Source organism: Manis javanica, chromosome 2, assembly GCF_040802235.1.
Source record: "Manis javanica isolate MJ-LG chromosome 2, MJ_LKY, whole genome shotgun sequence".
NCBI classification, from domain to species: Eukaryota; Metazoa; Chordata; class Mammalia; order Pholidota; family Manidae; genus Manis; species Manis javanica.
The window spans coordinates 179,819,610-179,891,698 of NC_133157.1; the positions used below are offsets into that span (position 1 = coordinate 179,819,610).

General features: G+C 41.4%; 1 protein-coding gene across 5 annotated transcripts; it reads right to left on the reverse strand.

The window, feature by feature from the left end:
* Positions 1–10,238: 10,238 nt before the first annotated feature.
* On the reverse strand, positions 10,239–28,741 carry TP53INP1 (tumor protein p53 inducible nuclear protein 1). 5 transcript variants are annotated; one of them, XM_073229853.1, is made up of 6 exons: positions 28,528–28,741; positions 27,855–27,941; positions 27,327–27,448; positions 20,079–20,331; positions 19,174–19,531; positions 10,239–15,147 (listed from the first exon to the last, which is right to left on the reverse strand). In XM_073229853.1, exons 4-6 carry the CDS (start codon positions 20,188–20,190, stop codon positions 14,898–14,900), a joined length of 720 nt encoding a protein of 239 aa, XP_073085954.1. In that variant the 5' UTR covers positions 20,191–20,331; positions 27,327–27,448; positions 27,855–27,941; positions 28,528–28,741; the 3' UTR covers positions 10,239–14,897. The 5 variants fall into 5 exon arrangements, with proteins under 5 accessions (XP_073085954.1, XP_036851311.1, XP_036851312.1 ...); XM_036995416.2 differs by having other exon boundaries at positions 27,851–27,941; XM_036995417.2 differs by lacking the exon at positions 27,855–27,941.
* Between the last annotated feature and the right edge of the window lie 43,348 nt (positions 28,742–72,089).

The window sequence follows — 72,089 nt, forward strand, 5'->3', positions numbered from 1 at the left end:
GGATGTCTTGTATTTCCTTGTTTTGTCTGATTGCCATGGCTAGGACTTCTGGCACTATGTTGAATAACAGTGAGGAGAGTGGGCATCCCTGTCTTGTTCCTGATCTTAGAGGAAAAGCTTTCAGCTTCTTGCTGTTAAGTATGATGTTGGCTGTGGGTTTGTCATATATGGCCTTTACTATGTTGAGGTACTTGCCCTCTATACCCATTTTGTTGAGAGTTTTTATCATGAATGGATGTTGAATTTTGTTGAATGCCTTTTCAGCATCTATGGAGATGATCATGTGGTTTTTGTCCTTCGTTTTGTTGATGTGGTAGATGATGTTGATAGATTTTCAAATGTTGTACCATCCTTCCATCCCTGAGATGAATTCCACTTGGTCATGGTGTATGATCCTCTTGATGTAATTTTGAATTCTGTTTGCTAATATTTTGTTGAGTATTTTTGCATTTATGCTCATCAGGGATATTGGTCCATAATTTTCTTTTTTTGTGGGGTCTTTGCCTGGTTTTGGTATTAGAGTGATGCAGGCTTTCTAGAATGAGTTTGGAAGTATTCCCTCCTCTTCTATTTTTTTGAAAACTTTAAGGAGAATGGGTATAATGTCTTCTCTGTATGTCTGATAAAATTCCGCGGTAAATCCATCTTGCCCGGGGGTTTTGTTCTTGGGTAGTTTTTTGATTACCGCTTTGATTTCGTTGCTGGTAATTGGTCTGTTTAGATTTTCTGTTTCTTCCTTGGTCAGTCTTGGAAGGTTGTATTTTTCTAGGAAGTTGTCCATTTCTTCTAGGTTTTCCAGCTTGTTATCATATAGATTCTCATAGTATTCTCTAATGATTCTTTGTATTTCTGTTGGGTCCGTCATGATTTTTCCTTTCTCGTTTCTGATTCTGTTGATGTGTGTAGATTCTCTTTTTCTCTTAATAAGTATGACTAGGGACTTATATATTTGGTTTATTTTCACAAAGAACCAGCTCTTGGTTTCATTGATTTTTTTCTATTCTTTTATTCTTCTTAATTTTATATATTTCTTCTCGGATCTTTATTATGTCCCTCCTTCTGCTGACTTTGGGCCTCATTTGTTCTTTTTCCAATTTCAATAATTGCGACTTTAGACTATTCATTTGGGATTGTCCTTCCTTCTTTAAATAGGCCTGGATTGCTACATACTTTCCTCTTATACTGCCATCGCTGCGTCCCACCGAAGTTGGGGCTTTGTGGTGTTGTTGTCATTTGTCTCCATATATTGCTTGATCTCTATTTTAATTTGGTCATTGATCCACTGATTATTTAGGAGCATGTTGTTAAGCCTCCATGCGTTGTGAGCCTTTTTGTTTTCTTTGTACAATTTATTTCTAGTTTTTTACCTTTGTGGTCTGAGAAGTTGGTTGGTAGAATTTCAGTCTTTTTTAATTTACTGAGGCTCTTTTTGTGGCTTAGTATGTGGTCTATTCTGGAAAATGTTCCATGTGCATTTGAGAAGAATGTGTGTCCTGTTGCTTTTGGATGTAGAGTTCTATAGATGTCTATTAGATCCATCTGTTCTAGTGTGTTGTTCAGTGCCTCTGTGTCCTTACTTATTTTCTGTCTGGTGGATCTATCCTTTGGAGTAAGTGGTGCGTTGAAGTCTCCTAAAATGAATGTATTGCATTCTATTTCCTCCTTTATTTCTGTTAGTAGTTGTTTCACATATGCTGGTGCTCCTGTGTTGTGTGCATATATATTTATAATGGTTAGATCCGCTTGTTGGACTGAGCCCTTTATCATTATGTAATGTCCTTCTTTATCTCTTGTTACTTTCTTTGTTTTGAAGTCTATTTTGTCTGATACTAGTACTGCAACACCTGCTTTTTTCTCCCTATTGTTTGCATGAAATATCTTTTTCCATCCCTTGACTTTTAGTCTGTGTATGTCTTTGGGTTTGGGGTGGGTCTCTTGTAAGGAGCATATAGATGGGTCTTGCTTTTTTATCCATTCTATTACTCTGTGTCTTTTGATTGGTGCCTTCAGTCCATTTACATTTAGGGTGATTATTGAAAGATATGTACTTATTGCCATTGCAGGCTTTAGATTCATGGTTGCCAAAGGTTCAAGGTTAGCTTCTTTAGTATCTTACTGTCTAACTTAACTCGCTTATTAAACTATTATAAACAGAGTCTGATGATTCTCTATTTCTCTCCCTTCTTGTTCCTCCTCCATTCTTTATATGTTAGGTGTTTTATTCTGTACTCTTTTTGTTTCCTTTGACTGCTTTTGTGAGTAGTTGATTTTATTTTTTGCCTTTAGTTAGTATTTGGTTGGTCTGCTTTCTTTGCTGTGATTTTATTTTCTCTGGTGACATCTATTTAGCCTTAGGAGTGTTTCCATCTGTAGCAGTCCCTCTAAAATACCCTGTAGAGGTGGTTTGTGGGAGGCAAATTCCTTCAACTTTTGCTTGTCTGGGAATTGTTTAATCCCTCCTTCATATTTAAATGATAATCGTGCTGGATACAGTATTCTTGGTTCAAGGCCCTTCTGTTTCATTGCATTAAATATATCATGCCATTCTCTTCTGGCCTGTTGAGAAGTTTAATGATAGCCTGATGGGTTTTCCTTTGTAGGTGACCTTTTTTCTCTCTCTGCCTGCCTTTAAAATTCTGTCCTTGTCCTTGATCTTTGCTATTTTAATTATTATGTGCCTTGGTGTTGTCCTCCTTGGGTCCCTTCTTTTGGGAATTCTGTGTACTTCCATGGTCTGAACGATTATTTCCTCCCCCAGTTTGGGGAAGTTTTCAGCAATTATTTCTTCAAATACACTTTCTATCCTGTTTTCTCTCTTCTTCTTCTTCTGGTACCCCTATAATGCAGATATTGTTCCTTTTGGATTGGTCACACAGTTCTCTTAATATTGTTTCAATCCTGGAGATCCTCTTCTCTCTCTCTGCATCAGCTTCTATGCATTCCTGTTCTCTGGTTCCTAATCCATCAATGGCCTCTTGCATCTCATCCATTCTGCTTTTAAATCCTTCCAGAGATTGTTTTATTTTTGTATTCTTCCTCCTAACTTGATCCTTTTTAGCTCCTGCATATTTCTCTGCAGGTCCATCGGCATGGTTATGACCTTTATTTTGAATTATTTTTCAGGAAGATTGGTTAAATCTATCTCCGCAGGCTCCCTCTCAGGGGTTGTCTGGGTAATTCTGGACTGGATCAAATTCTTCTGCCTTTTCATGGTGATAGAGGTAGTCGTAGGCAGTTGGTGTGTGTGTGTCAGCTGGGAGAACAATGTTCCTTCCTGCGCCTTGCCATTCTCCGCTGCCTGTGCCTGTTACCCGCACACGGGGAGCAGCTTGCAGTTTTGTTTCCTGAGCTGCCGCAGGTGGGGCAGCAGTCAGGGCAGCTCACGTCCCCGTGGGGAGTGGCGGGTGCGCCAGGTGTGCCCTCCTGTGAGAATGGCGACACTTTGCGCCCTGTCCCCAGCTTCCTCTGTCTGTGCTGGGCTGTCGCATGCCAGCGTGGCCTCTGAGTCTGGCCCAGGCAGCTGTGGAAGAGGCTCTGGGAGGCTACTGTGGGTGCGGCTGCTGTCAGGCTGCTCTGCCAGGGTCGCGCGGGAGGGGGAATGGAAGGGAGGCTGTTTATCACCATGAGGGGCTTCAGAGCTTCATTGCCTCCCAGGGGGCTGGGGCCCGTGAAATTCCCCGGGATTCCCAGCTGCTGGGCTGAGTGTGCTGGGATTGTTCTGTCCAGCTGTGAAGCCCCTGTCCCTTTGAGACTTTCCAAAAGCACTCGCTTTTCTTTTGTCCAAGGGGTGCTGGCTCCAGGGACCTGCTCACAGGTTTTACTGTTCTGTTTCCCTAATATCCAGCACATTATGCACTGTGTGTCTGCGCTCCTGGTGTGGATGACTAGGGCTGGGTATTTAGTAGTCCTGGGCTCCCACTCCTTCCCCGCTCCGACTCCTCTCCTCCTGTTGGTGGGCTGGGGTGGTAGGAGTGCTTGGGTACCACCGGGCTGTGGCTTGTATCTTACCCACTTCGTGAGGTGCTGAGTTCTCACAGGTGTAGATGTAGCCTGACTGTTGTACTGTATCTTCTGGCCTCTCTTTTACAAATAGTTGTATTTGTTGTATTTTTAAAAATATATATGGTTTTGGGAGATTTCCGCTGCTCTACTCATGCCGCCATCTTGGCTCCTCCTCTGAAGTTTTTAAAAATAATATTTCATTGCATCTAAGAAGCTATGGATTTTAAGAAAGCCTGTTTTACATATCAGTAAGAAAGAACAAACACTGCCAGTTACATTATGACAGGCCACTGACTGCAAGATGAATACAGGTATCAGAGATATTAAAGTTAGAATAAATGTGCATCTTAAAAGTGGTGGAAGATGGTAATTCCCACAGCAAAGGCAATGGAATGAAAGCAAAGTAGAAAATTCAGAGGGAATGTAATGTCTATCAGGGAAAGCAGATTTAAACAAGGTAGCAGGTAAAATTTTGGTCCCTATAACATTAGATGTTAAAGTATATTACAAGTTGGATTTTGTCAGCTCCAAGCTCCCCACTTACTGGCCTGCAAGAATGCCAACTACAGCAATTATTGGGGGCCCTGTGCCTCCCTCCCACAGAATCCTAAGAGAATCTGAGTATCAGGAAAGCCCGGGGACGGCCGGGCCTTGAGTCTGCTGTGGCTGCTGCCCTCCTCACTGCCGCAGCCCAGCGTTGCTGTGGAGAACCTACCGTGAAGCGGAGGGCACTCCAGATGTTCACTACCCTGATCTGCCAGCTCCCAGCCCTGCGCCCCCGGAGAGCTGCGGGGCTGCTCCCCCGTGGCATTGCAGACCGGTCCGCCTCTGCAAGTCCCCACAGCAATCCCGCACTTGGGGACTGTAACGAGAGCCCCTCACTGGAGACAGTTTCCACCGCCCATGGCGCTCACTCCCACTCCTAGAGCACGGCCCGCCATGCTCTCTGGGATGCTGTCAGTGAGGCTAGCCAAACAGCTCTTCGCTCGCTCTACTGGAAGCCATGGAGGCAGGAGAACCCGACCCAAACCAGTATAGACAAAAAGAGACATCTTAGCTCTCCTAAGTAATAGTCCAAGGGTAGAGCTTGGTCAAGCCATTAAATGATGTCAGTAGGTAACCTGCCTCTTCTTCCCTCCTCTTCTCCCTCCACACTGGCACTGCCTGGGATTACCTCTCCTCAAGGGCAAGACGGTTGCTGTGGTGTTTCATTCAGCTGCTCCTTGGACGAAGTCAGGTGGAAATGAGTCTCAGCTTTGCTCCCAGCAGGCCCAGGAAGTCTCAGATGCATCTCATTAGCTTTGATTGGGTCACAGTCCTGTCCCTGAGCTAATGGCTGTGGTGGCCAAGGGGAATGCATATCTGATAGGCCAGGCCTAATTCATATGCTTACTCCTGGAGCTGGGAATAGTTAATGCCATCTGTAAGTAGTACGGATCCTGGAGGAAGGAATAGTGGATCCCTGGACAAAAATGGAGATGCTGTTGGCAGAAGGGAAATGGGTGTAGAATTTTCACAAAACATGCATCTCTGCTTTGCTCAATGTTTTTCTTAGTAACAAATGCATTCTTCCTCTTAGTAACATCTTTCAATCAAATGATGATTGCTGCACTCAGGGAAGAGCAGGCTACAGGAGCCCAAGTAAGGCTTCTCACCTGACAGCCTCTGTTGCCTGTTAAAGAGGGACTAACCCATCTGCTGAGAGATAAGGCCAGCTATACATTAGGGTGGTGGTTCTCAAAGTGTGGTCCCTGGACCAGCAGTGGTAGCCATCACCTAGGAACTTGTGAGAAAAACACGTTGTCAGGCCCCATCCCAGAGTTACTGAATTAGAAAGTTTGGAGGTGGGGCCCAGCAATCTGTTTTAACAAGCCCTGAAGGTAATTCTGATTACTGAAGTTCAGGAGTCACTGGGTTAAAGCTTTACTGCTCAAAGCATGGCCTGTGAGCTGGCAGCATTGACATCACCAGGGAGCTTATTCGAAACGCAAAATCTCTGCCCCACCCCTAGACCTACTGGATCTGCATTCGTAATAAGGTCTCCTAGACGATTGATTCATTTACACTGAAGTTGGGGAGCACTGGGTTAGGGGTTCTGAAGACAGTAGAGAAGGGGAATTGTATAGAGTTGACCAGTGGCACACAGAAGGATGGCATTTGAGTTCTACACCCTAAGTGTCTCAGGGCCCCAACCCCAACAATCTTGTGATTTCCTTCAATAGCTCTCAAAGCAGCTCAAGCGTAAAAACAAAGTCCTGTATCCAGATTGACATGAAGTTGAAGATTAGCAGGGCAGGCATGCCAGAAAAAGAAGATTCAGAGTTGAGCATGCAATCATGAGAATGGTCATGATTAGTTGAAGTCATATTGCAAATATTCTGTGACTTTCTTCTTTCACCCAACATTTTAAGGGGCAGCCATATGAATGGATGGCTACAGGTTATTCACGTCCTCTGTAAGAATTGTCTACTGTATAAGTGTGCCACCATTTGTCCAACCTATGCTGGTGGACATTTGGGCTGTTTCCAGCTTCTGGCCATTGGGGGAAAAAAATGCTGTGATATGAGTCCTGATACACAAAGCACATGTTTCTGTATGGTGTTACCCATAGGGTATGCATATCAACAGGAAAGCATCCACACTTAGTATTGCCAGTCTTTAATTTTTGCCCATCCAGTGAATATAGAATGGCATTTCATTATTGTTTTAATTTGCATTCCTGTGATTACTAATGAGGTTTAGCATATTTTCAAATATTAATAGGCCATTTAAATTTCTCAGTTGTTATCAATGATACCTTAATAAAAAATTTTTTTTCCTCTGCTGTGCAGTGCCTGTTCAAGGCTTTTCCCCATTTTTCTATTAGAATTAAATTTTTTTAACTATTTGTCAGATTTGTGTTCTAGATACTAATTCTTTGCTGATTATGTGTTATGAACATCTCACTTTGTGGCTTGTCTCTTTATTTATTGGAGCCTTTCTTGTTTTGCAGTAATTTTAGACTTACAGAAAAGTTGCAAAAATAATGCCCTTCATCTAGCTTCCCCTAATGTAGTAACTTTAATAACTACAATTACCACAATCAGGACATAAACATTGATATTGTTACGAACTAAGATTACAGACTTTATTTGTATTTGATTTTTTTGAATCCAGTATCCTAACCAGACCCTGCACTGCATTTAGTTGTTGGGTCTACTTGATTCTCTGACAGTCTGTTACAGTTCCTTATTCTTTCCTTACTTTTCATGACCTTAGCTGGTTGGGTATTTTGTAGAATGTCTTTCAACTTAGGTTTATCTGATGTTTTCTCACGGATCAAGGGAAGGTGGTTTTGACAAGACTGCCATAGAAGTGATGTGTCCTTCTCAGTGTATCATATTAAAAGGTATAGGAGGTCAGTGTCTTATTACCGGTAATGTTTACCTCAGTCACTTGGTTAATGTAGTGCCTGCTGGGTTTCTCCATGATAGAATTCCTATTTTTATCTTTGTAATTGATGAATACATTAGGAAAGATGCTTCAAGACTATCATGCTACATTTCTTTTCAAATCTCTGCCTGTAATTTGTCTACAATTACTACTGTGTTGTTTGCATAAAAGTGATTTTTATGCAAAAGTGTATTTTCCTTACTCCATTTATTAATTGGAATTCTTCTATAAAGAGGAGCTCATTCTTCTCTCATTTATTTATTTATATCAATAGTCATGGGTATTTATTTCATTCTATGAGTAATAATTCTGTATCATTTCTTATTTTGTTCATACTATTCCAGCTTTTCACCATCAGACCTGCATTCATTGGCTCCTGGGTCTCTGACACACCGCCATCCTTTTTCAAATACTTCTTTATTTTCTGGCTCAAGAGTTCCAAGATCCTATGTTCCCTTCTCAGCCCTGGAATGAACCACTTCTTCAAGGAAGTAAACCAAGACCTGGGAACTAGGTGTTAATCACGGCTACTCTTATGGGCCCTCTTGAGGAAATGTGTATGTTTGTGTGTGTATACTAATGCATACACATACTTATATTTATTTCTGCACATATATTAAGAATTACATCCATGCTAGAAACTCTAATTCCATTTTAACACCAGAAAGCTCAATCCAATCTTCCCCACTTTGTTAGTTCTTCCTTCTGTGTAATTAGTTTTCTATGCTGGATAATAATTTTCCACAGACTTTGTAGCTTAAAACTACACCCATATATTTTCTCACAGTGTCTGTAGGTTGGAAGTCTGGCACCATATAGCTGAGTTCTCTGCTGTGTTCTCATCTGGGGGCCTGACTGAGGAAGGATCTGCCTTCAACTCCATTGGGTCATTGGCAGATTCATTTTTTTGGGGCTGTAGAATCCAAGCAGTTTGCTTTTTCAAAGCCAGCAATGGAAAGAGAGTCTCTTCTGCTTCAGGTCCATGAATTCTAACTCTTTCAAAGTCTCGCCTGATTGGTCAGTCCCATCCAGGAAAATCTCTTCTGATCTTAAAGTCAGCTGACTTGAGACTTAACAAGACCTAATCAAGGAGTGATAGCTCATCACCTTTGCCAGTATTCAATTGGTTAGAAGCAGTCACAGATCCTGCATTCACTAAAGGGAACAGGTTATAGAACTGGACTCACTAGGGGTCACTTTACCATGTGTTGCTACAAACTGTGAGAAGCCTGGCTCTCATTACCATTACCTACCATGCATTACACATAAGATAATGACGTTATTGCTAACTCATACCTCTGTAAGAGATAGGTCCACTAAACTAGCATATTTGCACCCAGTTCTCCTTAGCTTGCAGTACCATCATACTGACTTCCAGTTACTTAGGTTTGTTCAGCCCCTTTCCTTTCCGTCTGGCAATGTACCCATTTGAAAGAATTGGGTTCAATTGTTATTGTTTTCCATTTGGGATGTTTTCCTCCCCCCATCCTGACTTTCATTTCATTATTTTAGGGGTGTGGGAAGCATTACTATGCTTCTAAAACTCAAAGCTATACAAGAAGGGAAGCTCAGAGAATATGACATTCCCTCCTCATTCCCATGAACTTGCTCCAATTCCGCTTTCCAAATCTTTTTCATCAGTCCTCTGTAGGTAACCAATCTCCAGTTTTTGGTTTATTCTTTCTGTATTTTGCACAAATGAGCACATGTGTGTTTTCTTATCTATACATTTTGCTGTTTTTCACCCAAGAGTCTCAGAGTCACTCCAAATCAGTTCATAGAGTTCATCCACTTTTTTTCTTGATGTGCAGACGTCCACTGTGTGGCTGTGCCATATTTTCAACCATTCTCCTATGTATAAGCATGCAGGTTGTTTCCAATATTTGTGTGTACAAACAGTGCTGCAGTGAATAATCTTCTGGTCAATACAGATTCAAACAAAGGAGCTGGACAATGTTAGGCCGTATGTCAGATGGGCCCATCCCCACAGGTCACCTTCACTTCTGACTCACCTGCTTTCAGACTCCACCTGATCAAGACTCACATTGCCCTGGCTTTCAGACTCCACCTGATCAGACTCACATTGCCCTTGGGATGCAAGCGAGCTGCCAGCCTCCTCGGCCACTGGGTCACCCTCTTCTCAGCAATGATCACTCACCTGCCATTCCAGGGTAGGTGCTTATATTTCAGGCTGCTCCTTTCCAAGTCAGCTTTCATGACCTTATTTTCATCTTTGAGGTGATACCTCCTCATCCCTGTCTCCAATCTTTTCATCACAGCTGGCAATTTCAGAAATGATAAAAATCTGTCTTGAAATAGGCTATAGTTCTAGAACGCTGATCTTCCCCAAGGGTTCAGTAATATGGGAGTTATTCTTTGGGTTTCCTATTCAAGGATTCTGAATGTCTACTGGCCTATTTAAACTAGAGCTCCACAATAGGGGACATTAATGGGCACTGGGGGTGTCCATGGTGCTTGAAGTGGTTAAGACTGTGCCTGCAGTTACCTAGGAAAAAGCCACTGAGGATTCACCTAACTCGCTAAAAATGGCTAAGAACCAGTGTATTAAATTCTTTTTTTTGAACACAGATTGCTACTGGCTGGGATCCACCCTCAAATTCATGTTCACTTAAATAATTACTCATTTTAGGTGAAAAATTCTAATATAATAATTTTTACAAGTTTTAAACAAGTACTTAAAGTGCACATTAAACACACCATTTGGACAAGTAAAACTAAACAAGTACTTTAAGTCGTACCTAGTATTAAGGTTAATGACCATAAAAATAAGAATCTGACAAATGTGAAGTGAAAGGACATTTTATTTACTGACAGATTAAAAACCACAACTCCAGGTAGTGCAAAATGCACCCTGAGCCCAATTACAAAGAACAAGTGTTAAAACACATTGAAGCAATGCTACATGTATTTTTGGCAAAGTGCTGTACTGTTTAGACCTTATATAAAACTGACCATCTATGAACCAATCAGTATAAAATTTTTTTATAAAAACGGAAAAAAACTTAAGACAGTGGCTCAAGAAAACAAGCTGCCCTTTATGCATAGATTGATGTACAGTATATAAGCTAACCAAATGTCCCTTTGAGTTTTCAAGTTGTTGAAAAAAAATTGCGTCTGGAAACACATCGAAGGCACATAACATAGTACAATCTGCAGTACTCTTTAGTTTCTACAACTGATTGATGCGCTAGCCTTGAAAAGCAAATGTGTTCACAATTTTACTTGAGAAAAAACTGAAGCCACTTTTTTTTTTTGTTAAATAACACACACAATGATTGCTTGAAGTTCCAACCCAGCCCCTGGAGGAAAACACAACCAAAAAGCAAGCAAAACCACTCACACACACCAAGCCTGGATTCACACCTCTAACCTCCCCCGAGGACTGGTTTGGTTTTTAGACGTCCAAAGACAAAATATTAAAACTTCAGGAAAAAAAAAAAACAAAACAGCAAAACTGGGCATTTAACAATCACACGATTTTAAAATGTAAAGAAAATTCTCAATGATGAACCAAACACTACCACTTAAGCTGCCTTCCTTGGATTAACTTCTCTTCCCAAGTAAAGGATACTGTTGCAAACAGAAAAGGCTACCCTCATCTGGATGCTTTCCAGGACGTCTTCCTCTACTCCGAACCACTATTGCTGGTGTCAAATTTCAAGTGAAACTGATACATGGCAAGGCTGACACCACTGCATCGTGCAGATTTTCTAAATAAAGCATTTTATATAAAATTTTAAGCATTAAAATAAGTAGATATGGATGCCGTTTATAATGCATCAACATGGCTGCTGGCAGTGAAACCATCCATGATAGTAGCTCAAATTTTAAAAGAACTTAGCCAGTATATATGGGCCTTACAAAAGAAAGTTTTAAGGTAACATTGCGAACATATGCTAGTATCTCCAGTACAAGGAGCAGTCTCTTAACTGATTCTAAGAACAAAAACTAAGACTTCAAAACTCTTAAACTTCCTCGACTAATCTATTTAAATGTTTATCTTCTAGTTGAAGTCCTTCATTTCGTTTCCAACTCAAAATGAGAATAAGAAAGATACTTTCCTTTGCTCTTTTTTCTTATGAGTATATAAAGACAATATATATTCTTGAGGAGGAAGAGAAATAGCAAAGACAATTGGATTCAATGACGACGTAAAGATTACAAACCAGTGTATTACACAGATTTGATAAGTAAAAACAAGAGATGATGCTGAATAGCCCTCTCAAGTTTTAAGCAAACTCTCTCCTCACTAGAACCAAACTACTGATACAACAGAGAAGGTATGTAAACAGGAACTGTTTGCATGGAAACTGGAAAAATGTATAAGAAACTAATGTAAAAAAAGCTCCCTGGAATAGGAAGTCAAAAATCTAATCACGTTGCACCTTCTGCAAAAAAATTCCCTACCCAACCAACCATATAAATGCACTGCCACAGAAGATAGATAATGGACGGTTAATCTTCAATTTACATAATTGAAGTGCAGTACATAATTCAATTAGCTAAGGAAGAAAAAGTAATAAACACAGGCTAACTCTGAGACATGGTGCCTTATAAAAACTAAGGAACTCATTCATGAAGCACTGCTTGTGTGCACCACATATTCCAGACTTTAGCCAAGTATCATTCTGTATTATCAGTTTAGAAATAGAGCACTGAATTCTGAGGGGTCTTATTTCTCATTGCTTGAATTTTTAAGGAATATCCACTAATACACATTGTAAACCACTAATATTTACAACAGCAATAATAATAATAAATTGCATTTGGCCATGTTTCAAAGAATACTTAACAGGTCAACATCATTTTTTGCGGTCATCTTGCACACAGTAGGTGCCTAACACCTAATGACCAAGAACTTCAAGAATTACATAATTGCTTTCCTCAATTCTTACATGTGCCAACTTCAAACAGAAACCTTAGATACTGATACAGAAACCACAGTATGATATCAGGTGGCTCTGACCCTGAAAAAACATCTTGAAGACTGAAATTATTTGCTTTCCAGGTATAGAACATAAAAAACTAGGCCCAGGTAAGGCAAACAAGAAGTCATTAACTGATAGAGATGTAAATATATTTAAGGTATCAGGAAATCTGAAAGAATAATAGTAAAAAAAGACCACTGCAGTTTTATATACAAATCTGTTTCATGTGCTGCGGAACAAATTATGAGGCTGAACTTCTGTAGCTTGTGAGGTACTAACAACTTGCATGTAATATATGAAAAGAGAGGCCCCCCATTCAGGGGCTTACATCCAGGAAACATTGAGCTGGTCTATTTTCAAGTTACCAACATATGGCCCTATAACAGACATGGTGTAAAACACACACCTTCAAGAAAACTCTACCTTATCCCAACTCTGGTAAACACAAATAGTAACAAAATACTTCTAGCTCAGTTTGACAAAACATTACAGACTTGGCCCCTACTTAGAAAAGAAATAAATAAAGGGGTAAAGGAGGGAAGAGGAATCTAAACTCTTGTTCTAAAGAGACATTTCTGGCACTTCATTACCTCCAGTGGAAGAACAATCTAATGCCACCATGTAACTGCTATTTGACCTCTTCTGACTCCAAACATCCCGGTCTGGTTAGAAAAGAACACAGCTCTAAACTTAGAAAAGTCTCCCATGGTTACTAAAAAGATACAGTAATACTTCACATAACTCTATGCTGCTTTTTTCCTTGAAAACCTTGTATAGACATGTACTTATTTAATTAGGGTTGCTGAGGAATAGAAAAATAAGGTATGATTATGAAGGTGATACTACTGTTTTGTCAGTAGAATTTGCTTTGGATTGTAAATGTGTTTAATTTCAGAAGAAATCAGGGTGAGATTGTGGATGGCTCAACAAAACCCATCACAACTGCTAAAAAAATTAAGTGGTGGCATCTTACTACACTGATGGACAGTGACTGCAATGGGGTATTGGGGGGACTTGATAATATGGGTGAATGTAGTAACCACATTGTTTTTTCATGTGAAACCTTCATAAGAGTGTATATCAATAATATCTTAATAAAAAAAAAATTAAGTGGCTAGAGGTAAGAAATGGATTTTTCTCTGTGTTGAGTTAACCGGCCTCCATGTGACTGGAACCCTACACCTTGGCCTCATTAGCACCAACACTCTGAAGAACACTGTGGCAGAAGAACTGCCATAGCCCCCATGCCGTTCTTAGATTCAGTAGAGAGGCCCTTGGCATTTCACACAAGGCTCAGTTTTGGACATCCCACTTCAAATCATGTGCAGTCCTCACAGCAACTTTGAGGGAGGTAAATGTCACTACTCCCCTGCTGGTGGAGGAAACAGGCCAAAGTGGTTAAAGATTCTGCCTGAAGCCCAAGTCAAAACAAAAAAAAGCGAAAACTCAAGGAAGCCAAACTGTCACTCTTCATTTAAATGCTATGGAAGTATGTCACCAACAATTCACCGTCAGCCTGGCTGGCCATTTGGCAGGACAAGCTCCACGGCAGAGGGCTTATCACTGCATCAGAAATGCAAAGTCTATCTCTTTCCTTTTGGGCAGATAAAATGAGAATCACTTAAGTGCCTGGACAAGTACTTCTGAATTTATAGCTGAATTTATTGTGATGTGGTGCATGGGCAGAGCCGGTAGGAAAAAAATCCAAACGACTTAAAACAGTGGAATAATGGGTTAGTTAGAGACATACATTTTTCCAAATATAATTTCACAGGTCTAATTTAACCTCTCTGCATATGAGACAAGTGCTTCTGTCCCATGATACCTATAATGTCTGTACCACGTCACACAGTCACACAGGGAATTACTGAATGCACTGTTCACTAACACTTAATGTACCTGAATTCCAAAATGAACTGCACGGCTAATCTGGGGAAAAGAAACCCATTCACACAGAAATATATCAAGTTTTCTTTCAAAAGAAAGTTCAGCCATAATTCCATTATATCCATGGCAACTATCACCTGTTAATGCTCATGTTAGTGTGTAAATATGAATTCATTATATACAAAAAAGATTATCAAGTACTGGTCAATAAAGTGTATGGCTGACCCTGAGAATAAATTTTTGCTTACTCAAAAGATTAAGTAATACAGAATAAAATGAAATTGAAAAGTGCCTTGGGAAGAAATATCTTTAAAATGCTAACTCGGGTACATTTTAATAGACTTAAAGACACCCTCAAACACCAAAACACTGTAATTGTATTGATATGTTCCCAAAAGAATTCTGAAAAAATTTACAGAAAGGTAAATGTTAAGAACAAGGCATTATGTGATACACAGCATGTAAGTCTGCTTTTCAAGATAGTGTCTCAACACACTGATAAAATTATGTGACTGGTTATCAGTTGGCTGTGAAGAGACAGCATCTTACCATCCATCCATGCTCATCCACACCCATCCACACCATATACACAAACTGAGAGAAACCAACCAACCAAACTTGAAATTCTTAGTAATTGTACTGACGTGGGCAGGGCTGATGCACAGCCCAACCATTGTGCTTCACTTGCCGAGAGTGGCAATCCCTGGTGAGATTTTGGCGACGCAGGCTATTTCTGTTCAAAGACTGTCTTTCACTATGTTCCTTAATCCACTGTGAAGGGCGAAAACTCTTGGGTTGTTCCAGAAAAGCTGTATGAGCAGCAAGAGCTGTAACATAGCAATGAATGTGCTGCCCCATTTCATTCTGAGCTTCCACTCTGAAACAGAAAAAAAATGGCATGTATTAAATAACAGAGTATGTTATTAAGGAAACTGAAAGTTATGTAGCAATTCAGTATGCAACATTGTTTATGGTTGAATGAGACTAACCTAGTGTCTCATGGCTGACACAAGTATGTATTTTGTGTCTGTATTGACTGATAATGGTAGAAAGGAGAAGACAACTTTTCATAGAAATATGCCATATAACCCACAGGTAGTTAATTAAGTACACTACTATTTTTTACAAATGCTTTACACTTTGAGTGAATTTCAATTACACAGCAACACATTTATCTTGGTTTGTCTGGGAAGGGGACTAACATTTATTGAGTATCTGCATCTGCCAACTCTTTTGCAAATATTATTATATATTAATTCTCACCATAACTGTAAAAGGAAAAAATTTAATTCCCAATTTTACTGATCAGAAAGCTAAGGCTCAGTGATGTTAAGGTTAGAATTATTAACTGACTCAACCAAGATTCTAACACAGGTCTTACTCCAAAGACCATGGTTGTGAGGCAGGGTTAATACCGATGCCCTGTGCCAATAGCACCTTCACAGATGTTTTCTGTCTATGAGCATGATATTCTAGGAAACAAGCTTTAAATCTATATTTAAAAGAAATATGTGTAAGGAAATTCTACTCATTTAACACTTTTCTAGATAAAAACCTACCTTTTTAATATAGAAGAGAACTCTTAAGTTTTTAATTTATATCCAGCACGGCACATTTTGGAATGATATTTGCATAGCAATATTATAAAGACCCTCTGAAGAACACATTATCTTAAAATATGACGACAAACCATGATTATTATATGTTTTCTATAATACAAGCTAATCAAATAGATCTAAACTATATTAATGCAAAAACATCAAGAGTTTTAAGGGTTATTTTACACAGGAAGGGCAGTTACATATTCTGCTTATAGTCACTAGAGGAAAACACTATTACCTTTCAATGTATTGTATTTTTAAAATAGAATTAAAGCAGGTCACATAAGAAACTAACAGAAATAAGTTAACAGAAGGACAGTGGTTTTTAAAAGGTGGGCACTTTGAGTCCTTAGCTTCCCTGCTCAAATGATAACACATATAACACAGTCTCAAAGGGAATATACTTACTCTGTGCCAGTGAGTCTTATAAGCAGCTTTTCCTGGCCCTACAAATGTTAAATGGTGAACTATTAAATCACTAGTAAGATTTAAAATGCTATTTAATTTTACCGTTAGGATGTGGCCAACTTTTCTTTATTAAACTGGTTTACTATGGGTCATTAAAGGCACATGTATTACTTAATTCAAGATTATGACAGCATATAAACCTTCACAAACAATATTTATAAAGGCCAAAATGCTATAAAACACACACTCTGAAAGCTATCTGTAATTATGAAGCACTGTATTTTTTACATGCTTTATGGTAATATCAGCGAGAACAGAAGGAATGGAAGCAATCTAACTTTCTAAAGATATATACTTATTTCCTGTTCAGAAAATACAGGTATTTACTACACAGCCATCCTAATTTTAGTAACACCTGGTCTATCTTGATTTAATGGACCTGTCTTATAAGAATTTGAAATTCAAAAATAAGGATGTTAAAAAAAATTTTTGTCATTATAAAACTAATAATTTGCAGTACTTTCCTATATTCAGAAAGAACTCATATAAAGTTAAGTGTGTTCTTCTTTTGATACTTTATGTATGAAAAAGTACACATTTGTTTTAACTATCCTATGTGTTATATCAAAACACATAACAAGATGCAATAACAGGATGCTAAAAATGAACATTCTCACAGCATCAAAATTGCAATACATAACCAGATGCACTGCATGGTCCTGGACTGGATGTTGGTTTGTTCAAACTGGATGAAATATTATAGTGGGGAATTAATAGGGAAATCTAAGCATGGTTTGGGTAGCAGATCAAGTGAAATATTTACTGGAAAAAAGATGGTGATCATAGCCTAAAAAAGCAAATTATAAAATAGTATATACTTTTGTATGTGTGTATAAATATATATATATATCTATCATCCCATGTAGGTTAAAAACGTGTTTGTGTGTGTGTGTTTAGTGCATGTGTGTACATCTGCATGTTCATGAGCACATACAGAGAAAACAACCTGAAAGGACACGCCTTATGGTGTTAACAGTATTCATCTCTTACTAGCAAGAATGCCACTCCGAATTTCTAAATTTTTGCATTATTTTCACTTTCTAATTTTCTGCAATGCATACATAATATTTCTGTAATAATAAGTTATTTACAAAGCTGCTGAATACACACAACACACACTTTAAACACTGAGAAGTAAATATGCCAATGCCAGTAAGTTTAAATTGACTATTAGTCATGTTAAATTCTTGAGTGGAATTCCTTAGAGGTAAGATCAGAATCAGGTGGGAAGAATTTCTAAGAACTGAAGAAGTTAAATGTGAATCAACTGTGAGTCAATTAAATCAATACCACCTCCCCAAAAACTATATTTTAAATTTTTGTTGGCATGCTTGAAACACTGATCTCTTGATAAACTTACAGCGATGAATAAAGTGCCAGTTAAAGTAACACTTCCCCTCAAAGATCCTATTCAATATGAAGCCTGGGTAACTATATAAGCAAATTGTTTTTCCAGTTTGGTACAAGCATGTGTTTATTCTCATACAAGATTATAATATTAAGATTTGAGAGTACAGCAAACTCTGGTAAAGTTAAATTAATGAGCTGCCTGGGTTTTTGTTTATATTCGGCAAACAGGAAATAATAGAAGATATATACACTGGTCCAGTTAAGAGTTGGAGCCTGGACAATCCAAAAAGAAGCCCTTTGGATGACAGGACTAACCATAACCATAGGAATATTCTGAACTGCTCCAAAGATTCCAATTCACCTGTACCCTTGACAGGTATTAAGGGAATGAAGTAAATGCCAGCATTTCCAAAATACTGTAACACCATAGGGAACATGCATCATGGACTAGCCAGACTTTGTGTTAATTAACATGGCCATCAGCTTTATTTTAGTGGGGGGGAGCAATCTTGAGAATATTCCTGGATAAAGGTCATGGAGCATCTGTAAATTTGCTTTGGAACACATCAATCTTAATTGACCAGGCACTCCCCCTGAAACTTCCCAGGCCCTCAACTTATCTGCCACTCAGAGCCTTTCAGACCACTCAGGACCCACACATAACAAGAAAACATAATTTGGGTAGGAAATCTCTCTCCGTAAGGCAGAAAATAACTCTTTGAGCAACAGTGTTTTGATAAAACTGCCATTTTACTTCATGCTCAAGGTTTCTCAGTTTTCAAGGCTAAGTGCCATTTAATGTGACTTAGTTAGGACTACTAGGAAAGAATGCAGTAAGAGTTTTATTTAAAGACATACTATTCCTTAGTTCATGATGCATGATCAAAACTGAAAGTTTCTGTGATGACTGCCCTTGCACTGTTCACCATGTAAGAACTTATTCACTATGTAAGAACTTGTTCACCATGTAAGAACTTGTTCCTTATGCTTCAGAAGATTGGAGACTGTTGAGAATTAGGCATGGGGTTGATTAATGATTGTGCATTGAGTCCCCTATACAGAATTTTATTGTTGTTAACAACCATTTGATCAATAAATATGAGAGATGCCCCCTCAAAAAAAAAATAAAATAAAAAAAAAATAAAGACATACTATTCTTGTCAAACTTGATATCCCACATGCTCTGGTCTGTAAAGTGCCAGTTATGTTCTAAGATACTTAGCAGAGGTGTCATTCTTTTCTTTCAGTAATGGAATGTTATAAATGAGACATCACTGGGGCCATGCTATAACTAACCTTTCTGAAAATGTGAAATGAACAAGTTTCTTTCATTCCACCAACCACTCGTACACCATGCACATACTTTCATAAATCTCTAAGAATGCTTTCATCTTCTAAAAACTTAGCTTTGAATTATAGTAGAAATAAGTAAAATGCATGCTAAGCAGACTGTTTATGGAGAACGTAAAATATTTACAACATACCTGGGACCACTTGGGTTATGAAATTCATCAGTCCCACAGCTGGTCTCACTGAGACTGGGGCAGGAGTTATGCACAGCATAGACAGACATGCTGGGATGTTCGATGAGAAGGTTTTCCATAGGACTGGTTTCCACCTTGATAGTGGTTAACCCACCTGCAGTAAAACATGGGGGAGGGGTGATAAACCAGCTCTCCTCCATTGGACAGGACTCAAACTGGAGGAAGCAGGAATCGCTTGTATCAGCCAAGCACTCAAGAGATGCAGGTAAACAGGAAAAGACTGAAGAGTGCTCAGTAGGTGACTCATCACTGATGTCTTCTTCCTCGTCTTCTGCTGCTGAGAACCCAGTGCAAGTGTCTAGACCGTAGTCCACATGTGTTGGTGAAGTCCCAAAGGAGGATGAGTATCAGTGACGTCACATTCAGAGCACAGAAAAAGAAGAGATGGTACTGTTAGCTGATGCTCATACTCTTCCCTTTATTTAAGTCAGAAGCAAAGCTCTTTATATTCACTCATAATGATCATAAAATTTCTGAGCACCTAATGTGTATGTATCACTGTGAGGTATGATTATGTTAGCTTTGCAGTAATGGTTTTAAGACTTTTTATTCTGCTGAATAAACAAATATAATAAGCCATATAGGTTACTGTCCATTTAGCATGAGGATTTTCTATTAAAATGCCTCTGATTTGATCAAGGTGTTTGCAAAACTGGTAAGTCTGATGTCAATCAATTTCACTGACTGATTATCTGGCAGAGGATGTTTCCTGCAATTATTTTTTAGATAACATTTTGTTTATTTTAAGGCGTGAATACCTTGAGAGTCACTGCTTATTTATGCAAAATTTGAGATGCTAGAGTTTCTATGTTTGCTCTGATGATTAAGGGCTGAGAATATCTTACCTATGAAATCAACAAGAATCCATTCATCATCTTCTTTCTCACTAAACTCTGGTTCTTTGTTGGAAGAATTACTGACTTCACCCACAAACATTTTATTCAGTCTCTGGAACATTGTTAAGGCAAGATTGAGACTTTGGCTAGATGTCTTTACAGCTGAGATTTCAAACCCTGTCTTCAGTCAGCCTGATGGCACCGAAGGGAGATTAAAGTGCAGGAGGTGGTAATTTAGGCGAGAAGCAAGAAGTCATTATCCCTAAAATGAGACAGAAGAAGGTTATTTAAAATCAGCGTGTATTTACCTAATTTATGCACATGGTTTTAGAAGCACACACACTCACACCCATGGATGAAAGCAGTTGCCTTAGCCTACAGCTATAGCAGTTCCCTTCCTGCAAGTCAAACACGAGACACCCAGTCTCTTGAGTCCCCAAACATAACCTACAAGTATCTTAAAATGTGAAAGGAGATGGTTCTTTTTCATATCTGTGCTTTTATATTAAGGGATAATTTTGAATGATGTAGAACAAGCTGAAATACTGCTTTTCTGTTAAATAGAGGAGCAAAAGCTACACTATCACTGACTTTGCTGTTAGGTATTCAACTGCCCCAAAACTGCAGAATGAACCAAGAGCCCAGTGACCACCAGTATGCCAGGCCACATCCTCCCCTGGTGCATTTTCTCCTCTGCTCTGTTCTTCTTGCATGATTCTAAGCATATCTAATTACATTTAAAATCTGTAGGCAGATCAGATTTGACCTTCAAAACATTCTCACAGCTGGCATGGAGAAAGTTACTGGACCAGACTGAGGTGGAGGGTGACTAGAACTGGAAACTACCACTGGCTGTGTAGGGGCAGCAGGGATGCCCAGCAGTCAGGGTACCTGGACTCAAAGGCAGGCTCTGTTGCTCATACCCTGTGTGAGGCAGGGAGTCACACTACTTCAGTTGGCAGTTTTACCTCGTGGAGTTCTGGTGAGTTCTGAGGAACTCCAGTCTTGTCTGCTCTTATTCTAGAGCTCCAGATCTATGTATCCATTTCTCCGTGGTTACCTGATGGGCATATCAAAGCTAACACACACCAAAGAGAACTTTCAGCTTCTTCCCCCACAAACTTCTTACTCATACTGTCAGAAGCAGCAGCATCCAGCAGTTATTCAGCCCCAAAACCTAGCAGTTACCCCTGATTCCTTTTGCTCCCTACCATCCCCCTGGTCCCCACCCTCCCCTCATCCAAACTGTCAGCAAGTCCTGCTGCCTCAAACTACACATGTGCTTGAACCTGCCTACTGCTTTCCCACTCATTCTAGTTGAAGCTGACCTGGTGTCTCTCCAGACTCTGCCTATGACACTTCTAGATGGTCTTCCTAATCCTACTCTTGTGAAATGAGATAATGCAGGCAACCTATTTAGCAAGGCACTTCACACAAAGTTCTCAGTCAATGTCAACTATTACTCTACAAATATTTATTGAGCATCTATTATGCATCAGGTGTAGTGCTCAGCACAAGGGAGGGAGACAGTAGTGACTCAGGTTCTGTGATGAATTCCTGATAGTAGCAGAAATACCGTGTTCCTCAGATCCATGCACGTAGAGGTCAGGGAAGAACTCCTGCAATAGTCGACTTTATTGTGAGTGGCTGAGATCAAGAATGGAGGAAGGGGGAGAAGGAACACTGTGAAAACCTGCAGAAGACTGAGAATGTGGCACTTTTGTATGGCTCAAGATCCAGGTGGACCATCAGTAGAGCAGGCTGATAGGGGAAGGTGGGAACACAACCTGTAGCACCTTGTAAGCCAGACGTTGAGGGGAGGGAAAAGTCAGAGGTGACCCAGGTTATGGCTTGGCCAACTGGGGGGATGGTGGGACCATTTAGTGGAATAGGAATGCTGCAGAAGAACAGGCTGGGCATCTTGGACATACTAGACTTAGGAAATCTAAGTCATGTACCTGGAGACATCTAGAAGGCAGCTGAACATAGCTTTGAAGTTCAAGCACATGGTCTCATCTGAGAGCACAGCTTTGGGTGCTGTCAACACAAATGGGATGACAGAAACTTTTAAGAGTCATGACACCGGGATTACTGTCTAACTCCATACACAAAAGTAAACTCGAAATGGATCAAAGACCTGAATGTAAGTCATTAAACCATAAAACTCTTAGAAGAAAACATAGGCAAAACTCTCTTGAATATAAACATGAACAACTTCTTCATGAACATATCTCCACAGGCAAGGGAAACAAAAGCAAAAATGAACAAGTGGGACTATACTAAACTAAAAAACTTCTGTACAGCAAAGGACACTATCAGTGGAAAAGGCATCCTACAGTATGGGAGAATATAGTCATAAATAACATATCCGATAAGGGGTTGACATCCTAATTATATAAAGAGTTCACACACCTCAGCAAACAAAAAACAAATAAACCAATTAAAAAATGGGCAGAGGAGCTGAACAGACACTTCTCCAAAGAAGAGATTCAGATGGCCAACAGACACATGAAAAGATGTTCCACATTGCTAGTCATCAGAGAAATGCAAATTAAAACCACAATGAGATATCACCTCACACCAGTTAGGATGGCCAACATCCAAAAGACAAACAACAACAAATGTTGGCGAGGTTGTGGAGAAAGGGGAACCCTCCTACACTGCTGGTGCGAATGTAAATTAGTTCAGCCATTGTGGAAAGCAGTATGGAGGTCCATCAAAATGCTCAAAACAGACTTACCATTTGACCCAGGAATTCCACTCCTAGGAATTTACCCTAAGAACGCAGCAATCAAGTTTGAGACAGATGCACCCCTATGTTTATCGCAGCACTATTTACAATAGCCAAGAAATGGAAGCAATCTAAGTGTCCATCAGTAGATGAGTGGATAAAGAAGATGTGGTACATATATACAATGGAATATTATTCGGCCATAAGAAGAAAACAAATCCTACCATTTGCAACAACACAGACGGAGCTAGAGGGTATTATGCTCAGTGAAATAAGCCAGGTGGAGAAAGAGAAATACCAAATGATTTCACTCATATGTGGAATATAAGAACAAAGAAAAACTGAAGGAACAGAACAGCAGATTTCACAGAACCAAGAATGGACTAAGTTACCAAAGGGAAAGGGACTGGGGAGGATGGGTGGAAAGGGAGGGATAAGGGGAAAAAGGGGCATTGCAATTAGCAGACATAATGTAGGAGGGTGTGGGCATGGGGAGGGCTGTACAACACAGAGAAGACAAGTAGTGATTCTATAGCATCTTACTATACTGATGGACAGTGACTGTAATGCGATGTGTGGTGGGGACTTGATAATGGGGGAATCTAGTAACCATAATGTTGCTCATGTAACTGTCTATTAATGATACCAAAAAAAAAGTCATGAGATGAGAGATGGTGAAAAGTATCTTACTAAAGGACTCTTCATCTCAACAAGCGTCAGCCTTGAATCTAACTTCAAACTCTTGACATACCACTTTCAAAACAATCATCTTTGGGTGTAGTAGTTAGAATCTTCAGCTGAGACTTCTGGTTCAATCTTCACATGCAAACTGGACTGCTATAACTGTTTGGCATGCTACTACGAATGTGCAGTACAAATGTGTGTTAAATAAATGACATTTGAACATTTTTGTGGCCAAAATCTGTCTTCCTCAGCCATTAATTATTAAAAGAGGGAAAACAGGAAGTGTCACTTGCATAACAGTCCTCCTGAAACCCTTCTGGAAAGCAACATGGGCAAATCATAAAGGCTGGAACTCATGAGAATTCTAATTCAGTTTTATGTTCTATGTAAATTATTAGAAAAGAGGGCTATGTAGTTTGCTTGACTTACTGTGGTGTTAGCTATACCACAAAAAATGAACTGTCACAAAGTCTAATGTAAATAAAGAGTTTGTGCATATAAGCTATGAGGGGAAAAAAGCAATTTCAAAATATCCTCCCCATTTGTCTTAAATTATGGAGACAGATATTGGTCCTAAGTACAATTTTGTGTCTGCTGAACCAGTTGAGAGACAAATCCCAATTATCCAGAGTATAGGGCTGGACTGAGGGCCTTCATCAGCTAGGAAGCTGGAGATGCTGGGTGGAGCGGGAACACCCCACAGGGGAACGCTTGCTCATAAACGAGCACCTGGTCCTCCACCTGTGATGTCGTGTGGAAGTAAGTCATTAGGGCCCAGATTAGTGAAGTAGCAGCTACAAGGCAGAACACATAGCTGGGGCCCCTATGGTGTGGCAGCCGTGGGCAAACTGCTCTGGCTCCAGCTCCACACCCACATGGTGGAAGCTGGCTTATGCCTGGAACATGCAAATGGTATCTCTGGAGGAGCTCGGCACTGCGCAACACAGGGCAATCTTCTTTCGGTTTCCTGCAGTCAGAGGCTAAGGGCAACCAACCTTGAGTGGGCAGGGTATTCAGGAGCCCTGCAGGCAAGGGGAGAGCTCATCCTCATTGCTCCTGAGTCTCTGCTGGTATTTACGCCACACTCCTGTTGAGGCCCCATGGGAAGGACATAGAGTGGAGTCTCGGGGAGGGTTGGAAGGAGCGCTGGCTTGGGCACCAGCATGAGAGCGTCTGGCCTTGCCTCCACCACAGGTGGCTGAACAATTTAGGCCTTCTGAGCACTGGTCTCACCCTTGGAAAAATGGGGAGACTGTGTTGGATCAACCCTTCACTCTCTTCAGACTTCTTACACAATGAAGATAAGACGTGAGGCTGGCCTATATGCTAAGGTCCTTTGGCCCTGCTTTCTATAGGCATCACAAAGGACAAGGAGTGGTGGGAGAGACCCTGATAAGCCATGATTGCTCAGGGAGGTGGCCACCAGGCACAATGAGGCAAATGAACACCTGAAATATGACTTGTGTGACTCAGAAACTGAATTATCATTTAACTTTAATCCACTTAAAATTAAAATTTTAAAGTTGACAAGCTGATTTTTGGGAAACTAGCAAGTATGTTCAGAACTGACCAAGTATTTCCAATGAAAATTTTATATCTGAATTAAGATGTGCTTTATGTGTAGAATTAATATACTAGAGTATACTTCAAAGACTTAGTGTCCCTGAATGTAAACTATCTCAGTAATTTTTATACTGACTGCATTTTGAAATAGTCATTTGAGATAGGCTAAATAAAATACATTAGTAAAATTAATTTCATGTTTCTTTTTCATCTTTTAATGTGGCTACCAGGAAATTTAAATATACACATAGCTCACATTTCTATTGTGCAGTGTTATTCTAGAAACATCTTTCTAAAATCTTGATGGCCTGTCCTTCCACTGAAGACCCAGAGACCGCCCTTACCCAGGCACATTGGCTCATGCCCAGGAACGGAAACTTTTGATGTGGCTCGTTCTAGGGGAGCTAAAAGTCAAAGCAGAACTTCAGACTCCCCACTCCTCACCATATGCCACTGACTTTTTAATATTCACAACTCTAGGGTAATGATAAAACTAAAGCAAAATTCCAGCATGTGTCCAAAGAGGAATTTACAAATTTACAAATAGCTCTGGAATTTAGCAGAGGCAGAGGCAAAGAAGGCTAGGTGGGGGTAGCTCTGCTTTCTCTGGGACACTGCAAACTTTCACTAGTAACCAACCTCAACCAACCAACTTCTGCAAAGCAGTCTCACCCATGGAAGAAAAGAAACGAAGTATCTGGGCCCCAGCATTTCAAGAATGCAGCTTTGTCCCTGTTCTGCTGGCTTAAAATGCCTCTACCCCTCCTTTAAACAAAAGTATTTTGCATTATAAAATGAACAAAACTACATTATAGAAACTTTAGAAAGATAAAGAAAATAATTACTCCATTGCCTTAGTTGCCATCATTGTTAATATACTGGGTATTTCCTCCAGTGTTTTCTTCTACACAGGTTTCTTATCACAGTTGTAATCTAGTGAATGTACAATTTTGTATCCTTTGTTACTTAACATTTCATCATCAGTGTTTTTCATGTTATTACATGAGTAGCAATACTCTATGGGCAGAGAAAGCTGGCTGAGTTTAACACTTATGGGGAAGAACACTCTAGTCTAAGAACTTAGAAATGGAGTTGCTCGTCTGCAACAGCTTGTTAGTGTAATTTATTTTCTCATTTTTGAGACAGACAACCAACCAACAGGCAGTGTAGCTCTGGAGTCAGCCTGCTGTGTTTGAGATCTGAGCTTTGTTTTTTGCCCCTTGCATGAACCTAGGCTATTTAGTAACCTCTTAGGATATTAGTTTTCTCATCCCTAAATGAGGGTAGTGCCAGTGTTAGGATTATGTGTGCATCACTTAGAATAGCTCCTGATACACAGCAGGCAGCCAGTAAATATTAACTTGGGATATTAGATATTGAATATAACTTGGAATACTAAACATTCCAAGCCAGTTGTATGACTATGAGCAAGTTATTTAGCATCTTTGGGTTTGAGTGCCTTCATCTGCACAATGTTTATATAATAATTAGAGCTACAATTCACTGAATACTTATTCTAAGGGACTTGGGAATTTCATTTTACTAATAGGGAAACTGAGGCTCAGGAATTAAGTAACTTGCTCCAAAGTGACAGAGCTGGTCAGGCATGGAGGCAGCACAGAGTGTTAAGTCTGTCTGCTTCCAAGGGCCCTGCTTCTCCCTGCAGATGATCTCTCCAGCTCAGCTTCTTCCAGCTTCAGCTCTGGCCCTACCAACTTGAGGGAAGAGTACTGTTCAGTTGGTTTTGGCTGCCAGTAGGCGGCTCCAAAATCAACATTTTTTAAATTGAAAAAACCCACAGCTTTGACGATCTGACTTTTAACTATGTGTACATTTGTGGCTTCCTGACAGTTTCGAAATATCAGGTGGCTGGACTAACATAAACACATCTTTACTGAATAGAAGCCTCAAAATGATCTTTCTTTTTTATCCCACCCTCTTTCACTAGTTTAGAATAAATATGCTGAGTCAAGTAATTTAAATCTGAGTTCAACTGAAAAAAAAAACCAAGCCAAGAAAGTTGTTTTTTGCTTGTTCCACTTTTACCCTGCCTATTCAACCAGCTACAAGGGAAATAGTGCTTCCAGGCACCCACCACTGACTGCCCTGAAGGCTGAAGGTCGGTGGACAAAGACAGCAGTAGACAGCAGTAAGTGGTAATGATAGCCTCTTAACCTTCCATTTTGAAGGTAGGGCCATTCCAAGGAGAGGAACACGTGGGAGCAATCGAGGGAGCATTCACAGAAAACAACAAAAGACAGGATGAAAAAACAAGAGACCTTGGTCATAGAAATTAGTAAGGTCCTGGTTCCAGACAGAGGCCTTTGAAAATTATGCTGCCAGTTCAGAATTTGTAATGGTTGTAACTTAAAAATCAAAATCTTCCCAGTGCTTTTCATATCTGCAATGAAAAATGCATTTCAATTACCAAGCAAATGATTTCAGGATCTTGGGGCACCTCATTACTATTACTGTTCAATGACCCCATGGGTCACTTTTGCTCCCCTTTTCCCAAAACTACTTTGCATTCAGAAAAAGCTCTTTTAGCAACATATGCCCAAGTCTTTGGAAGTTACACATGGAAAGGGAACCTTCCTTAATCTACTCTAAAGTGGACTTGACACAGAAGATAATGAGCAAGTCTAATTAGGAAATAAAATAAAAACGAGGGATCTCCGCTAAAATTCATCTCCAACTTTGAAAGAGAAAACACCATTTCCCTTTAACTGGCTGTGTGGCCTTGAGTACATTACTTCATCTCTCTGGGCCTCCGGTTTCGTATCCAAAAGATAATAAAGCCTACCTACTTCATAGGATTCTCGTGAGGATCAACTGAGACAACGCATGCAAAGCCCTCAGCATTGTACGCGGCGCACAAGAAGCGCTCCATCAGCCTGAGTGATCAAAATGATTAAGATTTTAATTATGATGGGCAAGTAAAGCGCTCTTGCCACAGGTGCAACCTCCAATAGTGAGGTGTAAGATGAGCAGGGTCAAGGAACCTGCACCGGGCAGGAGGGCACTTCGGGGCGGGTCGCCGGTAACAGCAAGGCTCCGGGTCACCGCGGGGCCCACTGTGCTCGCGAGCGCGACCCTGAGCTAGGAGGGCTGGGTGGCGGCGAGGAGCGCAGGGCCCGGGACGCACGGAGCCGCGAGCCGCGTTCGGGGCGGTGGCCGCCGCCCCCGGGTCCAGGAGCCCCGGACGCCGGGTCCTCACCGAGCGGCGGGCAGGGGGAGGTGGAGTGCAGGGGATGAAGAGGAGGGGAAAGAGGAGGAGGTCCGTCCGCGGCCAAGAAAACAGGCAGCGCTACCGGGAGGAGGCAGAAACCAAACACCCAATTGCCACCCGGCGCCGGAGTTCGGCCGCCCCCGCCCGCGGGACCCTCCGAGGGCGTGGGACGCCGGTCCGGCAGCAGCGAGGGCAGGAAGCCGGAGGCCGGGGGCGAGCGGCGCCTGTACACCGGCCCCGCCCGCACTTACGTGGGCCCGGCCCGCAGCGGGGCCGGCGGCGAAGGCAGAGGGCGCCTCGCTCCGCTGGGCTCGGGGGGCCCGGCGCGCACGGGCGCTGGGCTGCTGAGGTAGGTGCGGCTCCCCGGACGGCGGGCGCGAAGCCGGGCCAGCCCTCCGGTGAGTCGGCGCGGGCCGCCGCCGGCTCGTCTCACTCCTTTTGTTGTTGTGCTGCGCTCGGAACAGCTGATCGGCCGCTCCGCCCGCCCCAGGGCCGCGCCAGGCCCGACCGCACCAATCGGCGGCGCGGGCGCCCGGGGGCCGCCCCGCGAGAGGTTGTCACCAACGCACGTGACCTGGCGCCCGGCCCAGCGCGCGCTCAAGTTAGAAACAAGCCCGGGCAACAAAAGCCGGGAGCGCAGCGCCGAGGAGAGGGCGAGAGGGAGGGAGGAAGGGAGAGAAGGGGGTGCAGGGGGTCTGGCTCTGAGGAGACTGCGACGGGGGAGAGATGGGGCTGGGGGCGAACAGGGCTGTGAGGAAGAACAGGAAGGGCGAGAGGAAGAGCCCCAACACCAGCGGCCCCTTTGGCGAAGTGAGGGGCCGAGGCTTTGGGGCACAAAGGGACACACTTTTTTTGCTGTGAGAGGAAAATTAAAGGGCATTGAGAGTGACGGCGGCCAACGACCCCAAGAGGCCCACGCAGGCCAGTGTAGGGGTAAAACCGTAGACATGGCGCTGTTAGGCAGGCCCACTTCTTGGCCTTGGGGAGGAAAGTCTGCTCCAGGTATAGGGGATGTTAGCCCAGCCAACCTTTTACGAGGAGGATCCAGGCCAGACCTCGCTGTGGAAGCTGACCCTGGGAGCTGACTGAACTTGTGTAAGGCTCAGATTCAGCCTGAGGCTGTGAGGCAGAGGAGGCCCTGCGACCAGGCCCAAAGGCAGAGAGGTCAGGGGCCTGGAGGGCCCAGTGCACCCAGATAAGAATGACCCTGGAGGAAGGAGAGCTGGGAGAGCTCTGCATCCCCAGGCTCTGCATCCAAGCGCTCACGTGACTCGGGGAGGTTTTGGCCTCTATTGTACTGTTTATATATCTGCAATCTTTGGCATTCACACCGGGCCTACCTGCTCACTGGATTATTTACCGTTGATGCATCCCTGGTCTCATCTTGATCCTGTTTGGATTGAGATGCAATTCTCTGATCCCTGGGGAAATGTATAGCAACTCTGCATAATCATATAATATAGTATCTGAAAGACTTACATTCTGACCCTTAAAAGAATCCTGTGGTCAGTCCATTTCCAACAATATTGGCTTAAAAGGGTGTAAGTCAAAGTGCAGGGGATTGTCTGACACCCAAGAGTAACAACTAAAATATGGTGGCCATTTGACTTTCTCAGGAGGTAGACCAAGGCTGAACTTGTGTACTGGACAATCTCATGCATGCTTTGGATTTTAGATTTTGGCAAATGAGGCCCATCCTGATATCTTCCCTCAAATGTCATTGCTATGTTTGGGCGCCATATTTCTTGCTTCTTATGAATCAATGAAGAGACTATCTTTCCATTCAAGGCATAAATAACTATAAGGGTCTAATTTTTTTAAAAAATTGTTAAGAATGTTAGGTAGAAAGATAGATATAAGCAGCCAGAAAAGGGGAAGATAAGGTTCAAAGAAAAAGCTGCTCAAACTCTGCCCAGGCAGGGCATCCCATGTGAAGACAACAAAGCCTTTCGGGGAGATGACTTCCTCCACAACCAGATCCCAATGGGTGCACAATCGAACAGAACTAAGAATTGCCCAAATGACACCTCAGCATGGAGAAAGGACATGCTCACTGGAGGGATGACTATACAGAAAGACCTGTAAATCACATTACCCCACCTTGTCAATCAAAGAGGTGCCTCCTAACTAGAAAGCAGTATATAGGCCTCTCCCCTAACAGATGGAGGCCTTTGTCTACTTTGACTCTGGGCTGCTCCTCCCTTGGAGTATATTCAAATAAAACTTTCCCTCTGTTTCACTATTGTGTCCCTGCCTTTCAATTCTTTGTTGCAGCGGGACAAGGACCAAGGGGAATGAACTCAACCCATAAAAAAATTGAGACCTACCTTTTTCCATCTTGATAAGGTTTATCATCATTAAAGGTAAAATGTGAAGCATACATACCTTGTTATGATAGAGAAAACAATATGAGCTAGACGATGTTTCCAAAGATGGTGACAACAGTCTCTCTCATCATGAAGTGGAATCTATTTTTCTTCCCCTTGAATCTGGGCTGGTACTGTGAATGCTCTGACCAATAGAATGTAGCAGAAGTAATGTTCTAGGACTTCCAAGACCAGGCATTTAGCAAGCCTCAACAGCTGCTGCTTCTCACTCTGGGGAAAGCCAGCCACCATATAAGAAGAGACCACAGCATAGTTTCTATGGAGGAAGCTATGTGGCAAGAGAGTGATCCCTGGCCAATCCCTACATATTCAGCCAGTCCCAGCTGGGGTACCAGACCTGTGAATGAAAAAATGCCCCCTAGGAAGTTCCAATCCCTTGGACACCACATGGAACAGAGATGAGCTATCCTCAATGAGCCCTGCCAAACCTGTATGATCATGAGCAAATAAATGATTGTTGTTTTAAGATGCTAAGTACTGGGATGGTTTTAAAAACACCAACAGGTAACTGAAACACAAAGCTAAACACCAGAAGGGCCCATACCATGCAGATCAGCCTTCTCTAAACCACAGAAGAGTTTTTGGGGGATAACACTTTAAAAAATCTTACCTCAGGAATCATTTGCTTTCTGTTTACTCTCTTGACACTGACTTGTAATCTTCCCACCTAATGCCTCCTTATCCCAGTGGGGCAACAAAGGGGAGGAGGAGGGGGTGTGGGAGAAGTCTGCCCCTATCAGGGAGAAGTATTTTATCACTGTATGTTGTTTGGAACTGTTGGAGCATGAAAATGACAAAAAACAAAGTGACTTTTAGTTTTATTAATTTTTGTTTTTGGTATCATTAATCTACAATTACATGAGGACATTATGGTTACTAGACTGCCCCCATCATCAAGTCCCCACCACATACCCCATTACAGTCACTGTCCGTCACTACTTGTCTTCTCTGTGTTTTACAGCCCTCCCCGTGCCCCCCCATTTTATGTCTGCTTAGTTTTATTAATTTTAAAAAACTCTTTATAGACACACACAGAAACTCACTGCTTATTGCCTGCACCCAGAGTGGATTGCTCTCACTGGGTCCCTCCTTGTATGCCGCTAGTTTACATACTTACATGCAGTGAGACTCCAGAGTAATGTCAGCTCCACAGCACAGAGCTGTCTGAACACAACCAAGCTGTCAAATCACACAGCTACAAACCAGTCTCTCATCTGGTGGCTGACAAAGACCCAGCCAGGTTCCTTGCCTGGGCAGATCCAGTGAATCCAACCATCCTTTAATTCAAAGGATAATTCTCTGTGGGTTGCTATAGTACCCACTTCCAGGCTGTCTCCCTGCTGTGGGGGTGATCCTTTTCCCATCTGTCAGAGTCCTCCTGTCCATTTTCCATGGAGCTGAATACACTCTTCTATCTACCCTGACAAAAGGGATTCAACCTCGAGTTTTGTTCCGAAGGGCCACAGGACACATTTATGCCAACATCCTGAAACAATACAGCTAATGCCCTGCCTCCTGCTTTTCAAAGGCAAAAGCTGTGGCCATTGCCCTGCCAGCTGCATCAAGGCTGCTAAAGAGTGTTGTCTCCTACCAAGCTGCAGGTGGGGTGTCCCAGAGGGTGGCTATTCAGGGCAACCTGGGCTCACAAAGCAACAAGGTGTACAGTCTGTACTGAGGAGAATCTGAAAGTGAAGTCTGCCCAGGTGGTTTTCAATCTATCTATCAGCAATTATGGTCAGCTGGGCTTCTACCGTCCATTCAGGATGTTGTCAAATATCTGGGAAAGACAGGAGGATTTTTTTTAAATTTTGGTATCATTAATCTACAATTACATGAGGAACATTATGTTTACTAGGCTCCCCCCATCACCAAGTCCCCCCAACAAACCCCATTACAGTCACTGTCCATCAGCGTAGTAAGATAATATAGAATCACTACTTGTCTTCTCTGTGTTGCACAGCCCTCCCCGTACCCCCCACACACTATACATGGTAATCATAATGCCCCCTTTCTTCTCCCCCCACTTATCCCTCCCTTCCCATCCATCCTCCCCAGTCCCTTCCCCTTTGGTAACTGTTAGTCCATTCTTGGGTTCTGTAATTCTGCTGCTGTTTTGTTCCTTCAGTTTTTTCTTTGTTCTTATACTCCACATTTGGTGCTTGTCTTTCTCCGCCTGGCTTATTTCACTGAGCATAATACCCTCTAGCTCCATCCATGTTGTTGCAAATGGTAGGATTTGTTTTCTTCTTATGGCCGAATAATATTCCATTGTGTATATGTACCACATCTTCTTTATCCACTCATCTACTGATGGACACCTAGATTGCTTCCATTTCTTGGCTATTGTAAATAGTGCTGCGATAAACATAGGGGTGCATCTGTCTTTTCCAAACTGGGCTGCTGCATTCTTAGGGTAAATTGACAGGAGGATTTTTTTAACTGCATTTTAGAAGAACAATTACTTGGCATTCCAGTGAAATCTACTGTCCTAAGAGAAGGAAAGAAACACCTGTCTTCAGAAAGCTTGGAACAGAGGGAAGCAAGAGGTTTGGTGAACTCAACTTCCTGAGATAAAAATGGAAAACAGTCATCTAACTGCGCTGTCAGTTACCATATCGGGAAGAAGTCAGAAATGATACCAGGGCCCTATGTGTAATAGCTTTTCAAGACCTTACATCCACATGAGTGGATAGGATTTTTTTTTAACCCTATATCCACATGATAATTAGAACTAAAATCCTTATAATGAAAAGAGTCTGTGTTCTGACTGAGGCACCAAAGGAGGAGGGAGGCGGAAGCAGTGTTGGGGAAGAGCCCTCAGGAGCTGTGCAGCATACACGGGACTGGGAGTGATTGATGCCAGTCCCCCAGACATGAAACAGTTTCTCCAGTTTCTGTAAAGCCCTGACTAAATTTAAGGGCTTTCTGCCCTTCTCAGAAGGATGACACAGTCAATATGACTGCCACTTATGTAAGCTACAAACTGCCTATGTAGTCTGCCTGTTTAAGGAAAACTTGTTTTCACTGGAATTAACTATTTTAAATATCCATTTTTGTAAGATTAATTTGTGTTCTTAAATATCCAGCGTTTCATGGCTTTGGGAAAGCCAGACCTGTGCATGGTGACAATCTGAGGCAAGAGGGTTTTTGATTTCTATTCTTTTGGGGCCTCTTCTCCCTCTTTACTCTTCTTTGATAGGAGTAATCATTTCTCTCTGTAGAGCAGAGGGAGGCTATGAATAGTATATCCCCATAAATATTGGACATTGTCCACCCATTCACTCAGGCCTATTGTGTTCACAGCATCCATCCATTCATTCAATAATTATTCCATGAGCATCTCCTCTATGCCAGGCACCAGAGATACAACAGTCAACAAAATAAACTCTCAGCCCTGAGGAAGCTTCTATTTAGTGGAGGGTATAAAACAAGCAAGTAAATATATCATTTAATGAGTGCTGTGAAGAAAAACAAAGTTGGGTGAAGGCTTAGAGAGGCTGGGGAGAGGTAGGATGGTCAGGCAGGCTTTTTCTGAGGAGGTGGCATTTGAGCAGCAAGGATGGGAGGGCATGAGAGGAAGAGGCAGCCCAGGCAGCCAGAAGAGCTAATGCAAAGGCTAGCAGCAGAACAGTCCTTGTGCTCAAGGCATAGACTGTTAGGCTCAACAGTGCCACTGAGAATTTGCTATGATCTAGCATCTGATGGTTTATGCTATGGTATTCCATAGGTCTGTGAGTTGAAGAGGACTATCCACGAAACTTTTAATACCTTTGAGTCTTTTGGATTTTGCAACACTTCTGGAAAGGCATATGAGAAGTAAGTTTTCATGTTTGTCATTATAACATTGACCTAAATTTCAGAGCTCTGATAACAGGTCTCACAGAACCTGGATTTTCTCACAAAAGGCCTCATGTAATCAACTGTGTTGCATGTTGGGAAGACAACCACTTTGGTGCATGTGCTATTGGTAAGGGAGGAAGGAATAGAAAATAGCAGAGTTCCTGCTCTATTATGAGAACAGTTACTTATCTTCTGAGTGCTTCAGTTTCCTCTACTGTAAAAGAGAGAAAAGAATGTCAACTTAGAGAGAAATGAAAGCAGGAAGGCCTGAGACATGTGGGAGTTCAATAAATGTTTGTTCTCACCAGCACATAGACCTTTTCCTAAGGATTTTATGTTAAGGATTTTATTTCTAATCACCCTGTGGAAATAGGATTTTTTTTTTTTAAAGGAAAAAACTAAAACTTAAAAGCTTTACTAGCTTCTGAGAACTTGAGCTCCAAAAAACCAACAAGGTTGCAAGCAAAATAGCCTCATCTCCTTGAATAAGTCTCTATTTGCCCCTACCTAACCTGCATTTTGTATTATTTGAATGTTTTAAACCAGAGTTTGAAAAGTAAGTCCCTCCCCAGCATGTAGTGATATACTTGAGTTACTTTACCTGCTCAAACACAAGTGCAGTTGAAACCAATCTGGAAGCCATAATGTCCAGAATTAAGAACAGCATTTAAAGTGAGAAGAAATTGCACCAAATGGTTAAGAGAACTAGTTTTGGAATCAGACCTTAGTGCAAGCTATATGACCTTGGGTTTGATCTCTTTTGGGCTCACTTTTCTCATCTATAAAATGTGGATAAGAATGTCTGATGAGGTGCTTCTGAGGTGAGACCACGCAGGTAAAGCATTTACTATAATGCCTGGCACTACGGCCCGAGCTTACTAAAATATTTTCAGTGTAAACTTAATGTACTGAGTTCCACAACCTCCAGGAGAGTCACATGTAAGACAGTGGGTCAGGGAAGGCCTCTCCAGATGAATTTTGAGCCAAGCCCTGAATGATGTAAAAGAGCAAGTAGGGTCTGTGAAGCTCTGCCCAGGGACTCAGAGCAGAGGCGGGAGGAAGTGGGCGTGAAGGGCCCCACAGGTGTGCAGCCGCAGTGTGGCTGGAGGGTGGGAAGGGAGGGCTATGGAGGGAGATGGGGTCAGAAAGGTCATGAGGCAACTTGCAAGCAAGGATGAGAAGTTTGGATTTCATTCTAAATGTGATGTACGTTTAGAGACAGTAAATTAGGGACAGTAGTGTGGAGTTTCAGACAATTTGAGCTTGAAATGCCTTTTGGGTATCCAAGGGGAAGTGTTTTGGGCAATTTAATATTTAAGCCTGGAGCTCAAGGGACAGATGGGGGCTGGTGATGTAAAAGTGTGACTTACCAGCTTTTTAATAATGTTCAAAGCCACAGAACTGGATGGGACGACCTAGTGAGAGACTGTGGAGAGGAAAGAGGGCTGAGGCCAGGGACTGGGCCTCTGACATTTAGAAGAAAGATGAGGAATGCTCAGCAAAGCAGAGTGGGAAGGAGCAGCCAGTGAGGGGAATGAAAGATCGGAGGGAGCAAATGTGGGATCTGCGAGGTGCCTCCAGAAGGGAAGAGCGAGCTGTGTGGAGGAGCCGAAAGTGGCAGGCCAGCGCCAGCGGCACTTCTGTGTGAGCAGCTCTGTGTGCTGGTGACTGTGGGTTCCTCACTGCAGCGGGTTGGCAAGAGGAAGTGCAGTCACGAAGAGACTAGGAGATGAGGCCGCGGAGACAGAAAGCCTAAGTACCTGGTTTGCTAGGGTTGTCTAACAGAGCCCCAGACTGGGTGGTTTAAACCCCAGATACTTATATCCTCACAGTTTTGGAGGCTGGAAGTCCAAGGTCAAGATGTCGGCAGGACTGGTTTCTCCTGAGGTTTCTCTCCCTGGCTTACAGACAACTGCCTTCTTTTTCTCCCTTTGTCCCTCTGTCTTACCTCTGTCTGTGTTGTCTGTGTCCTAACGTCCTCTTCTGGTAAGGATATCAGTCAGCCCACTAAGACTGCCTTGGGTTAGCCTAATTGCCCCTTTAAAGGCCCTACCTCCAAATACAGTCACATTCTGAGGGGCTTAGGGCTTCCACACTTGGTGGGGGGTTAGAGAGGGGCACAATTCCGCCCAGAACACTAAGCAATTCTGTTTTAGGAATTTTTCTGTGAAGGAGAGAAAAAGATCAAAGTAGAACTAGAGGCAAATGAGGAGATGGGGATGTTTTGTCTATATTTTGAATTTTTACTATGTGAGAAGTTCTAGCCACTGGTGTTGCTGGTGAGAACGGCATGAAGAAAAGCTAAAACTGTGACTGCAGAAGAAAGGGGTGTTCCCACGGCAGCAGAGTCCTCAAATACCTGAGAGGTGCGGGGGGGGGGTCAGGAGCTGCTAAATGTGCTAAGTGAAATAAGTCAGAGAAAGACAAATACTATGATTATATGTGGATTCTAAGAATCAAAAAACAGAAACAAAACAGAAATAGATTCATTGGTATGGAGAATAAACTGATCGTTGCCATGGGTGTGGATGGTGGGACAAAAATAGATGAAGGAGATAAAGAGGTACAAACTTTCAATTAAAAAACAAATTAAGACATGGAGATAAAAGGTACCACATAGGGAATATAGTCAGTAATATTGTAAGAGCTTTGTATAGTGACAGATGGTAACTACATTGATTGTGGTGAGCATTTCGTAATGTATATAATTGTTGAATCACTATGTTGTACACCTGAAACCAATATAATATTGTATATCAACTATACTTCAATAAAAGAAGAAAAGTGGTGTTGAATGACTTACCTGGATCACCAACTTGTGAGTGGTGGAGCTTGCACTAGACTCCAGGCATTCTAACCCTGAGACTCACTGACCTACCAAGTACATTTCAATACCTGTTCTGGGAGCAGCAATAATCACAGCAATCCCCCAAGAAGGAAGCAGAGGAACACATTGGAGGAACCTCATTTGCATAGGAATTAGAACTGTCAGGGCTACCTTCTATCCCGGCACTCAGGGCTGGGGCAAGGGTCAGGGAAGTCATACATTCACAGAAGGGGAAGGAGGAGAAAAAGGTGAGACTCTCTTTAACCGACTGATGAACTATAAAACACCTTCAGCAAGTCCAGTTCTAAAAGTGGTTAAATATTTTGAATCTGTGGCCCAACATTGGCCTGTTTATTTGAACTGAGGTTGGCTTCAGGTCACCACCTTTCAGACTGTTACATCGTCAGCTTTTCATATGCAGATTGTACCTCTTTTATCAGGGCCAAGGAACATGTGGCTTTGGGATTTTGCTTCTACAAACTCTCTTATCATAGCACTTGCATGTTGGAGCCCAGATGTTAAACAAATCAATTGGTAAATAAACCTTGGCTTCACATTTTGTACAGACAAATTTAACACACACACACACACACACACACGCACGCACACACACACACGCTCTCTTAGTTACTGCACAGCCTCTGTCATGGAGTCTCTGCCTGAAAACACTCATACTTTTTTTTGTTGTTGTTAACAGCTTTATTAAAATATCATTCACAGGTCATAGAATCCATCCAATTAGAGTATAATTCATTGGATTTTAGTGTATTCATAGACGTCTCAACACTTGCTTCTTGACAGTGTGGCTCTGATGTGAGTAGACAGGTCAGTCTCTCACTGTTGGTGGGCTCTGCTATTATAGTTCTGGTGATTTCCAAACCTGAGAAGGTGATCTGAAAGAAATGTGAATCTGACTGTGACTTCCCTGGTGCCTAGTGAGCAGCTGATGAACTATCCAAGTTCACCAGTAAAAAAGCCTTTGTGTTTTTTTACATGGGTGACTGTGGTGGAATGAATAAACATGGAACTGAGTGAGCAGGTTTTAATACAGTGAGCGATGGGCACTCTAAATGGTGCTCAGACAATGGCATCTCAGTATTTTTAATCCAAATGGCAGAACACCAAATCCCTTGTATTTGTTTCACATTTTCTTTCCAACCCTCTTCCCTAAATGCTCCGTTCATTATCCTCCAAGTGTTTATTTTGAAACCACATATGTCCTCCTTCCTCTCATGGAAACCACCTGTAGCAGCAGCCACTGGGGCTGCTGCAAGCATTTGTTTTTGATAACAGTGTATTTTGAACGTCTGTGGTTTCAATTTCTATTTTTGTCCCTTACTGTCGTAACTTTTCGATCTCTTCATACCTTTTATGGGTAGTTTTGCTTTTCCCAGGCATTTGTACTCTGCTGAATATGCCAGCTACATAAACAGTGAGCCTAGAACTTGTACAATTTCAAAATCAGTACAATGGTCCAATGACTTACAGTTTTCAATATGTCCTTGTAACAATTTAGTGAATGAAGTCAGCGTAACTATTATCCCCATTAGAAAACTAAGGCCTCCTGGCTAGCCAGTAACAAAGATTACAGTAAAAATTGGGTGATTGGAATTCTAGTCTAGGATGTTTTTCCTACCATAATACCAGCCATCATGTATGCCTATGGTTCTCCAGCTTTGGCTGAATGAGAATCATCTAGAGGGCTTGTTACACCACAAATTGCTGGGCTCCATGCCAAGCACTTTTGATTCAGTAGGTCTGGGGTGGGGCCCAGGAATATTCTCATTCACACCCATGCTTCCTCACTTTCTCCCTTGCCTGCCCCTTCTCAGCTTCCCTTGCAACTAGGAGTGGTCATGTGACATAGTTCTGGCCAGTGGGATGCAAGCAGAAGTCTTCTGGGAAAACCTGTGCTTTCCTGATAAAAAGAGACGTACTTGGCTCTTCACCCATCCTAGTTCTTTTTGCTTAGAATGTATATGCAATGCTTGGAGGGACAGCAGCCATCTTAAGACCAACACATTAAAATCAGGATAGAAAGATCAAAAGAGGCTGGGTCTCTGACAGCCATGGGTTACTTACCTCTAGACTTTTTTTTGCATAAGTAAAGTGGCTCAGTTTAAGCCACACACAGGTTCTTTGTTACTTGCAGCCAAGTGCAGCCCTATCTGATACAGAGAAAAAAGGAGGATAAAACAGTGCATGAGAATCTGGGGGACTGCATGAGAAATGACATTTAACAAGCATTTGTGAGGCCCATTTTACAGCTAACATTGTGCCAGGTGAATGATACATGGTTCCTGCCCCCAAGGAGTTCATAGTCAAGGTGAAAAGGCCGCCATGTAAATGTATAAATGATAATATATTATGACAAGCATAGAGGTACACTAGTTTCCCCTTACCCATGGGAGATACATCCCAAGACCCCCAGTGGATGCCTGGAAGTGCACATAGTACCAAACCTTATCCATACTATGTTCTTACCTATATATTCATAGCTATGGTAAAACAATTTATGAATTAGGCACAGTAAGAGATTAACAATAATAACTAATAATACAATAGAACAATTTTAACAATATATGATAATTATGTGTGTTCTCTCTTAAAATATCATATTGTACTGTACTCACCCTTCTTCTTGTGATGATGTGAAATGATAAAATGCCTATGTGATGAGATGCAGTAAGGTGAATGACGTAGGCATTGCGATGCAGCATTGGGCTCTGACTGACCTTATGATAATACATCAAAAGGATGATCATTGCTTCTGACCCTGGCTGACCACTGGTGAATGACCCTGGGTGAATGAAACTGCGGAAAGTGAAACCACAGATATGGGGAGTGGGGAACCACTGCATGAGCAAAATATTGTGGAAACCCAAAGATGGAACTCTGCCTAGAAGAGTCAGGGAAGGTTCCCAGGAAGTGATATTTGACTAAGATCCTGAGGATGAATAAAGTTCTGTCAGGTACAGGAGAGAAAAAATGCTTTCTGGGCTTTTGTCCCTTCCCATGCCTACCCTTGGGGGCCAGAGGCTGGCCCAGCTGGCTGGAAATTCAAATTAAAGATCCATGAGGGTTGTGAGGGTTGGCAAAAACTTTTGACAGCTAGTCTAAGGAGGTAGAAATTTGGGGTTGAAAGAAAAAAACAAGAGATCACAGGATACTTGGGGAGGGGCAGGGCAGGAGTCCAAAAAGATGGGTAGAGTCTTGCTTCTCAAGCAGGTAAGAAACTCAGGGCACTAAATATTCATTTCATGATTTCCTATCATTCAACGTCATTTTCACTCTCAGCCCCCATCTGGTTCAGCTTGTAAGAAATTAAATCTTAGTCTTTCCTGGGGCTTCCCCTGCCCCAAGGCCATGCCATGTTGCTCCACTGGCAGAGCCCTGCAGGCCCCTGTGCCACTGTCTCAGTGACACAGGAACCCTGGCTGTAGGATTGATTTCCTGATGTACTGGGGGCATTTCCACCAAGTGCCTGATGCATCCTCTGGTCCTTCTAAAAAGCAGCACACAGGTCCCTTCTACTGGCAGGCCCCAGAGACCTCTCTTTCCTCTCCTCAGGCCCATGAATCTTTTTGCTTTGGAGAAAATACCTTTCTAGTCCTTTTTCCACCAGAGACACATTCTCTCACCTCCAGCCCTATTCAGCTCAATAGACTCAGGACTTGGGAAACACAAACCAGGAAGGGAAGTGTCTTCAAGTCAGCTCTGCTGTCCACCTGCCCAACCTCCCCGAAGACTACTGATGGCCACATACTGGTGGTGATGGTGCAGTATGAAGACCTGGGAACACAACAGATACATCTCAACAGGTGTGAAGACAGAGTCAGGAAAGGACCTTATATGTTTTGAGGATGGGGAAGCAAGAGGCTGGAGTGGATGCAGTGGGACAGCCTTGGATGATCATTTGTTGAATTTGGATTTTATTCTGTGGGCAACAGAATTCAGGAAAGGTCAGTAAGCTACATTATGACAAGATCCTGTTTTCTATTGTTTTATTTTATTTTTCAAGGGTAATTCTGATAGAAAGGTAGAGATTAAGTTGTGAAGAGCCTGTGCTTGGCCATAAAAATAAGCCAAATTAATGCCAGAAAGAGTTTAAGCCAGAGAATAATAATGGAGAAGGAAAAGCATGATCACAGTTCTGGGATAAAATCTACAGAATTTGGTCATCGATTGGCTATGGGCAAATGACGATGAATGACAGAGAGGGAGAAGTTTCCAAGATTTCTAGTTTGGGAGACTGGGTAGTTGCTCAAGCCGTTTCCCTGAAGGTGAGAAGACAGAGGCAGCAGGCATTAGTTGAGGGTGCAGATGGGTGATGGAGAGAAGACAACTAAAAATAATCAGCACTGGTTATATGCCAGGCACTGATTTGCGTGTATTTTTTGTCACAAAACCCCTGTGATGTAGTGTTATTATGTTCATTTCACAGACAAGAGAACTAAGGTTCAGAGATGCTGTTGCTCACCCAGGGTTACCCAGGGAGTAATGGAGTCAAGGTTGGAAACTAAATCTGCTCCACTCCACAGTCCATTGACCCCCGCAAAATGAGTGATGTGAAAAGAGAAGGCAGGACAGACCTGGAGAGGTTCCTATTTATGGGTTACATCAGTTATGCTACAGATAACGGAAAAGAAAGGGAACAAGATTAGGGTTTCTATTTTTCTCTTCCCAGAAGTTCTGTGATGGGTTTCTCAGTATTATGTTAGCTTCATTAGACACCCACGTGGTCACTTGTTTTTTTTTTTTCTATCAAATGTATTGTGTGTGTTTCTTTCTCAGATTTGCTTCAGTCACAAAACAGCCACTTTATGTCCCACCACACCATTTCAGACAGTGGGAAAACAGAAAAAGTCAAGGGAAAAATGTTTCTGCCAGTCAAGTGAGCCTGCTTTAAGAATCTTTCCAGAAGACCCACCCAATTATTTCCTCTTACACTGGCCAGAACTTAGTCACATGACCCACCTTCAAGGGAGGCTGGGAAATGTAGTTCCTTAGCTAAGCCGCTTACTGCCCTAACTAAACCATGGCTTTCCAGATAGAGAAGGGAGAATGCAAACTGGATAAACAACTGTAATTTCTGCTATTAGGAGATGCCTATGTAAGAGGTAAGAAAAAAGATATAAAAGAACATTTGTGGGCAGGGGAGAGAATGCTGGCAATAAAAACTGCAATAGGTTGCTTTTAGTTTCAAGTTATTGAAAAATGAGCCCAAGCTAGCTTAAACTTTGCTCAAATAACCAAGAAAATTCACTGGTAGGGCAGGTATATTCATTGGGGCTATTGCTTTGCAACTTGGCTATTTTTTTTGGCTCTGCCCTCTGTGTTGGCCTTTTATTTAGACTGGCTTCACAAATGACAATAAAATGGCTGAGGTAGTTTACAGGATTCACATATGCACACTACATTGTCCAGAGCAAGACAGACCATCTTCCTAGCAGGAGTGCTGAAATTCATTCACTCAGAAATATTGCTGAGTAACAACTGAGTGCACTTTCCTAGATGCTGGGGATAGTGTGAATTCAAAAAACGTATCCTGTCCTCTGGCTCTTGTTTTAGTCATCTATGGCTGTGTAACAAATTACTCCAAAACAGAGAAGCTGAAAACAACAAACATTTATTTATTTTACAGTTCCTGCGGGTCAGGCATTTGGACATGGCCTAACTTGGGGACACTGACTTGGGTCTCTCATACTGCTGTAACCAAGATATCAACTGGCGCTGCAGTTGTCTCAAGGCCTACTGGGGAGGATCTGTTTCCCAGCTCACTCATGTGGCTGTCAGCCTCAGGTCCTCCTGGCTGTTGGCCAGAGACATCAACTCATTGCAGTGTGGGCCTCCCTACTGGGCTGGGGGTAGGAGGTGAAGCAGAATAGAAGTTACTTTTTTTGCAACCTAATCTGGATTGCATATCATATCTGATCACTTTCCCCATATTCTGTTTGTTTTGAAGTAAGCCACTAGGTCCAGCTCACACCCAAGGGAGGGAATTACATGAGAGCACGAATATCAGGAGGTGGGGAACCAATTTAGGGCTCTCTACCCCAAAGCTATATTCTAGTCAGTGGAGACAGACAAACAATCAATAGATTTATCATATGCGGGTGACAATAAGTGCTATGAAGAAAAATATAGCAGAGTAAGGGAAAGCTTCTCTCCTGAGATGACACTGCATAGATAAGTCTGTGAGAGCAAATCAAGGATTTGACTTTGGTCTTGTGGCCATGTTACATGTTTGAGATGCTTATTAGATATCCAAGGGGAGATGTTGCAGAAGAAGCTGGAGTCTGGAATTAGGGGTGGGTTCCAGGTTGCAATAGAAATTTGGTAGTCATCAGCATTGAGATAGCATTTAAAGCCACAAGGACTAGATGAGATTAATCACCTAGGGAGTAAGTCCTAATAGACAAGAGAAGACATCTCTTGGAACCTTTGGAAATGAGAGGATGAGGAGGGTTTAGTGAAGGGGTTTGAGAAGGTGTGGCCAACAAGAACAGGCAGACAGTGCAGGGGAGGCATCAAGAGGGTCCAGCAAGGGGCCATGGAGAGAGGTGTTCTCTCTTTTCCAGATGCCTCTGGGGGTCATGTGGCACCATGGGATTAAAAAGGGGTAGAAGGTAACTTGGAGAGCAGCTTGCAAAGGGTTCTAAAGTCAACAGCTGGATGATGGTGTATTTTTGGAGAGTGAGGTTTAGAAAGGAGAGCTACTGTGTATGGGCTATTCTTTTTTTTAAATTTTTTTAATTTTTTATTAAGGTATGATTGATGTACACTCTTATGAAGGTTTCACATGAAAAAACAATGTGCTTACTACATTAACCCATATTATCAAGTCCCCACCCATACCCCAATGCAGTCACTGTCCATCAGTGCAGCAAGTTGCCAGAGATCCACTATGTCTGTATGGGCTTTTCTTTCAAGAATTTTGATGTTAGAAGCAATAAAAGCACAAGGGACAACACCTATCAAGTTATAAAAATTAGAAAATATCTATATCAATAAAAAAATACTATAACTTTAAAACTCGGACCACAGAAAGAGGGAATTGTTTAAAGTAAATATGACAAGGGTTATGATCTTTATAAAGGAAAAAAACTCATGCAAATTGATAAAAGAAAGTACTAAGATTTCCCCCCCCCCAATAGATAAAGGGACAAAGGACATAAACTGACAATTCACAAAGGAGGAAATACAACTAGTAAACAAAGGTAAAGAGAAATGTTTGGCACCATTCGAAAGGAAAGAAATACAGATTAAAGCCACAAAATAACATGTTTTAAACTATCAAATTAGCAAAAAGCTGTTGATTCCTTTAACCCAGTAATTCCAGTTCAGGGAATCCTAAGAAACTAAGTCAAAATGCAGGTGAAAGAGCTGGTCATAGTTTTATGCAGATTAGTTAATAATGGGATTTCTGAGTGCTGAACACCAGAAGAATGGTTTAGAAAATTTTGATGCATTCATACAATGGAATATTAATCAGCCACATTACATACACTAAAAAATGTTAAGAATTTATGGTAACACAATGTCTTAGGCCATTTGGGCTGCTGAAAAAAAATATGCCAGAGACTAGGTAGCTTATAAACAATGGACAGTTATTTCTCACAGTTCTGGCGGCTGGCAGTCCCAGGTGAGTGCGCCAGCACCGCTGGGTAAGGCCCTCTGCCAGGGGCAGACTTCTTGTGGTATCTCACATGGAAGGAGCCAGGGAGTTCTTTGTGGCCTCTTTCATAAGAGCACTAATGCTATCTGGGAGCTAATCAGCTCCCAAAGGCCCCACCTCCTAATACTACCACCCTGGGCATTAGGTTTTCAACATAAGAGTTTTGGTGGGGGACACAAACATTCAGACAATGGTACACAGGAAAATGCCTATGTCGTGTTAATTGAAAAAAAAAGTAGGATTGTATTGTATATACCTTATATTCTCACCTATGGGAAAAATATTTTCAGAGAAAAGGAAGCCCATCAAAATGTTCCCTCCAGGTCTTTTAGAAAGACTGGCTACCTTTCTTTCATGCAGCATACCTTTGTTGAGTTCTGTGCTGGCCTCTCTGTGCCAAGTCCTGGGATTACAAAGATAACTCAGAAACTTCTGCCTTTGAGGAGTTCACATCTAACTAAAATTTGAAAACCTGTTCTGTGGGAGTAAACAATAAAGTCTCAAAACAATTGGGATCCCAAAACATCACAGGAAAAATCAGCCCAGCCACAAAGTGAACATCAGCTACACAGCTGGGCCTTCAGTGGTCCTGCCTAGACCTATAGTCTGAGGGTCAGAGGTGACAGGGCATTGATTGGGTGGGTAGACTTAGGGAGTCAGTTGAATTCTTCTTGGAGACCCCATTGCCAGAGTTGAGATGGCCTTGATCCCAAAGGAATGAAAGTCAAGGCATAGCTAATGCAATTGAAGGATGAAGTTTATGCTTCCAAGCAATACTGTTATCTAACAACTTCCTGGTATGAGAGGTTTGGTGCAATTGTGTCTCCTTTGGCCTTTGCTCACAATTACCAAGTGATGACAGATGTACCATTGTTCTCCTTCCATCTGGGGTTGCTTCTCCATCCCACCTGTTTGGCAAAGATCTGCTTGGAGGTTCTTGCTGTGGTATCAGGATCAGGCTGGTGGGAATGCTTCTGATTTTTAGGTTTCTTATGGATGGAGATGACAGAGCGCCATAGAGCTATACCTTCTATTTCCTTTATATATATTTCAGGTCTATTTTTTAAAATTCTGACTCACTTGCAAATTGAAGAATGGTGATATTGGTTGTGAAATGACCCAATTATATTATTTATTTTCTGGCAGAGTCACCTTAACCTTGTTTCTTTTACCTATCAAATTGCACCTATCTGAATGGTTAAAAAAAATAATGGCTCTAGTCTGATAGCATCAGGGAGAAAGCTCTCCTGGAAAGCTGTTTTTGGAAAAGACGAAAGAGGTCACATTTTACAGGCCAAGTGTTTTAACCAGTGGTATAGCAAGATGGATACAGAAGCAAAAGTATGATCTTTAAAATAGACTGTAAAGGTCAACCTAAAGGAAAATGAGTTTCAGATTGTAACAATAAGTACATTTAAAAAATTCATTTCACAAGAGGAACTCTCAGTAATTACCATGTAATTAGGACTGCAGTGTCTAAAGGCAAACTGCCTGGATGCAAATCCTGACTCTGCCACTTACTAGTTGTGTGACTGAGCTAGTTACTGAATTTCTCTGTGTCCCGGTTTTTTCCTCATTTGTAAAATGGGGACAATGATAGGAACTCCCTTATAAGCTTGTTATGACAACTAAATGGGTTAGTACTTGTACACAGTTCTGAGAAGCAGCTGGTATGTGATATCTGCTTTATAAGTGCTTGTTAAATAACAACATGAATAAAATAAATATGCTAATTTTTCTTGCTCGTACTCGTTAATAAAGCAATTATCACAAGTAAAAACTAGCACCTAAACTAGCTCTGTGACAGTATAGTGCAGTAACCAGTTATGTTTCTTCTCTTTTTGGTTGTCCTTCTCTGCCTCTGTCAAGCAGGTAGCTGCTCTCGGGTGCCTGTGCCTTGAGGGTTTCTTTTGGAGAGGGAAGTGGGTGGGAGCAAAAGGGGCCTGAAGCCAGGGGCTCTTGCAGTCTTTAAGGAAATCCATTAAGGTGATAGGTGGGGCCAAGTGTCCCAGGAGAGGTGGAGGTGGGTGAGGCCTGTGGGTGCAAGAAGATGGTGTAGGGTTCCCGGAGAAGGACCTAGTAGTGGTACCCCTTGGGGGGATGGCTGTGCTGTGTGCTAAGGAAGGTGGCAATCCTCTTCCCATGCTTCATGGCCCAGAAGCAAGGAGCCCAGCCTCATGGGCTCTTGGACTAGGCAGATATCAGCCTTGATCATGAGAGTTCAATGCTTAGAACAGCCCTGACTGACAGAAGTATAATGCAAGCAGATATGGAATTTCAAGTTTACTAGAATCTAGTAGTCACATTAAAAACCACTAAAGGACATGGGTGAAATTAATTTTAAGTTTATATCTAAAATATTATCATTTTAACATGTAATCAATATAAGAACATTAGTGAGATATTTTGTTTTCTGTACCAAGTCTATGAAATTTGGCACGTAGTTTATACTTTCAGTGTATCTCGATTTGGACTGGCCTTATTTCTAAGTGCTCAATAGCCACCAATGGCTACTGTAACAGACAGCCTAGTGTTAGAGGCTCTTGTTTTCCTGGTTCTGCTTAAGCTTCCTGGATTCTAGTAGGACCCGACAGGGAATGAATTGTTTATGCAACAAATATTTACATAATGCCTACCATGTGCTAGGCCCATGGTTCTCAAAATGTGGGTTGAGGCACCCTCCCAGCTACAGTGAACTTACCGAGGCTTCGAGAGAGGTTACATTTTTGAGGGAAGCATATATTGAGCACCACATGCACTACTAACTCGAGAAGGCTCAGTTTTGACGCTGGATTATGCAACATTCTTCTTCATGCCATTCATCTTTGTGAAGCTGCGTTTTCAGCAGCTGCAGTGATCAAAATGCAAGTGCTAACGGTTCCCCAAAGCTAAATTTACTCAGTTTATTGTGGGAAAAATCAAATCCAATGCACATAAAAACATCTGGAGAAAGTTGTATGAACCAAGACATTTTCACAGCCCTAAAAATAGTTATCAACGGGCATTGTGAATATGTGAAATATGTGCCTAGCGAGAAGTACATGCTTATAAAACAGTTGGGAGAATGTTACAGTTATCACCTGTGTGTTTCAGCTCTCAACTCCTAGAGAGCAGCTTCTGGTTAGTAACAGACTTGGGCGTAGCGGTTGCTTCCTTCAGGAGGGCAGACTGGTGGACCATCTGTTACCTCCTCTGCACTAGGGGCTTTACATTATCCAGTTTAATCTTTAGCCCTATACCAGGAGGTATGCAAAATTATTCCCAGCACAGACGCTGAGCCTCTGAATACCTCAGTGAAGACGTTTGCCTCAACTGTTCACCTGAGATTGAAATCCAAGGCATTCTAGGCCCCAAACAAGTAAGCGGCAGCCTGGAAGTTCAACTCAGGTCAGTCTCCAAAATGCCAGCTCCTCACTGCTTCCTTTCCTGGCCTATAAGGTCAGTGCTTGGGGTGTGTGCCAGCCCCTGCCCTGTCATTCAACTGCCAAGATGCCCCTAGGACAGAGCAAGTCCTTCTCTGCCCTCTCTGTAGCTGCTGGGGTCAGGTACAGAGGGCATGTGGGTGGGATGGAGAACCCCCTTTCATTCACATCTGTCTTGCCAATGGGTTTCAGCCCCTAGCAAGTTCACTATGGATTCAATGTGACCAAAGAAATGACAATAGAATATTCTTGGGGTGAAAGGGTTATACCCAACTTTTATTTCCACAGTGGTAGGTCAATCACTAAAATCTTGTCCACTCAGAGTGAGTTTGCATGCAGCAAGCTGGTCTCTGCCTCTGGGCCTCTCTGCCCACACAGCTGTCCTCTGGCCCTCAGTCCTTGGCACTGCCACCATTCCAGTCTCTGCTCCACTTTCCTGCAACCTTGCAGCCATGCCACCGTGTCACCCAGAGCACTGGGCAGGCCTCTTTATATAGAGTCAACAACAATGTATTGCCCACATGTGTAGTGAGCTAGCCAACCAGGGCCAGGCGAAAGTCCTGGCCACAGGAACCTTCATTTTATCCACAACACCCTGCAGGTAGCTTTCTGGAGCCTATTATTCCCTTCAGAGCTGTCCTAATTAATCATTTAGTCAGATTTTATCTTCCTAGGAGGGAGGTGGGGGACAAGAAACGAGAGGGTGAAGGCGCAGCATGATGTCTGCTGAACCATCCCTTCTTCTAAGGCCTCTCCATGTGCACCCTCACTGAAAGTTGCAGGTGTGCCCTGAAGGCCTGCGGCTCAGGCAGAGGTGAGCCTGGATGGTCGGAATGAGCACATTCACAAAACTCCCGTGACCTGCAACTGCTGGTTTCCTGGAAACTTCTTTTGTTGCTCTTTTTTGTTATTCTTTTGACTGTATTTACAGGGTCTAGAATTGGGAACAGAGAAAGAGAGGGAGGGAAGGCAGTGGGAGGAAAGGGACTAAATGAATACTGGGAAGTGACTAATCTGAAGAGACTAGCTTCAAGGTCATGTCCAATCTGATACTAAGGCCACTATTAGTTTTTTTTCTATCAACAATGTATTTTATTTTCAGCATCTTGAACTGATTCTTTCTTCTGATCATGTGTTGTTTTCATTTCATAGACATGGTTCCCTACTGAAGAGCTGGAATTAACCTTGGCTGCACATTGGAATCAACTGGGAACTTTAAAAATACTGACATTTGGGTCCTCAGAAATTCCCACTTAACTGAGGGGTAGTGAAGTCTGGGAGGAATTAAGTCTGCTCTGGGGAGCAGCGGGCATCCCACTTGTAAAAGCTCTTAGGTGATTCCAGCACACAGCTGAGACTGAGAATGTTGTCTCTAAGAATCTGAAATCCCTAATTTTCAGGTTTTCCTTGTTCTGGTAACTGTTTTCTCAGGTGTAAGTTCCATCTTTTGCTGAGATATTTGTTTCTTGTAGATGGTGTTGGCTTTTTTCAGAGACTGGGTGAGCTCCACTCACCTGTGTTACATCTCTGTCTGCACCCCAGGCTTCCCCTGTGGCCTGGCTGCACTAATTCCCACAAGGCGGTTATGAGAGGGAGCGCCTCCTACCACATCATTTCCCATCTCCTCTTCCTTAAGGAATGCTGCTCAGGTGTTCTGGAGAGGGCTCGTTCTTATTTTCAAAAGTGGCTATATTGTCTTTTATTTTTCTCCTTCCCTCCCTTTCCTTCCTTCCTCTTTGTATCTTCAAACTCTCTTCTTAGGGTCTTATAAGGAAGTGGAGATTTCAGTGTGAGTTTAGTCTACATTCTTGAAATCTGGTGATTTTACTTTTTAGCTTTATACACTTTTGTGTTACTTGAATTATTTCCCCACAAATATATTACTTTAGTAGTAATCTTTTAAAATATTTTATGCAAAGTTATTACAGTCATAAAGTTTATGTAATAATCTGCAAAAACTGTTACGATTAAGTAAGGAAAAAAGTAGAAATATATACAGGAGGATGACAGTGGAAAACAAGACCATGACAAAAAGCCAACTTTATCCATGGAGAGAGACTGGAATGGAATACATATGAAATAATGGCTGTGCTTACACAGAGCCACTGTGGTAAGGTTTTTGCTTTTCATATACTTTAGTATTTTATATATGTATTTTAAAAGAGTATATATATTTTTTATAATGGATGGGGAAATTGAGGCACTCATGTTAAAGGAGTTTAGTCAGCTGCAGAAGTTGTCCATGGTACAAAATGGTTTGTGGGAGACACTCAAGCTCAGAGAAGCTGACTGGGTGTATCCCAAGGAAGGTGTTGCCTGGGATGTCATTGTCAGAAGAAAATGAGCATTGCCAGCTGTACTTTAATGTGCTGGTCATGAAGCCAAGTTACCTCTATTCCCTATTACCCCAGCAAGAGTGCCTTTTGGTTTTGTTTGGGCATCCACCCCTCAACAACCCTTGAGGTGTCTGGGACTCCACCTTTGCCTCAAGAGGAACAAGACATGATGCAGGCCACACCGTTAGTGTATCACATTCCTCTTGCTCAGTTAAACTGAAACCACTACAAAGAGGCTTTTTCCCCCTCCAAGCTGTACTTCAACTTGAATCTTGTGGCTGCAGCAGCTCTAGCTCTCTTGCTTCCTCCGAGAGCCTGAGAATTAAGCAACGCATGCAAAGGAGCAAATCAGTTGAATGCCAATCTGGCTGCAGTGAGGCCTAGATCTTCTGTCCTTAGGTTTTTTCTGATACATGAGCCAATACATTTCCTAAGACAGGTTGAGTTGTGCTTTGCAACACTTAAATAAGTCAAAATAGCTCTACAAACTCTACTTATGGAGATTTGTTTTAAAAGGAACACTAGAGAGAAGAATGTATTGCCTTTACCCAGTGCTTTCTCTTGAAAGTTGATGCTCTAATTCCTGACCTCCTGACCTCTACCCTTATTCACTGGGCAAATGTCTCTCTCCCCTGGAGAAACAGTCATTCATCCATTAGCCTAATGTGATGAAAATATCTCACCATGGCGCCCAACTCCTATTTCTGATGCCAGATTTATTCAACTGTCTTCTGACCTGTGATTTGCCCCTTGTCTGGGCTGACGATCAGGTTGACAGACATCCACCCATTGTTCATGAACTCACTGATGCTGCGTGTGCTCAGCCAGCCTCCTGAGAATTTGGTTAAGCAATTAGTTGCTAGAGTCTGCGTGAACTGGATACTGAGAGCCAACCAACGTAAGACTCTTTGTATCTCTTTAACTTTGAGAAGGTCATTCACATAAAAAAGAGGATTTTTTTTTTATGCACAGAGCGTGCATATTCAGTATGGGGCCTGACACTAGTCGGCTATGGACATGTTAGACCTGGGTTTGCGCTGTTTTTGGTAGAGTCCTGGGCAGGCCACCATCTCCCTAAGCCTCTGTTTTGATTCTCCTACTATAAATTGGAGATAATAACACTTTTCTCATAGGGTCGTTGCAAAAACTAAATGGAACAATAAACATGGAGCCTGAGCACAAGGAAACACTAGCTACTCAGCAGTGGGTTTTCCATGAAGTTAATTAAACTTCAGTGTCTTGGGAGGGGTCCCAACAATGTGCTCATATGGCCATATGTTTTCATAAAATTTGCAAATTTAACATATTTAAAAATTATTTTTCTTAAATCACTTCCCCCAAATCTTGTCCTGGTATTATCTCATTCAAATCTCACCAGAATGCTATGAGATAGGTACTATTGTTGTTATTATTTTACAAATGAGAAAACTGAGGCTTATGGATATTAAGTAGCTTTTCTAAGACTGCAAGTGGTGGAGCCAGAATTCAAACCCAGGCAGTCTGCACCCAAGGGTGTCCAGGGCCTATGGCTTAACCCTTTCACCTAGTCTCCTAAACTTGCCCAGGCTAAAGAATCACCAGGGGGCCCTTATTAAAGTGCAGATTCCAGAGCTCACCTCAAAGCTACCACATTAGGATCTCCAGGAGAGAGACTTGAGAATCTAATTTTAATATTCTTCCTAAATGAATTTGATGAGTAGGCAGGTAATTGCTCTTCAGCCTGTTGCCTCTATATAATGAAAGTTCAATGCAAGTTGGCTAAGACTGTAATAATTGTTTTTATTATAATAAAACCTCAGTCTTGAAGGTTTCACAGAGGAGGCAGAATTTCAACTAAGTTGTGGTGAACAGACAGAACTTTGCAAGAGGAAACAAGGGAAGAAGCTCCACTGTGTATACCTTGTACAAAAGAATGTGATAAAATGCACCCTCTGAGTCCCTTGTTTATCAACCGAAATAGACATCTGCTGAGATCATTTAAACAGTAAAGTTGTTATCTCACCTAAAAGAATTTTGGTTAATTTTTCTCTTGTTAGCTGTTGTTGACAAAATTTGGTGTCAGCCAAGTCAAAGTTAATGTTTTTTTCGAAGTGAAAGTTCTCTAGCTTAATTGAGCAAATGTGACACCATCACGTTTGGAGGCTACCTGACAGAGACCCAACATGGCCACAGACGCATCAAAAGAGTAAGTGCATATCAACAAAGAAGAGCTTTACCATCACTGATGAATGGGGGTGTGTCCACACACTATATTGGCGCTCTTTTGCCAAAAGTACATGGAAGAATAAAGCTTCATGACTCATTGAATCTGGGGAAGTGAAAAAGAAAATCCTACCAAAAAGCCTGCAGATTTTGTGTCTGAATTGAGTGGAAACTAATTTCCTATGTGTAACATTTGAATGTCTACTATACTTTCCCCTAAATACATAGCCATAGGCTTCAAAGATTCTAAACCATGGAGAACCAATTCACTTTTAATTTTATTTAAGCAAATTTAATTTAATTTAAGCAACATACACAAAAATAGAGTAATGTTATGCATTCCCATGTACCTATCACCCAGGTTCAACAATTATTAACATGTTACTAATTTTGAGAAGCAGTTTAAAAATCCATGAAGACCAGTACTTTGAAGTTAAAGAATTTGAAAGGGTTAAAATAGTCATTCAAATAATTTGGGAGAGGAAAATAATTGCTTTTAGGTAAATTTCCTCAATGATTTGGGCAAGGCATTTTTTTATGGTTAAAACACACTATATAACTAAAAAAGAAAATGTTAACATTTGGGGTAGCCTTTTTGTATAACATTATTTCCCTCAAATCCTCTCAAATGCTATCCTGTGTGGAGAGAAGCCTGCTATTACATTTTCTTTTGCAGCTCAAAAGGCAAAACAGTTCAGGTCAACTCACCAGATTTGTTCAGTTTGCAGCTCCTGTGCCAGACCCTGTGGTGCTATTCTATGGAAGCGCAGAGGGGAGAGCTGCTAAATTTGAACAGTTATTTGGAAGGCTTTATGGAAATAGCAGTGTTTGAGTGGCATCTTTAAACATGGACTCTATGTCTAAAAGCAGATGTGGTAGGGGCAGAATCCTAGGCATAGAGAACTGCATGTACAAAGACAGGAGGCAGGAAGGTACAGGGTGAATTTGAGGGTGTGGTTACACTACAGTGTTTGTGATGGAAAGGCAATTTAATTGCTGGAAGAAGTTTAAAGGTGACATCATGGAACAGAGGTCTGGTTACCTACTGCCTTGGCTGACAGTGCTGGTTGCCAACCTAAGAGCCATATCCAATGTGTCTTCCATGCTGGCAGGGCTGCCTCCCTCTCTAATGGCTGAAACAACCAGATACTCATTTACCAGCCTCTCTAGTAGCTAAGGCATAGCCATGTAATACAACTCTGGCCACAGGGGCTCGAAGGAAATCTGGAGGAGGACTTCTGGAAAGAGAGTTTTCTCCCTAGTAAAAAAAGACTCTATAGCAAAAACTTTTTTACCTTTGAAAACAATTGTATGACTGTGAGCTCTGGATCTGTGGCAGCCATCTTGTGACCATGAGGGCACAGCTGAGGCTGAAAGCCAAGGTGCCAAGGATGGAGAAGAGGAAGACGGAAGTGATCTGCTCTACATATGCTGCCCCATGTTTGGAACTTTATGTTGTCTGAAATGATACATTTTCCTTATAATTTTAGGCCCTTCTGATGTATCTGACCCCTAGGTTAACATCAGCCCAGCAGGCAGACAAGAATAATTTTCCTACTTAGATTATTTTTCCTTTGCAGCCTTCTCTTAAATTTTTAACTATGTAGAATGTGTAAGTATAGATAGAGATTAAAAACAATTCTTCTGCATTTTTGAAAGACCTCATGTCTAGTCAAATCATGCAATAAAAATAAATGGGCTTATGGGAAAAATAGAGTTAGGAAGAAGCCACTCAAGATCTTAGAAGTCTGTAGGCAGAACCCTGATGGAATGATAAGCAGCCTAACACACCCTGGCCCAGCTCACTCTCTCCCGGCAGCTGCTGCATGGCTCCGTCTTCCTTTGCAGCCTTATATCCTGACATTCCTGTGTCCTCCTTAGAGGTGAGGGCCCTTAAAGATACTTGTGTCCAGTGCCTGCACTGGGGTATGGGTAGGGACTTGAAAATATGGGTAAATGTAGTAACCACATTGTTTTTTCATGTGAAATCTTCATAAAAGTGTATATCAATCATACCGTAAAAAAACAAAACAAAGATACTTGTGTCCAAAAATGACCATTTTCACCAAAATTGAAAATAAAATCTAGAGATAGCTGTCTTGAATAACTTTATTTAAATATAAGAAGTAACTTCATAGTTTCTCATCTGTTCTCTCTTCACTTCCCCAGATAGCTTAACATAGTGAAAAATGCAGAGGTCCTTGAAGCCACTAAGTTAGCCACTATATCCACAAAAGGAAGGCATTTCTGTGGGATTTTCAAGTTTTTCCTTAGGGTCCTTAAAGAGGATGAAGGCTTTCTCTTTGTGAGAAAGTTTACATTGACGACTTCAAAATACCAACATACTAGAAAAATCACATACGAAACTGACCTGGTTTCTGTGTTATGTTGATACCATTCCATATTTAGTATTACAAGTGAGCCAGTAGCATTAAAAGAACACCACTGTGGCGAAAATGGTCAATTTTATGTTATGTATATTTTACCAAGATTAAAAAAAAAAGACTAACCAGGCACATGAAACAAATTGAGAACCGAAAAAAGCTCCTGTTTATGTGGTTGTATTTATCAATGTTTATTAGTCATTGAAACTGAGACATTAAAAAAACAAACACTGTTGTGCACAGATGGTGCTAACACCCTTGCACCCACCACTCAGCTCCAGAAATAAAACTACTAATATTGCTGAATTCCCTTGTGTGTCTCTCCCTGAGTGCATTGCTTCCCTGTCACCCAGAAGTAACAACTCTCCAGGGTTTGGTGTTTATCATTCCCATATCTTTCTTCATGGTTTTTCTACATGTGGATATACTCCTGGGAACATATAATTAAAAAATTTTAAGCCAATGCAATCATACTATGTATAATGTTCTGCAACTTTTAGTGGTTATTCTTGGTTCATTCATCCTTACAGATACCCTTTGTCACCCATTGCTCCCAAATCAGGGGTGCTGTTCTTCTCAGTACTTCATTAGCATGCCTTCATTCCAGTGCCTTTCAGTAATTATGGGACACTGGGAGATAATGTAAAATATATATTGGTCTCTGTCCCTGGTTCCTGACAAAGAGCTCCTAAAACCTTTGCAATTTCCCAGGTGACAGGCGTGTCTTTTGTTCTAGTAATATGATGTTGGGTGGGCTCCTGGGTGGGGGCGGGTCACCAGAAAGACCAAACCATGATTCGGAGCTTGGAATTTTCAGCTCCACCCCATTCTCTAGAGAGGGGAGAAGGGCTGAAAATGAAGTTAATTGCAGATCATGCCTACTGGATGAAGCGTCCACAAAAATCCCTGAAGAGCCTCCAGGTTGGTGAGCACACCCACACTGGGAGGATGACATGCCCCAACTCCACAAGGACAGAAGCTCTGGTGCTTGTCACCCTCCCAGACCTTGCCCTTTGTGTCTCTTCATCTGGTTGTTCATCTGTATCCTTTATCATATCCTCTAATAACCCAGCAAATGTGTTTTCCTGAGTTCTGGCTCCAGCAAATTCATGGAACCCAGGGGTGGAACCTCCCATCCAGAACGACAGGGACCAGAAGTGTGTGTGTGGCAGGGGGTGGTCCTGTGAGAACGAGCCCTTAACCTGTGGGATCTGATGCTCTCTCTGGGTAGACAGTGTCAGAATTGAGTTAAATTGTAGGACTCCAGCTGTGTCACTCTAGCTTGTGGGGGAAAAAATCCCTCACGTTTGGAGACCAGATGTATCAGGAGTGAAGCGTTTTGTGTAATAAAAGAAACAGTATATGAATTTGAGGGAGGACACAAACATCCCCTCTATAGGATATAAGGATAATGAAGTTGAATAAATTAACTCAGAAGCATCCAAAGTAAATATCACCCTAGTAAGCCAGGCTAAGAGAAGGAGACTGAAGTAAACAAGAAAACATTGTCAGACCTTATGCAGAATACCAGGTTAAGGTTTCATCCTGCAGAGTGGATGTTTGTGTCCTCCCTCAAATTCATATACTGTTTCTTTTATTAGACAGGAGATAGACTGAACTGAGACTGTCCCCTGCAACAGGAGGAAGGACTGGGTTTTTCATTTGTACCCACTCTGCCATGCCCTCCACCCGCCCCTGAATGGACCAACACACACTCTGCGTTCCCTTGGAGCTCCCTTCCCTTCTCCGAAGGAGGCCCACTGTCCAGAGGTGCTCATCTGTGGGACTCAGAATGTCCCTAGCCATGCCAGGACAGAGCATTGAATTAGAATAGAAGATGCACTGGAATCAGAATAGGTTTAGAATTAGATCTTAGCACACAACTATTCATAAGAGGAGCAGTAGCCACTATTGACTGAAATAGTCCTTGCCGGTGGGCCTGCCCAATTTTAGGTTGTTTAGTTAAATGGGTCCTGGCTAAGAAGCCCCAATCCCTCCCATGAAGAGAGGAAAGCTGCAGGCAAAATAAGTGAGAGATGAACTATAAAAAACTCACTGAGGCTGAAACCTCAACCTGGTATTCTGCATAAGGTCTGACAATGTTTTCTTGTTTATTTCAGTCTCCTTCTCTTAGCCTGGCTTACTAGGGTGATATTGAATTTGGATGCTTCTGAGTTAATTTATTCAACTTCATTATCCTTATTATGTCCTGTAGAGTGGATGTTTGTGTCTTCCCTCAAATTCATATACTGAAATCATGATTCCCAGTGCTATGCCATTAGGCGGTGGGGCCTTTGGGACGTGATTAGGTCATAAAGGTGGAGCCCTCATGAATGGGATCAGTGCTCTTATAGAGACGGCTGGGCGCTCCCTTACCATCTTCTACCATCTGAAGACATAGTGAGAAGATGGCTATCTACGAACCAGGGAGTGCGTCCTCTCCAGATACTGAATCTGCCAGAGCCTTGATCTTGGACTTCCCAGGTTCCCGAACTGTGAGAAATAAATTTGTTGTTTATAAGCCCCCCAGTCTATGGTATTCTGCTATAGCAGCCTGAACAGAACTTCATAGTGTTGTGATTAATGCTTCTAGATAGTTTTCTTAGTATTTCCAAGTTAGAATCTGTGGATTATTGCATTTGCATGTAGATTGGTTTACATAACATAGAGCATTGGTTGACTGTTTACAGAAGACTTACTACCAGGACAAATAATTGCTATATGTTACAGTAAAGCCATCTGGAGATAACACAAAAATGATTTTGGCATACTATTAGAGAAACCTTTTGTAAAACTCAAATGACCAAGAAAACCTAATCAAGGAGTCTAAATTGGCTTTGTTTCATACTACATGGGATGAAGCATACAGAAATGTTAATAGAGCTCATTAAGGGTGTTCTTTCCAGCTGCTGAAAAATAGAAGTTGGCTACTCCTGGAATTTGGTTTAAAGCTGGGCAGATTTGTTTTGTTATAGGGTCAAAGCCTTGTCTAAAAATTTTTTTTAATTGAATAAAATCTCTGTATACAGGAAAAAAAATATTATAGTAGCCTCCACTGGGATATTCTCCACCAAAGGCTTCATCTAAGTATATAAAATTGTTAGGGAAACAAGGGTAGGGCAGATGAATTTCCTATCATGTGTCCTGTGAATTCTGGAGCCTGTGCCTTAGCAGCTGAAGTTGAATGGTGATAGTTGTTGACCTCTGATACACTCCTTTTCAATCAGGAACTTTCTCTCTCCCAACTCCCACTTGCCCATTCTAATGACCTATGACTTATACACAGACAACAATAGAGAAGAGAGACATAAAATCAGAGAAAGAGGCAGGAGCAATGGTGAGGCTATGTTCTATAAGGAACCATTTTTTTATTGACTTATTTTTCATCCTTGAAGGTCTTTTTTTCCTGGAGAGTGGGAAAAGCCCTTAAAGAGCAATAGCAAGTAATGAGGAGGCTACCTTAGACTGCAGCCTTGGAGGCCACCCTTGAAGATATGTTGCATTTCTTCGCTTCATTCTCTATTGCAGTATTTCTTAGGTAAGTGTGTTTTGAAAGTAGAAATGAGCATATACCATTAAGTTATGAGATCTAATGGATTCGATGGAATGAGCACTGGTCAGGAGCCAGGACACCTGGCTTTGAATGGTCTCAGCCCAGCCATTTATTTGCTTTAGTTTCTTTATGTATAAAATGAAATGGACCATCCACTAATTAATGGGTAAATAAAATGTGAAAAATCTATACAATGGAATATCATTCAGCCATAAAAAGGAATAAAGTACTGACAAATGTTATACCATGGATGAGCCATAAAAACATGCTAAATGAAAGAAGACAGACACAAAAGATTATGTTATATGATTCCATTTATCTGAAATGTACAGAATAGCTAATTACATAAGGACAGAAAGTAGATTAGTGTATTAACTACTGGATATGGGATTTCTTTCGAGGGTGATGAAAATGGTCTAAAATTGACTGTGGTGATGGCTGTAGTCACAACTCTGTGACTATACTAAAAACCATTGACTTGTACACTTTACATGGTAAGTTGTATGGTATATGAATTATATCTCAATAAAGCTGTTATTACTTAAAAAAAGAAACAATAACTTCCACCCAGTTAAGATACATTGAGGCTCAATATGAGTTGTTTTCCAAGTAAGAAAAATATTTAAACTGGACAATGATAATTATTTTTTAATTACATTACTTCCTTAAGTTGGAAGCTGATATACTAAGAGGACTCCAGTGATAGCTGGTATTTACATAGAACAGAGAGGCAGAGCTGCTTACAGCTTTATGCATGAAGTTCAGATAAGAAGGAGCCATTTAAAGTTTATGTGAGTGATAAGGGGAGGGAACAATAGCTGGACTGTAAGTTCCCTGGAGTCAGGGACTGTTTCTGTCTTGTTCTCTTTTGCAATCCCAGTGCTTAACACAATGTCTGGCTCAAGAAGTGGGAATGAATGAGTAAATGAATAAGTGGTGAAACTAATGAATTGAGCATCACCTAATGAAAATGATGATGCTCTTTCATCCAGTCAATTAAGCATTTAATGGCCAACACATTGAGGTTCTTTCTTTGACACTGACAGTGACTGAGGGAGTGGCTGTTACCCTCACTGCACTGCTAAGGGAGTGCTAATTCCCTCTCAAGTGTTGCAGGTCATGATGGTTCTTATTTCTCCTTAAGACTACAAAGGGGAAAGTTTTACTCTGTATTGACTTTATCAGTATCATGGATGAGATTCACTTAATGTGCTATTAGTCATGGTGTGCCAAGGAGAGGGTTGGTCTCCAGAATAAAAGCATTTTAAGGTCTGGTCTAGTCATGCTGGGGGCAGGCTGGGAGGCCAGCTTTGCAGCAAGACAAATGCAAAGCATTCATAAGGAGGTTTGGAATTAGGGAAAAAATTAAATAATTCCTGGCATTGTAAATCACTGTGATGAGACAGGAGTAACCAGCCTCAGGAAGAAGCAACTAGTCTCTATTTTCCTGTTTTTGCCAGATGATAAAAGACTCATGAATTTGGTCCAAGTTGGCATCATGGCAAACAAATACCACTTGCATTCAAGTGACTCAAGGAGAGAACTCTCCATGCTCTACTGTGGGTTCTTGAGATTTCCCCCTTTCTTCCACTAAACTTAAAAAAATTCCTTTTGCCATCCAAAGAGCTCTAATTAGAACCCTTCTGAAGGATCACTCTGATCTTACACATAAATAAACCACCAGAAATACATATGAAGATGATAGGCTTAAAGATGGTAGTGTGAGAGGTGAGACAGAGACCTCCTCCCAAAACCACATATAATATGAAAATATAGCAAATATAACTGATCCTGAAAGAGCAAAAGGGAAGAAGGCTACAGCAGACTGCCTACACCTGGGGAAAACAGCAGACCTCAAGGAAAAGGATAAAGTACCAAAGCCACGATATGAAGGATCCAAGCCGTTCCCAAACCCCAGCTCACTGGCAGGAGGAAGAGAAATGGAGTGGGGAGTGGGTAGAGGCCTAGGACTGCTGAACACCCAGCCCTGGAGATCTTCTCTGGGAGCATGAACCTACATTGCATGGTGCTCTGGAGATTAGTGGGGTTGGAAAACTAAAGCAGAATACTTGGAGAGACTAAGATTCCAGATGCTTATGGAAAACAGGCATTTACAACCAGCCGCTCTGGGACAAAAGAAAGGTGGGAAGTCTGAGAGACTTCCTAACAGTGAGAGGGCTGCTAAAGGGGCAAGGATAACACAGAGCTTGCTACTGAGGAGAAAGGACAGGTGGACAAAATTGTCCAGGCAAACTCTGTTCATCAGGTTGGGAACTTTCAGCAGCTTCAGGCGCTCCTCTCCGTGGATGGCAACACAGCTAGGAGGCCCCCACTGTGATACACAGCCTGCTGCACATTCCTCCCAGCCAGCACCAGCTTGCAAACTGGCTGCCCCCACCATTGCACCAAGTCAGCCAAAGAGCGGCACCACCTATGGTAGCTACAAGTGCAAAGTATAGAGGCTTGTCCTTGCACACTTGGCCCACTGGCCCTGCCAGTTGAGGCAGGCACTGCAGTGGGGAAGCAGGAAACAGCTCTTATCTCCCAACAGGCACCAGCACTGCTCACCTGGGACCTCTGCCATTGCTCCAAGGGCTGAGCATTTCCAGAGACTAGAGCTTCTGGGCACTAGAGGGTGCCATCTACAAATATGAAGCATCAAAGGAAACTGGTTCAAACCAAAATCCCACAAACACCAGAAAGAGGGCCAAGTGAAACTGAATTCATCAGTCCTCCTGAAAGAGATCTCAAAATAAAAATCATAAACATGATCATGGAGCTACAGAAAAATATTCAAGAACTCAGGGAGGAATTCAAGAATGAGACACAAACTTTGAAAAATACAGTATCCGAAATGAAACGTACAATGGAGGGATTCAAAGCAGATTAGATGAAGGAGACGGTAAATGAAATAGAAAATAGAGAACAGGAATACAAAGAAGCTGAGACACAGAGAGAAAAAAGGATCTTTAGAAATGAAAGAATATTGAGGGAACTGTGTGACCAACCCAAATGGAACAATATTCACATTATAGGGGTACCAGAAGAAAAAGAGAGAGAAAAAGGGATAAAAAGTGTCTTTGAGGAGGTAATTGCTGAAAACTTCCCCAATCTGGGGAAGGAGATAGTCTCTCAGACCATGGAGGTGTACAGATCTCCCAACACAAGGCATCCAAGGAAGAAAACACCAAGACATATAATAACTAAAATGGCAAAGATCAAGGATAAGGACAGACTATTAAAGCAGCCAGAGTGAGAAATAAGATCACATACACAGGAAAACTCATCAGGCTAACATCAGACTTCTCAACAGAAACCTCACAAGCCAGAAGGGAGTGGCATGACATATTGAATGCAATGAAGCAGAAGGGCCTCAAATCAAGAATACTCTGCTCAGAAAGATTATCATTTAAATTTGAAGGAGGGATTAAACAATTTCCAGAGAAGCAAAAGCTGAGAGAATTTACCTCCCACAAACCATCTCTACAGTGTATTTTGGAGGGACTGCTATAGATGGAAGTGTTCCTAAGGCTAAATAGCTGTCACCAGAGGAAATAAAACTATAGTAAAGAAAGTAGACCAATTAATTAATAAGCAAATACAAAATCAAATCAAGTACCCCCAAATTCAGTCAAGGGATAGATAAAGAGTACAGAATATGATACCTAATATATAAAGAATGGAGGAGGAAGAAAAAGGAGGAAAAAAGAACCTTTAGACTGTGTTTGTAATAGCATACCATGTGAGTTAAGTTAGACTCTTAAGATAGTAAAGAAGTTACATTTGAACATTTGGTAATCATGAATCTAAAGCCTGCAATGGCAATAACTACATACCTATCCGTAATCACCCTAAATGTAAGTGGTCTGTATGCACCAATCAAAAGACAGAGAGTCACTGAATGAATAAAAACATAAGACCTGTCTTTGTGCTATCTACAAGAGACTTACTTCAAACCCAAAGACATACACCAACTAAAAGTGAAGGGATGGAAAAAGATTTTTCATGAAACTAATACTAGAAAAAAGCAGGAGTTTCAGTACTTGTATCAGACAAAATACACTTAAAACAAAGAAAGTAACAAGAGACAAAGAAGGACATTACATAATGATAAAGGGGTCAGTCCAAGAAGAGGATATAACCATTATAAACATCTATGCACCCAACATAGGAGCACCTACATAAGTGAAACAAATACTAACAGAACTAAAGGAGGAAATAGAATGCAATGCATTCATTTTAGGAGACTTCAACACACCACTCACTCAAAAGGATGGATCAACCAGACAGAAAATAGGTAAGGAGACAAAGGCACTGAACAACACATTAAAACAGATGGACCTAACAGTCATCTACAGAACACTCCCCCCAAAAGCAACAGGATACACACTCTTCTCAAGCGCAGAGGGACTATTTTCAGGAATAGATCATACACTAGGCCACAAAAAGAACCTCAGTAAATTCAAAAGGATTGAAATTGTACTAACCAGATTCTCAGACCACAAAGGTATGAAACTAGAAATAAATTACACAAAGAAAACAAAAAAGCCCACAAACACATGGAGGCTTCACAACATGCTCCTAAATAATCAATGAATCAATGACCAAATAAAAACAGAGATCAAGCAATATACGGGAGACAAATGACAACAATAACTCAACACTGCAAATCTGTGTGATACAGCAAAGGCCATGCTAAGAGGGCAGTATATTGCAATACAGGCTCACCTCATGAAAGAGGAACAATCACATATGAACAGTCTAAACTCACAATTAATAAAACTAGTAAAAGAAGAAAAAAGAGGCCCAAAGTCAGTAGCAGGAGGGACATAATAAAGATTAGAGAATAAATAAATAAAATCAAGAAGAATAAAACAATAGTATCAATGAAAGCAGGAGCTGATTCTTTGATAAAATAAAGTAGATAAATCCCTAGTCAGACTTATAAAGAAAAACAGAGAGTCTACACACATAAACAGAATCAGAAATGATAAAGAAAATATCACTACAGACACCACAGAAACATAAAGAATTATTAGAGAATACTACAAAAATTATATGCAAACAAACTGGATAACCTTGAATAAATGGACAGCTTTCTAGGCAAATACAACATTCCAAGGCTGACCCAGGAAGAAACAAAAAATTTGAACAGACCAATTGCCTGCAATGAAATTGAATTGGTAATCAAAAAACTACGTAAGAACAAAACACCTGGACCAGATGGCTTCACCGCCGAATTTTATCAAATGTTTAGTGAAGACCTAATACCCAGCCTCCTTAAAGTTTCCAAAAAGTAGAAGAGGAGGGAATACTCCCAAACTCATTCTACGAGGCCAGCATCACTCTAATACCAAAACCAAACAAAGACAACACAAAAAAAGAAAATTACAGACCAATGTCCCTGATGAACATAGATGCAAAATACTCAACAAAATATGAGCAAAACCAATTCAAAAATACATCAAAAAGATCATCCATCATGATCAAGTAAGATTTATTCCAGGGATGCAAGAATGGTACAATATTAGAAAATCCATCAACATCATCCACCACATCAACAAAAAGGACAAAAACCACATGATCATCTCCATAGATGGCAAAAAAGCATTCAACAAAATTCAGCATCCATTCATGATAAAAACTCTCAACAAAATGGGTACAGAGGGCAAGTACCTCAACATAATAAAGGCCATATATTACAAACCCACAGCCAACATTATACTTAACAGCGAGAAGCTGAAAGCCTTTCCTTTAAGATCAGGAATAAGATAAGGATGCCCACTCTCCCCACTTCTATTCAACATAGTACTGGAGGTCCTAGCCACGGCAATCAGACAACACAAAGAAGTAAAAGGCATCCAGATTGGTAAGGAAAAAGTCAAACCATCACTATTTGCAGATGACATGATACTGTATATAAAAAACTCTAAGAATCCACCCCAAAACTACTAGAACTAATAACTGAATTCAACAAAGTTGCAGGATACAAAATTAATACACAGAAATCTGTGGCATTCCTATACACTAACAATGAACTAGCAGAAAGAGAAATCAGGAAAACAATTCCATTCACAATTGGATCAAAAAGAGAAAAATACATAGGAATAAACCTAACCAAGGAAGTGAAAGACTTATACCCTGAAAACTATAAGACACTCATGAGAGAAATTAAAGAAGATACCCACAAATGGAAACACATCATATGCTCATGGATAGGAAGAATTAATATTGTCAAAATGGCCATCCTGCCTAAAGCAATCTACAGATGCAGTGCAATCCCTATCAAAATACCAACAGCATTCTTCAATGAACTAGAGCAAATAATTCTAAGATTCATATGGAACCACAAAAGACCCCGAATAGCCAAAGCAATCCTGAGAAGGAAGAATAAAGCTGGGGGAATTATGTTGGCTAACTTCAAGCTCTACTACAAAGCCACAGTAATCAAGACAATTTGGTACCGGGACAAGAACAGATCAGTGGAACAGAATAGAGAGCATATATGGTCAATTAATATATGATAAAGGAACCATGGATATACAATGGGGAAAATAACAGCCTCTTCAACTGGTGTTGGCAAAACTGGACAGCTACATGCAAGAGAATGAAACTGGATTATTGTCTAACTCCATACACAAAAGTAAACTCAAAATGGATCAAAGACTTGAATGTAAGTCATGAAACCATAAAACTCTTAGAAGAAAACATAGGCAAAAATCTCTTAAATATAAACATGAGCAACTTTTTCCTGAATGCATCTCCTTGGGCAAGGAAAACAAAGGCAAAAATGAAGAAGTGGGACTACATCAAGCTGAAAAACTTCTGTACAGCAAAGGACACCATCAGTAGAACAAAAAGGCATCCTAAAGAATGGGAGAATATATTCATAAATAAAGTATCTGACAAGGGGTTAACATCTAAAATATATGAAGAATTGATAGGGCTCAACACCCAAAAAACAAATAACCCTATTAAAAAATGGGCAGAGGATATATACAGACACTTCTCCAAAGAAGAAATTCATATGGCCAACAAGCACATGAAAAGATGCTCAATATTGTTAATTATCAGGGAAATGCAAATTAAAACCACTATGAGATATCACCTTACACCAGTTAGCATGGCCAACATTGAAAAGACTAAGAACAACACAAGCTGGTGAGGATGCGGAGAAAGGGGAACCCTCCTACACTGCTGGTGGGAATGTAAACTGATTTAACCATTGTTGAAAGCAATATGGAGTTTTCTCAAAAAACTAAAAATAGTAATACCATTTGACCTGGGAATTCCACTCTTAGGAATTTACCCTAAGAAAACTCTCTGATTCCAAAAGTCATATGCACCCCTATGTTTATCACAGCACTATTTACAATAGCCAAGATATGGAAGTGTCCATCAGTAGATGAATGGATAAACAAGAGGTGGTACATATACACAATGGAATACTACTTAGCCATAATAAGAAAACAAATCCTACCATTTGCAACAACATGGATGGAGCTAGAGGGTATTATGAAATAAGCCAGGCAGAGAAAGAGAAGTACCAAATGATTTCCTTCATTTGTGGAGTATAACAACAAAGCAAAACTGAAGGCACAAAACTGCAGCAGACTCACAGACTCCAAGAAGGGACTAGCGGTTACCAAAGGGGAGGGATGAGGGGGTTGGGTGTTGTGGGTAGGATAGGAGAAGGGGATTGAGGGGTATTATGATTGATACACATGGTGTGTGCGGGGTGAGGGGGATGACAGTGCAGCACAGAGAAGACAAGTAGTGACTCTGTGACATCTTACTATACTGTTGGACAGTGACTTTATTTGGGGCATGGAGGGGACTTGATAATATGGGTGAATGTAGTAACCACAATGTTTTTCATGTGAAACTTTCATAAGAGTGTATATCGATGATACCTTAATAAAAAAAAAGAAAGAAATACATATGTAATTGACAGACTTCAGGATCTAGACTGCTCAGAGCAAGAGCTACTTCATTCAAGGCCTGGGTATTTCCATTTAGAAAATAAATCTGGATTAAGAGAAATTTCTTCATGATAGGGGAAAAAAGGACACAATTTGTTAAGAAAAGATCTGGGATACACAGTATAACTTAATTGGGTGCCAAAGTCTTCCCCCAGACAAATCAACTCCAGATTGTTCCGTTCACGCTCCACAAATGGAAACCTTCCTATCCAGGACACTTGTAAGAGTGATAGCAGAAGTCTTATCCAGGAAGGGACTTCTCTTCACTTTTTATTTCCCTTCTTATACTTCCCACTTTCTTGGAGGATACATCCCAGAGCTAAACAGCAAAAAACTCTAAACTTCAACAGCCTCAACACAAAAAGCCTTCTTCCTTGCCTAAGGGAACTGCATGTACCATGCAAAGTAGATCATCTTTCCATCTCCTCCTCCACTTACTCCTTCCCAAACAGACATCTAAAAAGCCAGGAAGCTAACCAAGGAACAAATAAGCAAACACAAACTGCCAGTAAAATCAGATCATTTAATAAAAAATATCTCCTAATCTCTAACCCCTTTTATTTCTATAAACAACTTTAAATACTTTTCTATGACTTTTGATATCATTTATTTTAGATCATAGACTGAGGGTCCATGATTATTTAGGGTACAGTTCGAATAACACTACAGCATGGATTTTGAGGATTAGTGGAGTAGGCTGGAGTCAGTTCCATGTTTGCCAGCTGTGTAAATTGGTAAACTGGGCAAGTAAGTGACAGTCTTTCTAATGTTTATCCATATAGTAGTGATAATCATCCTTGCCTCAGGTTTGCTATAAAGATCTAATGTATATATAAATAAGAAAATAATCTAGAATAATCCCACCTCTGTGCCTGTCTACCCCCTTTTCTCCAGGTAACCAATTCTATTTGTTTCTTATCTCTCCAGAGTTTTTTAAATGCAAATATAAGCAAATTAAATGTATAAATATAGAATATATTTATCTGTATTCTTATGAGTATAAGCATATTCTTCTTTTGCCTCCTTGTTTATGTAACAGGAGTAGACAGCTGTTTGGTACCTTGTTTTTTTTTCACTTTATCTTGGAAATCTTTCTATATCAGTACAAGGAGAGTTTCCTCATTCTTCCTTTCTTTTTAAACAGCAGCATGAGATTCCATTGTGTGGCTGAAGGGCTGTTTATTTAACCATCTCTTATTTCAAGACACTTGGATTATTTCCAGACTTTTCTATAACAAATAAAACTCCAGTGAAAATTGTTGTACATAGTGTCATTTTGCATGTGTGTGGATGTATCTGAAAGCTTTATGCATTTGTAATATTTTTAAAATAATCTTATTGAGGTATAATTTACTGTTTCTGTAATTTTTTTTATTTGTCACACTGCCCTCCAAGAGGGTTGTTCCATTTTGCACTCCCAATGTATGAGAATGTATACTAAATTCCTAGAAGTGGGTACTTCCAAGAGGTAGGGATGATGACTCAGAGAGGATTTTCACTTTCTTACTTTAAAAACTACTATGTGTTAAGAAAAATTTTACATGTGTATATATTCTTACAGTAAAATATTTCTAGCAGTAGAAATACATGGTGAGAATGTAAAGTTTTCTTTGGCCAGCATTTTTTCTTCCCTGCAACCAGTCCAGCCCCTCCCACATTGCGAACTGTTTGGTGTGTCAGTCATCAATTGTCAAATCCAATGGCTGTTTCCCAGACCCCATCCTCCTTGAGACTTACAAAGATCTCTTCCCAAGATTCCTTTGTCTTCTATGACTTATCTTCTGGGTCTCTGGGATTTCTTTGATCCTTCACCATCTTCCCTAGCTTCTCATTCTTCTCTTGCATTGAAAAATAGGCCTAGTAATAGGCAATATTTATTTAATGCTGATGATGCACAAAACCAACAGTACCCCAAACCAGAAGGAGTTTAAGATGTCAGTGGTGTGCCAGAATGTTGGGAAAGGAAGCGGCCTCAGTCTCTATGGAACTGTTAGTGTGCTAGGGTTCCCCAACACAATGGCACAGACTGTGTGGTTCAAACAACAAGAATTTGTTTTTTCACAATTCTGGAGGCTAGAACTCTAAGCTCAAGGTGTTGGCAGGGTTGGTTTCTTCTGAGGCGCCTCTCCTGGGCTTGTAGATGGTTGTCCTCATGTTCATAGGGCACTCTTTTTCTAGGTGTGTCTGTGTCCTAATCCCCGCTTCTTACAAAATCACCAGTTATTTGGGTGGAGCTCACCTTGATGGGAGGGGCAGGAAAGTTACATTGTGAAGGAGCATGTTTCCTGTTGTGTGCTGAATTGAGCCCCACTCCTGCCAAATTCACAGGTTGAAGTTCTAAGCCTACTACCTTAGGACGTTTGGAGATAAGGTCTTTAAAGACGTGGTTCAGTTAAAATGAGGTCTTTGAGGAGGAGCCAAGGTGGCGGCGTGAGTAGAGCAGTGCAAATCTCCTCCCCAAAATATATATTTTTGAAAATACAACAAACGCAACTATCCCTAAAAGAGAGACTAGAAGATACAGGACAACAGCCAGACTACATCTACACCTGTGAGAACCTAGCGCCTCACAAGGCGGGTAAGATACAAGCTGCAGCCTTGCGGGACCTGAGCGCCCCTCAACCCAGATCCCGGCGGGAGGAGAGGAATCAGAGCAGGGAGGGAGAGAGAGCCCAGGACTGCTGAACACCCAGCCCCAGCCATCCGCACCAGAGTGCAGACACACAGTGCGTGGGGTGCTGGATACTTAGGAAACGGGACAGTAAAATCTGCGAGTGGGTCCCCGCAGCTGGTGCCCCTTGGACAAAGAAAAGTGAGTGCTTTTTGAAAGACTTAAAGGGACAGGGACCCCACAGCTGGACAGAGGCATCCCAGCACAATCAGCACAGCAGCTGGGAACCTGGGGAACTCCAGGCACCCTAACCCCCTGGGTGGCAGCACAGCTCGGAGGACCCTCACAGCGATAAACAGCCTCCTGCCCATTCCCGCTCCACGTGGCCCCGCCATAGCAGCCACACCCACAGCAACCTTGTGCAGAGCTTCGTTCACAGCGGCCGGGCAAGAATATGAAACCCCATCTGCATGCAACTGCCCAGCACAAGCCGCTAGAAGATGCCATTTTCCCAGGAGAGGAAGACCACAAACTAGCAAGAAGGGATGTTCTCCCAGCTGACATGTGCCAACTACCCACGACTATCTCTATTGCCATGAAATGGCAGAAGAATTTGATACAGACCAGATTAACCCAGACAGTCTCCCCTGAAAAGGAACCTGGGGAGATAGACCTAACCAATCTTCCTAAAAAAGAATTGAAAATTAAGGTCATAACCATGCTGATGGACCTGCAGAGAAATATGCAAGAGCTAAGGAGGGAGAATATAGAAATAAAACAAACTCTGGAAGGATTTAAAAGCAGAATGGATGAGATGCAAGAGGCCATTGATGGAATAGAAACCAGAGAACAGGAATGCATAGAAGCTGATGCAGAGAGACATAAAAGGATCTCCGGGAATGAAACAATATTAAGAGAACTGTGTGACCAATCCAAAAGGAACAATATCTGCATTATAGGGATACCAGAAGAAGAAGAAGAGAGAAAAAGGGATAGAATGTTTATTTGAAGAAATAATTGCTTAAAACTTCCCCAAACTGGGGGAGGAAATAGTCGCTCAGCCACAGAAGTACAAAGAACTCCCAACAGAAGGGACCCAAGGAGGACAACACCAAGGCACATAATAATTAAAATAGCAAAGATCAAGGACAAGGACAGAGTTTTAAAGGCAGCCAGAGAGAGGAAAAAGGTCACCTACAAAGGAAAACCCATCAGACTATCATCAGACTTCTCAACAGAAACCTCACAGGCCAGAAGAGAATGGCATGATATATTTAATGCAATGAAACAGAAGGGCCTTGAACCAAGAATACTGTATCCAGCACGATCATTATTTAACTATGAAGGGGGGATTAAACAATTCCCAGAGAAGCAAAAGTTGAAGGAATTTGCCTCCCACAAACCACCTCTACAGGGTATTTTAGAGGGACTGCTCTAGATGGAAGCACTCCTAAGGCTAAATAGATGTCACCAGAGAAAATAAAATCACAGCAAAGAAAGCAGACCAACCAAATACTAACTAAAGGAAAAAAATAAAATCAATTACCCACAAAAGCAGTCAAAGGAAACACAAAAGTGCACAGAATAAAACACTCAACATATAAAGAATGGAGGAAGAGGAATAAGAAGGGAGAGAAATAAAGAATCATCAGACAGTGTTTATAATAGCTCAATAAGCGAGTTAAGTTAGACAGAAAGATAGTAAAGAAGCTAACCTTGAACCTTTGGTAACCACGAATCTAAAGCCTGCAATGGCAATAAATACATATCTTTGAATAATCACCCTATATGTAAATGGACTGAAGGAACCAATGAAAAGACAGAGTTATAGAATGAATAAAAAAGTAAGACCCATCTATATGCTGTTTACAAGAGACTCACCTCAAACACAAAGACACGCACAGACTAGAAGTCAAGGGATGGAAAAAGATATTTCATGCAAACAACAGGGAGAAAAAAGCAGGTGTTGCAGTACTAGTATCAAACAAAATAGACCTCAAAACAAAGAAAGTAACAAGAGATAAAGAAGGACATTATATAATGATAAAGGGCTCAGCCCAACAAGAGGATATAGTCATTATAAATATATATGCACCCAACACAGGAGCACCAGCATATGTGAAATAAATACTAACAGAATTAAAGGAGGAAATAGAAAGCAATGCATTCATTTTAGGAGACTTCAACACACCACTCACTCCAAAGGACAGATCCACCAGACAGAAAATAAGTAAGGACCCAGAGGCACTGAACAACACACTAGAACAGATGGACCTAATAGACATCTATAGAACTCTACATCCAAAGCAGCAGGATACACATTCTTCTCAAGTGCACATGGAACATTCTCCAGAATAGACCACATACTAGGCCACAAAAAGAGCCTCAGTAAATTCAAAAAGATTAAATCCTACCAACCAATTTTTCAGACCACAAACGTATAAAACTAGAAATAAATTGTACAAAGAAAGTAAAAAGGCCCACAAACACATGGAGGCTTAAGCACATGCACCTAAACAATCAATGGATCAATGACCAAGTCAAAATAGAGATCAAGCAATATATGAAAATAAATGACAACAACACAAAGC

Bases quoted from the DNA above. Each gene is read 5' to 3' on its own strand.
- TP53INP1 (XM_036995417.2), bottom strand. From the start codon at position 20,190: ATGTTCCAGAGACTGAATAAAATGTTTGTGGGTGAAGTCAGTAATTCT. The intron at 19,532-20,078 runs GTAAGATATTCT...ACTACGGTCTAG, and splicing joins GATTCTTGTTGATTTCATAG to ACACTTGCACTGGGTTCTCA. The intron at 15,148-19,173 runs GTATGTTGTAAA...TTTCTGTTTCAG, and splicing joins CATAACCCAAGTGGTCCCAG to AGTGGAAGCTCAGAATGAAA.